Consider the following 72,089-nt stretch of genomic DNA (forward strand, 5'->3'; position numbering starts at 1 on the left):
AGTAAGCAGAGCCGCAAGTTTACCTGGTCCCCGAAGCGCTGTTCTGGGGAGGGCAGGACTTTGCCTCTGCAGCCATACCAATTCTCCAGTGCATCTTCCTACATCTCTAGCCGAATCAGGGCTCTCCATTCCAGGCACATCTCCTCTGGAACTGGCCCTCCTAAAACAGTAAAGGCAACTTTGACTTGCCGCTCGAAGTCCCATATTGGAACTTCCCATTTAGAGGTATCTGATCCCAGCATCTCAGCTGTCCGAATATTCCGATACCTGGTGATCTGCTTCACCATCTCGGCGTTCGTTAACCGGACTGCTGCTTTGGATGGGTTGGCTCCGTAGATTGACAACCTTTTCCGCACTCTGCTGTGGAATTTTTCCTCTGCATCATCTATAATCGTCTGGCTGCGATCCTTCACTGGCTGCCATTGGTGCATCTTTGTATTGCTGCTTAGGGACTGATATCTAGGCAGCACATACCTCCAGCCCAGCTTGTCCTGTGCAGAAACAGGTTCGTTAAGGTGGGTCAGCACTTGCTGTATTCGCCATAGTTGCTCCGCTTCCATAGCTGCGGGTGACAGTGCCACTCCTCCTCTGTCAGCAGGACAAGAAATCAATCCCAGCGCTTGCCACCAAATGTAACGGACCGCCTGGTACCCCGAATGAGTACCTCCGTCAGAACACTTCCCTTGTCCTGGACAACCCTTTATACAGAGCAATAGCTCCTGGTATCTCCCTTTGACCACAGTCTAAAGTTATATAGGTGAACAGAACTGAGGCAACACTCAGTTGTCTGAACACAAAAATGAACACTTTATTTAAAAGCAGCACACATATTTATACACACTGGCATTCCAGAGTCACAGAGCTTCAGGTTACAGAAGGCATTGGTTAAACAGTAAAGCAAACATATGAACAATACATCAAACCTCTAACAATTGTCTATTCACAGGTAAAACAGATTTACATATCAAGCTAATTAACTGGGGAGGAAAGTTTACTCAGACAATCTAATTTTAGGCAGTCTAGTTAACATAATCACACAGGAACACAATCAGTTTACCCAGACAGACTCCTGAGACACAATCAGATAAGAAACGTAAATAAAATACATCTTGAAATATAAAAACAGCTCTTATTATCTATTAAGTCCTTTATGCCCACTTGGTTTATAGAGTCACAATTGCTCCCACAAGGGGCACACCACACCCTGTACCCATCCTGTATTTATGGATACAGGGTGACATGGACATAAAACAGAGTTATGAAAGTACATGGGGTGTCCACCATATAAAATTCCACATTTCCATGCAGTCTCTGGGTATCCTTAAGCCCATGTATCTCCTGCCTGAAGAATGTTCCATAACAGGCCCTCAGATCTTGGTGGCTCACGTCACAGGTACCATGAGATAAGTCTAGCAACTAGGTACCAAAGAGCAAACAAGAGCAGAGTCCATAAATGGGCCAAAGGTAAGGTACCATTAGAATAGTCCCTCAACTAGGTACTAAGGGGAAGGAAAAGGAAATGTCAAGCAGGTATAGGTGGACAGGCTGGCACAAGATACCAAACAGGATTCAGGTAATCTGCCACTGGTACAGCAAGCACAGGATATCCAGCGGGTACTGTTGGTGAGGCTTCCACAGGATTCCAGGAAGATGCAGCAGGTACAACAGTATTCAGGTAAGCTGCAACTAGTACAGCAAGATATAGGAGAATCAGCAGGCTGTAATGAGATACCAGGTTAGTGCAGCAGGTTCAGTGGGATACAAACAAGCTGCCACTGGTACAGTAGGATACAGGAAACTCAGCGGGCACAGGATACCCAGCAAGTACTCTTGGTAAGGCTTTAATGGGATACCAGGTAGGTACAAAGGGTACAGCAGGATTCAGGTAAGCTGCCACTGGTACTGCAGTATACAGGAGACCCAGCAGGCACAGGATACTCAGCAGGTACTGTTGGTGAGGCTGTCATTGAATACCAGGTGATAGCAGCAGGTACAGCTGGATACAAGTAAGATACCACTGGTACAGCAGGATACAAAAGACTAAGCAGGCACAGGATACCCCACAGATATTGTTATTGAGGCTGCCATGAGATACCAGGTATGTGCAGGTAAGCTGTCACTGGTACAGCAGGATACAGGAGACTCAGCAGGCACAGGATACCCAGTGGGTACTGTTGTTGAGGCTGCCACAGGATACCAGGTAGGTGAAGTGGATACAGCAGGACTCAGGTAAGTTGAATGTGTCAAAGCTGAAAAACGCTTCAGGTAGGAGCCTGAGTCCGAGCGCTGAAGGTCTGAAAATCCTTCAAGTAAGTTTCCACTGGTACAGCAAGCACTGGAGACTCTGCAGGTAAGTAACATCTTGAGACTCAACAGGCACAGGAACAAGGTAAGTGACAGCTTGTTACACCACAAGATACAGGAGAGCAGGTAAGGATTAGGTGCACCTCCCAATAACTCAGCCCAGAGTGTTGGGATGAGTGAATTTATATATGCAATTTAGGTGGGCGTTCCAGTAATTGTGTGTGATCCCTTTAAATCAGTGCAGCCTGCAGCCCGCTTGCCTAGGTAGAGCAACTGCAGAGGACAGACCTTTGCAGGATCATTTGGAGGTGAGATCTTGACAGTGGCTTAAGGTAACCGTAATCGATAGGACATTTTAAAACTTCTATACTTAACACAATCAACTGGGAGTGGTACTTGCAGCTCAGGTGTGAGCGCAACAATGTTAGCAGCAGTTCCAGAAACACCGGCGCCAGTTACCACATCTTCCTGTGCTGCAGTCTGTATGACATTGAGAGAGACCTCCCGAACAAGTTGGGTAAGCTGAACCATGTGTTTAGTAAGTTTCTTTAATTGAGACCTCTGGACCCAGTAAGGTAGGTACGTGACAATGACATATTCAGTGACTTTCTTATTTGGTGCCATTCAATAGTTATCAAAAAGGGCCATTCCCTTTGTTTGCATGGGCATCTTTTTTTTTTTTGGTCAGAGCATGTGCAGTTAAGTGGACATTGTGGGTGTTGAGCATTTATCAAGCGCCTTTGGCTGTTGAATTCAATCAGTGGTGGTTTAGGTGGTGAGCAAGGGTGGGCAAAGCACCATCAATCTTCTATTTTGTACCAACATTGGGCTGAGGAGGTGGGTAAAAAGGTAAAAATTACTATTCCTTGCCCTGTCCTTTTAAGTGGACCATGTCCCACAACTGACTATACACACCTGCAGACCATCTGGCTCTGCTCTCAGAAAACCTGCAACTCCACCTCCTCCTGCACTGCTCCTGCCCATGGACCACCCATAACTGTGCATCCACCCACCCTGGAACACCGCCAACTCCATCCTGGATTGTTTCCCTACCCCCATAGTAAGGTTTCTGGAACCGCCACTAAATTTAATTTGTCTATATCTTGTGATCAGAATTGTGAGTAACAAACTTGAAATTTAATCTTTTTCTCATTAAATAAAAATGCTGTTAAAAATGTTGATAATATTGGAATGAATCCTGCAATGACTATTATCTATGTTTTTTTTACAACTCTTTATAAATTATCCTATATCAATATTCAGAGAACCATAATTGCCTACGCAACCCATTGAATTTCTACAGACAAAGCAATTTAATTGTACAATTCCATTCTTCTTCTCAGCTCCTGCCTGGGAGACACATTATGGAGAATATAATAATATCACAAGTGACCCTTCAGATTGTTGACTTCAATAATCTAAACTGTCACTCTATTAATCAGCAACTACAGAGGAGCACAAAAAAGTTAATGTTGTGTATGTAACTATGGAGACAAAAAATAATGAAAAGTTTTCATGGCTCTTACTTGGCATAGGTGAAGTGTTTCCTGGAACATTAGTTTAAAGCCACTTCATAAGTGAAGTTGAATTTAGTGCTAATCTGCAACTGACTATAACAGTTCAACACAAATTGGCTATATGCCTTTAATAATGAATACACACTGGTGACTTGCTCCTTGCCTTCTGTAAATAAAGGTTTGCTCATCAGCATCTGCACTGACATACTGTATATACACACATAATATGACGGATGAAAGAACCAGATGGTGTGATATTTATATATATATATATATATATATATATATATACATACATACACATATATATATACATATATACATACATACACATATATATACATATATACATACATACACATATATATTCATATATACATACACACATACACATTATTAGGTAGTTCTCTAGAGCAGGGTTCTTTAATCTTCACACCACATGTCAGGACCTATTACTAGGTCGCGACTTGTGTGTGTGAGTGTTGTATGAGATTGTGTGCGGTGTGTGTTTTATGAGAGTGTGTGTGTGTTTTATGAGAGTGTGTGTGGTGTGTATTTTTTGAGAGTGTGTGCGATGTGTGTTGTATGAGAGTGTGTGTGAGTGTTGTATGAGAGTGTGTGTGGTGTGTGTTGTATGAGTATGTGTGTTGTATGAGAGTGTGTGTGTGTGGTGTGTGTTGTATGAGAGTGTGTGGTGTGTGTTGTATGAGAGTGTGTGTGTTGTATGAGAGTGTTTGTGTTTTATGAGAGTGTGTGTGGTGTGTGTTGTATGAGTGTGTGTGAGTGTTGTATAAGAGTGTGTGTGGTGTGTGTTGTATGCGTATGTGTGTTGTGTGAGAGTGTGTGTGATGTGTGTTGTATGAGAGTGTGTGTTGCATGAGTGTGTGTGTGTTGTATGAGAGTGTGTGTGTTGTATGAGAGTGTGTGTGTTGCATGAGAGTGGGTGTGTTCGTTGTATCAGAGTGTGTTTGCTGTATGAGAGTGTGTGTGAGTGTTGCATGAGAGTGTGTGTGTTGTATGAGAGTGTATGTGGTGTATGAGAGTGTGTGTGGTGTATGAGAGTGTGTGTGTGTGTGTTGTATGAAAGTGTGTGTGCTGTATGAGAGTGTGTGTGTGTGTTGTATGAGAGTGTGAGTGAGTGTTGTATGAGAGTGTGTGTGTGTTGTATGTGAGTGTGTGTGTGTTGTATGATAGTGTGTGTGTATGTTGTATGAGAGTGTGTGTTAGTGTTGTATGAGAGTGTGTGCGTGCTATTATTTTTTACAACACTTTCAAGTTTGACTACAATCAGGAATAAAGTATGCACACATTTTAGTCACTTTGCAAAAAATTGCAGCTATCTTGTTGTATAATGTTCTTTAAAAATTCAGACCAAACTGAAAAATAGGGTTACGAAGTTAAGTGGCATCATGGCACTGGGTCTTGGAAAAAAAAGTTCTAAGAACCCTGCTCTAGAGCAAACCTATGCTACCAAACCTTGTATAATTTCTAAGAAATGTAATGAAAATAATCTAATTTAAAGGAATTCAGACATCCCAACCTGCAAAAACTAGTTTCAGGGAAGTGGTTGCACCCGTTAATGCGCCGCAAAACCACCCCTCCCAGTTATATATTGGACACCTTGAAACCCTAAATAAGATAGAGACTTATCATTAAAGTAGCTTCCCGCTAAAGTCACATTAAAAAAAAGTAGCTTTATTGCACAACCACATACAACAAACCTACGCCTAGATTTAGAGTTTTGTCGGTAAAGACCCGCGTAGCTAACGCTGCTTTTTTTCCCAACGCACTCTTAAGACAACGCTGGTATTTAGAGTTGTCTGAGGGGCTGCGTTAGGCTCCAAAAAGGGTGCGTTGAGCCTAATGTACCGCCACTTCAACCCTCAATACCAGCGTTGCTTACAGTAGCGGTAAGCAGCTAAAACGTGCTCGTGCACGATTCCCCCATAGGAAACAATGGGGCAGTTTGGGCTGAAAAAAAACCTAACACCTGCAAAAAAGCAGTGTTCAGCTCCTAACGCAGCCCCATTGTTTCTAAGTCTGCACCTAACACCCTAACATGAACCCCGAGTCTAAACACCCCTAACCTTACACTTATTAACCCCTAATCTGCCGCCCCCGCTATCGCTGACACCTGCATTATATTATTAACCCCTAATCTGCCGCTCCGGAAACAGCCGCAACCTACATTATACCTATGTACCCCTAATGTGCTGCCCCTAACATCGCCAACCCCTATATTATATTTATTAACCTCTAATCTGCCCCCCCAATGTTGCCGCTACCAATCAGCCAATCAGATTGAGCTTGCATTCTATTGGCTGTTCCGATCAGCCAATAGAATGTGAGCTCAATCTGATTGGCTAATTGGATCAGCCAATCCGATTGAACTTGAATCTGATTGGCTGATTCAATCAGCCAATCAGATTTTTCCTAGCTTAATTCCGATTGGCTGATAGAATCCTATCAGCCAATCGGAATTCGAGGGACGCCATCTTGGATAACGTCACTTAAAGGAACCTTCATTCATCGGTAGTCGGAAGGAAGGAAGAGGATGTTCCGCGCCGGAGGTCTTGAAGATGGAGCCGCTCCTCGTCGGATGGATGAAGATAGAAGATGCCGCTTGGATGAAGATGTCTGCCGGTCTGGATGTCCTCTTCTGCCCGGATAGGATGAAGACTTCTGCCGCTCCGGATGTCCTCTTTTGGTCCATCGGTGCCCGGCTGGGTGAACACGACTCAAGGTAGGGAGATCTTCAGGGGGGTAGTGTTAGGTTTATTTAAGGGTTGTTTGGGTTAGAGTAGGGGTATGTGGGTGGTGGGTTGTAATGTTGTGGGGTGGTATTGTGGGGGGTTTTACAGGCAAAAGAGCTGTTTACTTTGGGGCATGCCCCGCAAAAAAAGCCCTTTTAAGGGCTGGTAAAAGAGCTGGTTACTTTTTAATTTAGAATAGGGTAGGGACCTTTATAATTTTGGGGGGCTTTGTTATTTTATTAGGGGGCTTAGAGTAGGTGTAATTAGCTTCAAATTCTTGTAATCTTTTTTTATTTTTTGTAATTTAGTTTAGTTTATTTATTTGTAGGTACTTGTAGTTAATTGATTTAATTTATTTATTGATAGTGTAGTGTTAGGTTTAATTGTAACTTAGGTTAGGATTTATTTTACAGTTAATTTTGTAATTATTTTAACTAGGTAGCTATTAAATAGTAAATAACTATTTAATAGCTATTGTACCTAGTTAAAATAAATACAATGTTGCCTGTAAAATAAATATAAATCCTAAAATAGCTACAATATAATTATTCGTTATATTGTAGCTATATTAGGGTTTATTTTACAGGTAAGTATTTAGAATTAAATAGGAATACTTTAGTTAATAATATTTAATTTATTTTGTTAGATTAAAATTATATTTAATTTAGGGGGATGTTAGGGTTAGGGTTAGACTTATCTTTAGTGGTTAATACATTTATTATAGTAGCGGCAAGGTCCGGTCGGCAGATTAGGGGTTAATACTTGAAGTTAGGTGGCGGCGATGTTAGGGAGAGCAGATTAGGGGTTAATACTATTTATTATAGGATTTGCGAGGCGGCAGTGCGGCGGTTTAGGGGTTAATAACTTTATTAGAGTAGCGGCGAGGTCCGGTCGGCAGATTTGGGGTTAATAAGTGTAGGTAAGGTAGCAACGACGTTTGGGGGGGCAGATTAGGGGTTAATAAATATAATATAGGGGTCAGCGATGTTAGGGGCAGCAGATTAGGGGTTCATAGGGATAATGTAGGTGGCGGCGGTGTGCGGTCGGCAGATTAGGGGTTAAAAATATTTACTATAGTGGCGGCGATGTGGGGGGACCTCGGTTTAGGGGTACATAGGTAGTTTATGGGTGTTAGTGTACTTTAGAGCACAGTAGCTAAGAGCTTTATAAACTGGCGTTAGCCCATAAAGCTCTTAACTACTGACTTTTTTCTGCGGCTGGAGTCTTGTCGGTAGAGGGTCTACCGCTCACTTCAGCCAAGACTATAAATACCAGCGTTAGGAAGATACCATTGAAAAGATAGGATACGCAATTGACGTAAGGGGATCTGCGGTATGGAAAAGTCGCGTCTGGAAAGTGAGCATTAGACCCTTTCCTGTCTGACTCTAAATACCAGCGGCTGGCCAAAACCAGCGTTATGACCCCTTAACGCTGCTTTTGGCGGCTAACGCAGAACTCTAAATCTAGCCGCTATTTTCCAGTGATCGTACGCTTGTTGAATTCTTAATATTTTAGAATACGAAGTTTAATTACGTCCAATAAATAAGGTAGCATTTGTGTTATATTTTATTAAAATCAGTGGGGGCTTTTTTGTTACTGATGCATGCTTTGAGGGTTCTATAACGTCCCAGCAACTAAAGGCATTCACCTCAAATTAACCTTCTTTGTTTTTTAAAGTGAAAGTAACATAAACTTTAATATAAATGAATGCACTATCTACAAGTGTAAGTTAAGCACATAACGCTAGTTAAACACCACAGTGAAGTAATGGCAAGTGTACTGTGGGTCCTAAAAAGAAAAGCAATGCTGCCCCGGCTTGCGAAGAGAGGACAATGCGTTTGGGGTCTAAATACAAAGTAAGAAAATACAATTTCAAAAAGTGTTTCCAGCAGAAATGTTTATATTGTTTTTATTAGCTGGGATTGTTCTTTAATTACACTAACAACAACAAAGTTTCATAATAGAAGAAAATGTTGAAGTTGTTTAAAATGGTATGTTCTATCTGAAACATGAAAGAAAAACATTGGCCCAGATTACGAGTTTTGGGTTAGAGGCTGTACGGTGCGAACAAGCCGTTTTCTCTCACTGAATTTGTGATAGTGCAAAACAAAACACAGAAGGGCACCTCCTAGTGTGATACAGTACAGATTGTACACAAATATACAATAGCAGATAGACAAGTGTGGCAGCACTCACTCGTGCTTAGTTACGCCTACTGGAATCTCACAGTGTCCCAGCTCACTGTTCTTAGGCTCCCACACACCTCCGTCTGGGGTGCAGTCTCCAACCGCAAAAATAAACTGGCTCTCAGTCAAGGGATAGGTAAAAATCACTTTAATAAAACAATAATAAAAACACAGTGTATAATAGTAACCACTATGTATTAAAATCATGCAACTAGTTTCTCAGCTAGCATGCTGTTTCTTCAGGCATCTCTCACCGCTCACTTACCTACAGCGCTGGTATTACGAGTTTTCAGAAACCCGTCGTTAAAAGACAAGAAGTGAGCATTGAGCAAAAATTTGCTCATTACCGCACTCCAATACCAGCCTAAGTTATCAAAAAAGCTGTCAAAAAGCCGCGCACCAAGTACGGGGCGATGAGCAGCGGACTGTGAGAGTTATCACTCATCCGATCTCGCTGCTCTTCGGCTTTTTTACAGCTTTCTTGCTAGCCTGTCACTAAGCACCCACACTAAACTACACTGTTCTACCCCCTATACCGGCGCCCCCAGAGCCTCCCGCAACTAAATAAAGTTACTAACCCCTAAACCGCCACTCCTAGACCCGGCCGCAACTCTTATAAATGTATTAACCCCTAAACCGCCGCTCCTAGACCCCGCCGCAACTCTTATAAATGTATTAACCCTTAAACCGCCGCTCCTAGACCCCGCCGCAACTCTTATAAATGTATTAACCCCTAAACCGCCGCTCCCGGACACCGCTGCCACCTACATTATACCTAGTAACCCCTATCCTGCCCCCCCTATACTGTCGCCCTCTATAATAAAGTTATTAACCCCTATCCTGCCGATCCCGCACCTCGCCGCAACTAAATAAATAGTTTAACCCCTAAACCGCCGCTCCCTGACCCCGCCGCAACCTATATTAAATTTATTAACCCCTAATCTGCCCCCCCTACACCGTCGCCACCTATAATACATTTATTAACCCCTATCCTGCCCCCCACTACACCGCCGCCACTGTAATAAAATTATTAACCCCTAAACCTAAGTCTAACACTAACCCTAACACCCCCCTAACTTAAATATTAATTCAATAAATCTAAATAATATTTCTATTATGAACTAAATTAATCCTATTTAAAACTAAATACTTACCTTTAAAATAAACCCTAATATAGCTACAATATAAATAATAATTATATTGTAGCTATCTTAGGATTTATTTTTATTTAGAATTGTTGTAGCTCACAGCGCTCTGAAAAATAGACCTATGGCTCCTGTTTCGGGTGGGTCCCCAAATACCCACAAATAGATATAGCAAAAGGAGGGTTGGAGAAAAGGAGCGCCAAAAAAGGCAAGGCCTCGAGAGTGGGGTATATATAGAATAACTGTATGTCGGCGTTTATCCTTATAAGGACACTATTAGGGTGCAGATGGCCCCAAAGATTACTAAAAATTTAATACAATGTTGTATATATGTAATACAGTTGGTACAGATAAAATATAACACAATTTATTACATATAAAAAAATATAACACAATTAATTACATATAAAACATAAGTGGGTTATACCACTGAGCATGGATCCATGTAACATAAAAGCATAAAATGTGTATATGTGTTTTATATATATCCTAAAATCCTTAAAAGTTACAATATAGTGGATTAAATATAGTCCTCACTATGGGATGACTCAAGGTCAGTGGCTAAAGACAGTGTTATGAATGAATACACATCACTATCCTCAGTTATAGATATTTAGATGTCATAATCTTATATTATAATATTGCAGGTGTACCAAAAACTGTTATAATCGGATGTATAGGTGGAGGGATTATGAAAGATATATACAAAATGAAAAATAAACGTTAAGATAATAAAAAACCAGATATTAGATATGTGATCAAAAAATTGTGATCAAAAAATAAAATCAACTAGTGTGTGCACAAACTAGTAGAAAAAATAAAATTATAAATATATTTCTACAAAAATTTTTAGAGAATTCTGGTGAGAACACACATATGGGTGAAAAAATAAAAAAAATAAAAAATAAGTATTGTGGAAGTCCGCGAATAATAGAGTATAATGTGGAAGTCCGTGAATAATAAAAAGTAATATAATGTCAAAATCTTTGAAAAATATGCAAAAACAAAAAGTATTTCCTGGAAATGTCCAAAAAATAGTGTGTAAGTCAATAATTAAGAAATTTAGATCCAAAGGTATTGTTCACAAAAGTCAAATATTGGTGATCCAAGTGAAAAAAGGTGTTCAATAAAACAGTTCAAATCCTTAAATGCCATGTGAAAAAATCATAACAAAATATAAGCTGTATAAAATAGTAAAAGGCTGGGAAATCCTCAAGACCTGTAAACAGAAAATAGTAACATAGTATAATACTGTTATTAGATTAATAAATCATGAAATATAGCTCACCATATAATTGCCAACGCGTTTCGGCCCACAGCTTGGGCCTTTTTCAAGACTAGTATATGGTTTTAGGTGAGCAAGAGCTTTTATACCTGTGTATCACCAATAGGATTGTTTTCCTATTGGCGCCAAAAGTCTTTTAGTCCCGGAAGTGCTTTACCGGAAGTGCCGCTCATTTACCGGATATAGTATCTCCGGTATTATAATAAAAGCTTTTGTTATATATATAGAGTTTTGAAAGTTAAATTCCCATAGGATATGTCTGGTAGTATTGGTTATTCCCTCTAGCAGTTCTTTCTGCCTGGTTCTTGTCCTAGATATCTACATCTAGTCTTACCAGATGTTTTAGCTTTATTCCGCTAAACCGGATGTTTACATATCCACCACTTCCGGTTTGGAGTCAGTGCGCCAAACCGGAAGTGTATTTGCGTGATAGCCGGAAATGTTTGTTTCCTCTCACCGGCTATGTCATCCCGGCAGCCTCACTTACTACATTTCTAAAAAGCGAGACAGCGTTATCTATGTGGGTGAATCAACCTTTGGATTGCTATCAACAAAGTCATCACATAAATAATAGTGGAATTGTTATCTATAAAATCAACCCATGTATTATTGAAATGTGAAGTGTAAACTTTATTCCATGAGATTTAGTTATAGAGGTCTTAATCATATGCCTAAATGTTAAAAACAAATCTGAAAATAAACATTAAAAATTGAAAATGAAAAACTAAAAATTAGAAAAAAAAATTAAAATTAAGGAGTTCCTTGGAGGTTGAAAAATCATTGTGTTTGTATCGTCTTAGTCTGTATTGATTAATTATCAGTGTTAGAGTATATGTGGAGAAGATATATATATAGAGAAATTCTGAAAGGTTCTAAAAGAATCTTACCGATTAGGGTTGGTATGTGTGTATATTGTTACCCTGCCTACTCCCTATAAACAGTAAGAGTGGCTATGGTTGTGCTAGTCTATATGCTTCTATATGTGTATATATATTCTGCCATTACATCCCATTGGGCAAACAGTTTCTTAGATTACAACTATATCTTTTTTAAGATGCAGCTATATCTTTATGTCATACGTGTTGTGGATCTCTGGTATATGGGGTTTTTAACCTATTGTGCTTGTGGTGTTGTCCACTTCTCATGGAATACCACAATCCCATCTAGTACTCAATTATACTGTAGCTATCTTAGGATTTATTTTTATTTTACAGGTAACTTTCAATTTATTTTAACTAGGTACAATAGCTATTAAATAGTTATTAACTATTTAATAGCTTACCTAGCTAAAATAAAGAGAAATTAACCTGTAAAATAAAAACTAACCTAAGTTACAATTACACCTAACACTACACTATACTTAAATAAATTATTCCTATTTAAAACTAAATACTTACCTGTAAAATAAACCCTAAGATAGCTACAATGTAATTAATAATTACTTTGTAGCTATCTTAGGATTTATATTTATTTTACAGGTAACTTTGTATTTATTTTAGCTAGTTAGAATAGTTATTAAATAGTTATTAACTATTTAATAACTACCTAGCTAAAAGAAATACAAAATTACCTGTAAAATAAATCCTAACCTAAGTTACAATTAAACCTAACACTACACTATCATTAAATTAATTAAATAAATTAACTACAAATAACTACAATTAAATACAATTACATAAACTAACTAAAGTACAAAAAATAAAAAAAATAAGTTACAAACATTTTAAAAATATTACAATTTTAAGCTACTTACACCTAATCTAAGCCCCCTAATAAAATAACAAACCCCCAAAATAAAAAAATGCCCTACCCTATTCTAAATTAAAAAAGTTCAAAGCTCTTTTACCTTACCAGCCCTTAAAAGGACCTTTTGTGGGGCATGCCCCAAAGAATTCAGCTCTTTTGCCTGTAAAAGAAAAATAAAACCCCTCCCCCAACATTAAAACCCACCACCCACATACCCCTAATCTAACCCAAACCCCCCTTAAAATAACCTAACACTAATCCTCTGAATATCATCCTACCTTGAATCGTCTTCACTCAGCCGAGCAGAAGTTATCCTCCAAGGGGCGCTAAAGAAATCTTCCATCCGATGAAGTGATCCTCCAGTCGGCGCTGAAGAAGTCTTCCATCCGGGTGATGTCATCTTCCAAGAGGCGCTGAAGAAGTCTTCTATCCGGGCGATGTCATCTTCCAAGCGGGGTCTTCAATCTTCATCCCGCCGACGCGGAACATCCTTCTTTACCGACGGGCTACCAACGAATGAAGGCTCCTTTAATGGACGTCATCCAAGATGGCGTCCCTTCAATTCCGATTGGCTGATAGGATTCTATCAGCCAATCGGAATTAAGGTAGGAAAAATCTGATTGGCTGATTGAATCAGCCAATCAGATTCAAGTTCAATCCGATTGGCTGATCCAATCAGCCAATCAGATTGAGCTCGCATTCTAGTGGCTGTTCCGATCAGCCAATAGAATGCGAGCTCAATCTGATTGGCTGATTGGATCAGCCAATCGGATTGAACTTGAATCTGATTGGCTGATTCAATCAGCCAATCAGATTTTTCCTACCTTAATTCCGATTGGCTGATAGAATCCTATCAGCCAATCGGAATTGAAGGGATGCCATCTTGGATGACATCCCTTAAAGGAGCCTTCATTCGTCGGTAGTCCGTCGGTAAAGAAGGATGTTCCGCGTTGGCGGGATGAAGATTGAAGACCCCGCTTGGAAGATGACATCGCCCGGATAGAAGACTTCTTCAGCGCCTCTTGGAAGATGACATCGCCCTGATGGAAGACTTCTTCAGCGCCGACTGGAGGATCACTTCATCGGATGGAAGATTTCTTCATCGCCCCTTGGAGGATAACTTCTGCCGCTCCGGGTCTCCTCTTCGGTTCCATCGCTGCTCTGCTGAGTGAAGACGACTCAAGGTAGGATGATCTTCAGGGGATTAGTGTTAGGTTATTTTAAGGGAGGTTTGGGTTAGATTAGGGGTATGTGGGTGGTGGGTTTTAATGTTGGGGGGGTTGTATTTTTCTTTTACAGGCAAAAGAGCTGAATTCTTTGGGGCATGCCCCACAAAAGGCCCTTTTAAGGGCTGGTAAGGTAAAAGAGCTTTGAACTTTTTTAATTTAGAATATGTTAGGGCATTTTTTTATTTTGGGGGGGTTTGTGTTTTTATTAGGGGGCTTAGATTAGGTGTAAGTAGCTTAAAATTGTTGTAATATTTTTAAAATGTTTGTAACCTATTTTTTTATTTTTTGTAAATTAGTTTTTTTTTGTACTTTAGTTAGTTTATGTAATTGTATTTAATTGTAGTTATTTGTAGTTAATTTATTTAATTTATTTAATGATAGTGTAGTGTTAGGTTTAATTGTAACTTAGGTTAGGATTTATTTTACAGGTAATTTTGTATTTCTTTTAGCTAGGTAGTTATTAAATAGTTAATAACTATTTAATAACTATTCTAACTAGCTAAAATAAATACATAGTTACCTGTAAAATAAATATAAATCCTAAGATAGCTACAATATAATTATTATTTATATTGTAGCTATATTAGGGTTTATTTTAAAGGTAAGTATTTAGTTTTAAATAGGATTAATTTAGTTCATAATAGAAATATTATTTAGATGTATTTAATTAATATTTAAGTTAGGGGGGTGTTAGGGTTAGTGTAAGATTTAGGTTTAGGGGTTAATAAATTTATTACAGTGGCGGCGGTGTAGTGGGGGGCAGGATAGGGGTTAATAAATGTATTATAGGTGGCGACGGTGTAGGGGGGGCAGATTAGGGGTTAATAAATTTAATATAGGTTGCGGCAGGGTCCGGGAGCGGCGGTTTAGGGGTTAAACTATTTATTTAGTTGCGGCGAGGTGCGGGATCGGCAGGATAGGGGTTAATAACTTTATTATAGAGGGCGGCGGTATAGGGGGGGCAGGATAGGTTTTAATATGTATAATGTAGGTGGCGTGGGCTCCGGGAGCAGTGATTTAGGGGTTAATACATTTATTATAGTTGCGGCGGGGTCAGGGAGCGGCGGTTTAGGGGTTAATATGTATAGAGTAGCTTGCGGTGGGCTCCGGGAGCGGCGGTTTAGGGGTTAATACATATATTATAGTTGCGGTGGGCTCCGGGAGCGGCGGTTTAGGGGTTAATATGTATATAGTAGCTTGCGGTGGGCTCCCGGGAGCGGCGGTTTAGGGGGTAATACATTTATTTAGTTGCGGCGGTGTAGGGGGGACAGATTAGTGGTGTTTAGACTCGGGGTACATGTTAGGGTGTTAGGTGCAGACATCTCCCATAGGAATCAATGGGATGTCGGGCAGCAGCGAACTTGTACTTTCGCTATGGTCAGACTCCCATTGATTCCTATGGTATCCGCCGCCTCCAGGGTGGTGGTTTGAAAACCAGGTACGCTGGGCCGGAAAAGTGCCGAGCGTACCTGCTAGTTTTTTGATAACTAGCAAAAGTAGTCAGATTGTGCCGTACTTGTGTGCGGAACATCTGGAGTGACGTAAGAATCGATCTGTGTCGGACTGAGTCACAAAATTCTACTTTTACCGGTCTCTAGCCTTTGATAACTAAGGCGAATCAGCCTCGCCACAAATACGCTGCGGAATTCCAGTGTATTTGAGGTTGACGGCTTGATAACTAGCACCCGCCCCCCCGGTCCCCCCCCCCCGCTGCAACCGCCACACCGGGAGCAAACTGAAAATAAACAAGATTGGTTAGTATTTTTAAAAATGATGGAAATCAAGTTGAAAGCAGCACCCACCAAGGCAGTAATTGTACAACATACATAGCCGATGCAGATGGGGCCACAGAGTGGCCCTTTCTGCATCGGTATGTAAAATGGGGGATTGTAGTGATGCCTCAATATTGAGGCATCACTACAATACCTTGTAAGCAGCTGGAAGCGATCAAGATCGCTTCCAGCACTTCAGACAACAGAGGACGTACCAGGTACGTCAGCTGTCATTAAGGGAAGTTTTTTCTATGACGTACCTGGTACGTCCTCTGTCATTAAGGGGTTAATTAAAATGTTAACTATTTGGGGGGTGGAGTGTGAACAGTCAAAACAGGAAAAAATAATTTTTAAAAATGCAAACTGTGTAATATGAAATGTCCAAAAATCATGAAAATAATGAGGCCTATCTATCAAGCTCCGAAAGGAGCTTGACGGCCCGTGTTTCTGGCGAGTCTTCAGACTCGCCAGAAACAGCAGTTATGAAGCAGCGGTCACAAAGACCGCTGCTCCATAACCTGTCCGCCTGCTCTGAGCAGACGGGCAGACATCGCCGGAAATCAACCCGATCGAGTATGATCGGGTTGATTGACACCCCCCTGCTGGCGGCCAATTGGCCGCGATTCTGCAGGGGGCGGCGTTGCACCAGCAGCTCTTGTGAGCTGCGGGTGCAATGCTGAATACGGAGAGCGTATTGCTCTCTGTATTCAGCGAGGTCTGGCAGACCTGATCCGCACTGTCGGATCAGGTCCGCCAGACTTTGATAAATAGAGGCCAAAGTGTTTTCTATTGAATGCCACTGTTAAATTGCCTCAATACAAGATGTAAAGATTGTTATCAAGCCACTTGAAAACTTGCGTTTTTGGGGTTTTCAAGTGGATTGGAAGGGCTTTTAATTTGAAACCATTCATACAGATAGAATACAAGTATAGCGGAATCAATAGTGCAGAATTCATATTTTTTTGCATGACCTTGGCTGGTTAAAATTTTTAATCAAAGCATATTAACTAGAATGAAACATTTTTAGTAAGCACATTCATTTTAATGAATAATGCTAAGAGAACAAAACTAGTTATCTAAACGCTTGTATTACAAGTAGTGAGTTAAGGGTTGCACTCAAAGGTAAAACAAAATACTACTGTAAAAATAGTGATAGTATAGCACGGAACTACATGAAGAATTCCACTACTAGCGCACCATCGCTTTAGCGCACCCTTACTTTAACGCACCACCGACTTAGAGCTTGAGTAATTTCCAAAATTAATTTTACTACTTGCCCCCATAGAAGTCTATTATGTGAGGTATTTTTTTTTAATCTCTTTTTTTATTAATTTTTTCACAAAGTTTACAAAAAAAGAAAAGAAAATATGATTAAATACATATGCTGTTGTAAACATTTTACAAGAAATTACAATCATTCCTCATGTTTGTCAAGCAAAACCGATTATGTTATTTTAGGAGGATTCTCCACCCATTACCCTCTTTCCCCCCCTCTTTCCCTTAGTGTTGCAATAGCACAATAATCATAAACAATAATTATCATTTAGTCCCAAAAAAAAAAAAAAAAAAGGAAAAGGAAAAAAAGGGGGGGGGGAACAAACAAACAAGCCTTTTTTCCCATAAACCCCTTCTCCTTCTCCCCCCCATCCCCCATGCCCCTCCACTCTCTACCAGATATTGAGCAAAACCATTTCCGTATTTCTAAATGGAAAGATTAAATAATCAATTTCTCTAGTTGGAAAAATTCTAATAAATTTAGACCATTTTTGAAAAAATTTGCATATTTCCTTTTCTGAGTTCAGGTCTGTGGTCATTTGCTCCATTATAAGTTGTTTTTTTAAATAATTCTTAACTTCTGTTATTGTTGGGGAGAATTTATTCTTCCAATTCTTAAATATTTGATATCTAACGGCCAAAATAATTAGATTTATTATTTTATTTTCGTTTAAAGGAATTTTTTGACCTATTAAGAATATTATATCTTTTGGAGTAAATCTGTGCACGGATATTTTAAGAGCATTAAGTATCCAGAATTCTATTCTATTCCAGAATTGTTTTATTTTGGGGCATGTCCAAATCATGTGTATCAGGTTTGCAGCCGGAAGACTACATTTTGGGCATTTATTAAAATTTTTATTCTTCCATTTGGCTCCTTTCTCAGGTGTATAGTAAGTTTGATAAATTAATTTTATATGAGACTCTCTCCAGGTCTCTGAGGTTGTGGCTTGAAAAAGCAATTGTATTGATCTTGTTACATGCTGCTTTGAGTCAATATGATCAAGTATAAGATCTGACCATTTAAGGGCTATAGTTTCAAGATTAGCTCTTTCAAACTGCGATGTTAAATATAGATAGCAAGTGGAAATAGAGCGATGCCCTGCTTTGGCCAAAGTCGGCCAATTTTCAATTTTTCCCCATGACCATTTCCCGGGAAATGTATTTAGAAGCTGTTGTACATAGTGTCTAGCTTGTAAGAATGCGAAAAAATCCCTATTGGAGAGATCAAATTCATGTTCCAGATCCTCAAAGGATCGAATAACTCCTGTTGTTGGGTCGATAAACTGGGCTACATAATAGAGACCCTTCCTTTGCCAAATTTTTAATATCGTTGATTGTGACCCCTCTTGATATTCTGGGTTTCCTATAAACGTCTGGAGCTTTGGGATCTTTGTATTTACACCTATTTGTGCTCCAATCTTATTCCAGGCCTGTAATACTACATATATTGACTTGAGAGCTTTTAATTGAGTTGGAATTGCTTTGAGATCTATATGTATTAAGCTTATAGGAGAGAAGGGGTATATTATATTAGCCTCTAGTGTGTTATCCGTGAAGTAGTCTGATTCTGTTATCCAGTCAATTACAATTCGTCCAAGAAAAGCTAAGTTATATGTACGCAGGTCTGGGAGGGCTAATCCAAGAGCTTGTTTTGAGAATGATAATTTACGAAGTGCTATTCTTGGTTTCTTTGTTTGCCAGATAAATTGACGAATTGCTGTATTTAGTTTCCTTATATCATAAGATCTCAATAAAATAGGAAGATTTTGCAAGACATATGAAATTTTGGGCAGAAGCACCATTTTAAACAATGCTATTCTTCCAGATAGTGATAAAGGAAGATTTTGCCAATTTTTCATGTGGTTTACGATTTGTGCTAAGATAGGGGGGACATTCAGGGGATACCATTTTTGAGGATCCGCCGAGATCATAATCCCCAGATATTTAAAAGCCTCTGTGACTACCTTGAAAGGGACTTTTACCAGAGAGCTCTTTGTTTTTTTCAGCCAGATTTTGAAAAATTAACTTTATAGCCAGAAAATTGACCAAATAGATTAATTATATTCATTAACTTAGGTATATTTAGATGAGTGTTAGCCATATATATTAATATATCATCGGCATATAGTGCCAGTTTCATCTCTTTTTTGTGAATCTTTATACCTTCAATGTGTTTTCTGACTTTAATAGCAAAGGGCTCAATTGCTAAGTCAAAAAGTAACGGCGAAAGAGGACAGCCTTGCCGCGTCCCTCTCTCTATTTTAATTGTTTTCAACGCTGTTCCATTAATTATTAAACTGGTATAGGATTGAGCACATAGTTTTTTAATGAAATTTGGAAAATTATTATTGAATCCAAATCGATAGAGCGTATTCAGAATATGATCATGGTTCACTCTATCAAACGCTTTTTCTGCGTCTATGGCTATAACTACTGCATCAAGTTGGTCATCCTTCTCTTGTATGTCACAGTTTTTAAAATAATCAATAGTAAGTAGTAATTGTCTTATTTTGGCTGAAGAGTTGCGATTATAAAGGAATCCTGCTTGATCTTTATGGATACTTTCTGATAGTCCTTCCTGTAATCTTTTAGCCAAGATAGACATCAGTATTTTATAATCTGAGTTTAGAAGGGCTATAGGTCTATACGATTCTTTTTTATTTGGGTCTTTCCCAGGTTTGAGTATGAGAGTAGTTTGGGATGCCGCAAAATTACAAGAAATTGCCCTATTATATATATAATATGAGTTAAAAAGTTTTGTCAAATGAGGAACAAGAGTAGGGGCAAGTTTTTTATAAAGTTCATTAGGTAATGCATCAGGGCCTGGAGATTTTGTGGGTTTAAGAGATTGAATTGCTTGATTAACTTCACTTTCTAATATTTCTGAGTTTAATTTAAGATTAAATTCACTACTATTATGTGGTAGCATAATATCCTCCCAGAATGTCTCATGTAAGTTACCTTCTGAGGATGGCAGTGAATAAATTGTTTTAAAATAATGGTAAAAAGAGTTGGATATTTCTTCATGGGAGGTGATCGGCTTACCATCTTCTTGTATAGCATCGATTGTTGACGTCTGTCTGCAATTTTTCACTAGTTTAGAGAGTAACCTACCTGATTTATTGCCGTATTTAAATAGATTTGCCTGGTATTTTAAATCGGCTTGAGATGTGGTGGAAATTAAATGTGTATCACGTTCGTTTTTTGCCTTCAAATATCTTCTCCAATTGTCATTTGAGGAGACATTCAAGTATCTATTATAAGCGTTGGTAACAGCTGCCGTCACTTCACTTTCTCTCTGTCTCATGACCTTTTTAAGTTTGGCTACGTATGCGATAATATCGCCCCTTATCACTGCCTTTGCAGTTTCCCAGATCGTCTCAAAATTTGATACTGAGCCTATATTAAATTGAAAATATTCCTCAACTTTAGTTTTTAACCAGTTATTGAATTTGGGATTTGAGTTTAAGTAATTTGGATAAAAGAAGCGAGCTGGTTTGTTGTAAATATTTTTATTTGGGATATCTAGCAATGTGGGCGCATGGTCAGAGATACATATTTCAGAGATTAAGGCTTTTGCTCCAATTTTAAATAGACTTTCACTAGTTAGTATGAGATCAATCCGGGAGAGTGATTTGAATGCTTTAGAGTAACATGTGTAGTTCTTATCATCTGGATTTTGCCTTCTCCATATGTCTCTGACTGCTAAGTTATGGAAGATAGAATTAAATAATTTTGCTTCAAGATTATCTTTTTTTGTTTTTTTATGAGGATGACTTTGTCTCAATCTATCTATAGGGAATCGTGGAGCCATGTTAAAGTCTCCTGCTAGGATTATATGCCCTTCAGCCACCTGCAGAATTTGAGCCTGGAGAGAGTTCCAAAATTCTTGATCAATTTTATTAGGCGCGTATAGATTACATATAGTGTAGATAGAGTCGGTTATTTTTATCTTTAAAATTATAAATCTGCTCTCAGGGTCAAGTATTGTTAATAATTTCGTATAATTTAGTTTCTTCCCTATTAAAATCGCCACACCTTTTTTTCTATTGAGAGTTGGAGCAAAAATAGCTTCTGCTTCCGAGGAGGATTTCAATTTAATCGATTCTTCTGTGTTTAAATGTGTTTCTTGTAGTAATGCTATAGTTGTATTTAATTTACGTAGATGATTTAAGATAGTTTTCCGCTTTATTGGTGAGGAGATACCCCCGATGTTCCAAGAGGTAAGTCTAATGTTTGGGTTCATGATTTATTTATTTAGGAGATGAAAGGAGCCAGAGAGTGCAAGGGAGAGAGGGAGGGAAGGGAGAGAGGAGAAAAAAAAAAAAAAAAAAGAGGGGGGGGGGGGGAGCTGCGTCATTAATTATCTTATTTACATTTGGGGAGCAAAAATAGCAAAAAAAATTTAAATACATTTTTACTTGAACCATTTTGACTGAAAAAAGGAATAAAAAGGAAAGGAAAAGGAATTCCTTAGTGATTTCTAGATCTATATTCAGCAAATTTTTCCTCAGCTTCTTTTGCTGAGTCAAAAAAAAAGGTTTGTCCTTCTAGAGTAAGTTTTAGTCTAGCTGGATATATTACTGTGGCTTGCCACCCAGCATCTATCATCTTGCCACAGATTGGCGACAGCTCTCTCCTTTTTGTGGAGGTTTCAAATGAGAAATCTTGAAACAATAGGATTTTAGAGTTGTTATAGTATAATGGTTGTTTTTTACGATAGTATTGTAAGAAGGATACTTTATCCTGATAATTCAGGAACCTCGCTATTATCGGTCTTGGTTTAGCAAGATCTCTCGAGGCATCTCGTGGTTTCCCCAATCTGTGAACTCTCTCAATGATATAGGGTTGCTGCGGTGAGGGTATATTTAACAGTTGCGATAATGTCTGAGTTATAATTTTTAATAAATCCTCATTATGTCTGGTTTCTGGGAAGCCAATAACCCTAAGGTTATTTCGTCTAGACCTGTTTTCCAGGTCTTCTAATTTAGTCTGAATTTTCATTATTTCAAATTGATTAGCTTCTGTTTTAGGAATATATAGATTTGTGACATCTTCAATATCTGAGATTCGTTGTTCAATTTCTTGTATTCTACTAGAAAATTGTTTTATTTCTGTTTTTAAGGTTAGAATGTCTTGTTTAATCTCGGTTTTCAGTAACTCGAATTTGGGGTTCATGGCTTCCATTATGCTAGAAACTAAAGCTTGTGTGTCTAGTGTAGATGTAATATTTTGGATTTTTGCAGGTTTTCTATCTGAGCTTCTGCTGGGCTATCTGTAAGAGTTTTGTTTTTTCGTTCCCTTTGTTTAGCTGCCATACCTGGATTGTAATTAGGTGTGAAGGAGGGTGATGTAATAAATTTATCCATAAACAGTGATAATCAGTGATAGTGCACAACAATCTTTAAGAAAGGAGAGTAAGCAAGGAAGTGTGTGGAGGTGGGGGGTGTTTACGTGGGGGGGAGAAGGAGGGAAGAAGAAAAAAAAAAAAAAAAAAAGGGGGGGTGAAGGAGGGAGAGTGAGTTTATAAGATATTTGGTGAAGGGGTTACTTCTGTGCTAAAGTGAAAGTGTGAGACCAGCGTATGGCAAGTTCTAAGCAAAGTTATGCTAGTATGCTCCACAGCAAGATGCTTTGATATATTTCAAAAAATCAATTTATGTTCTGAAGTTACTAATTTTATAGGCTAAACCGCCAGTTATGCGTTTACCTATTTAGGTTATAATTGTCTTATTTAAAAAATTAGAAAGTAGGGACAACTTAGACAAACCACTTATGATTCTGTATCTCTCTATATTGGCTTCTTGTCTTAGTTATTATTAGGGTGGTTCAATTCTAATCTTCCTCTCACTTATATTAAGTATACGAGTGGTGTTCCCTAAAATTCCGGATTGCAAATGTGTAGTCAGAGATTCTGTACGAGCAGTAATTTTAGTGTGTTATTTATCAAAAAAATGCTCCTTTAAGGAGTTTGTTGCTTCCTGTTTTCCCTTAATTCCTTTTAGGGGTGAATCACTTGGATATGAGGCTGCTCTTTATTAGGTAAAATTTTACTATTTTAGTTTCTGCAGCATACACATTTCCCACAGTGTTTCAAGAGTTAAGTACACATATACCTTTATGCAGTCTTTAAATAGGAAACCTCCTAGTAAGATTTAATTGGCCATCTAAAAAAAGAACATCAGAAGAAAACAAATATAGCAAAAAAAAAATAAAAAAAAAATAAACCCAATAGTTTTACAGAGATTCCTCTTAAAGAGCACTTTCCCTTCTAATATACAAGGCTACACAGGATAGACAATTGCACTTTCTAGATCTCAGCAGGGTTTTCTAGACATTTTTGATGAGAGAGTAAATAACAATTTGTTATAAGATTTAATTTAGGACTTTCTTAGTAATTCCTATTATCGTAAGATGAATTAAATTATGTACTCTGTGTATAGAAGGATTGTAAATTATTTAATAAGGTAACTTTATAGTCCCTTAATATGATGTGGCTTGATTCAGTGTTTTCTCTTTCCTCTCCTTTTCTGGCCCTCTCTTCTGCGTTTCATTTTACTTTACTTGTAGATTTTGGCTCTGCATCAATGGCATAGATTTCTGTGTGTCAAGCCAAGAGAGAAGTTTCTTTGGATTGTATTTAATTTCTTTCCTTTACCCTTCCTCTTCTCTATGCCACTTTAAATGTAGTTTTTGTCCTTTTGTAGTATGTCTTGCCCCAACTTGGTGTATTTTTCACAGCCTACTTATTTATAGTGTCTTTTAGCTTTACCCTTAGTTCAAGTAATAATGGCAAAAAAGTTACAGAGCTTACCTCTTCTAGTGCCGCCGACCTGTGATGAATGGGAATCTGCTGAAAAGATACTTATTATGATATAGGCTTACCCAAGAAGAAAGCAAGTCAAGTCTCCCGGTGCCTGCTCCTGTGTCTTATCTTGAACACGCTTTTCTCTTCTCTTGTGTAAATAAGGGAATTTGAAGGTGAAGAAGCTTAAACATTTATCTTCAGGGAGAGCAGGTACAATTCCAGGGTCGTCCCTCCAATTCTCTCCCGGGTCCGGATCAAGGACTCGCCTCCTCCCACTCAGCACCGGTGGGGGGGGGAGGTAAAGCGTTCACCAAGAGGCAGCCAGGTCCGAAGCAGACTAGGAGTGCGGCTGTAAACTCGCATGAGCGCACTACAGCGATCGCACAGGAGTCAGGTCCATGTCCGTCTCAGTAGCCAAAAGAGTCCAGCAGCGGCACCGGGAGACAAGTTGTGCCTAACTGGTGTAAGTTCACCTCCTCCCACGCAGCACCGGTGGGGGAGGAGGGATCAATGATACTGAAAGGCCGGCCGATCCTGAATAAGCCAGCGGAGCCAGGAGCAGCCCGGGTAAACAGACAACCCAGCATTCGCGTAGAGGCCGGCACAGTAGACGCAGCAAAGACCAGGAAGAAAGGCAGGCAGGTAAACTGAGTAGCCAATTGTATGCGGTCCTGTTGCAATAGGTTTACCTCCTCCCTCGCAGCATCGGTGGGGGAGGAGGAGAGGTAAGCGTTGAAAGACGAGCACAGGCGTCTCAGGTGTTTGCAGCTGAGATATCAACAGGTGCGGCGGCAACTAGGAGAGAAAAAAGAGACAAAAAAAGAAAAAGAGAAAAAGGAAAAGCAGGCAGGTAGATTATATATATCCTCGTTAGGTTGTGGTTGAGGGAGGTGAGTTTGAAGAGATATTTTACATCGTTTTTGTTCTTTTTCTTACATCCTAAAAGAGAAGTAGGGATAACCAATAGGTATAAGAGTCCTTTAAATTTCTTGGACCAGCTGTTATAATAGTTGGGTTAAGTTTCAGGTCCCTCCAGATGGTTTGTATGCCAAAACAGTGAGATGTATTTTCTCTGTTAGTGGTTCCCGAGATGGTATTACAATCTGTCCACAAAAGTACCCTCAAAAGTGGGGTGAGGCGCGAGCATTCACCGCCAAAAAGCTATGGGACTGGAGCCTCGAGCTAAGCAGCAGCAGCACATACTTTGCTCCTCCTCCACCGGAACCTAGATCTCAGCTCATGTGAGGTATTTAGTACACTAGCAATAGCCAACATGCCAGTGTTTGCGCACCCTAGATCAGGGATGGGCCAACTCACATTTCCAACTTCTCTAGTTTTTAAGGCCCTAGGGGCTAAATTAGAACCGAGAAAATGTGCCATGGTATTTAAAGGGACAGTAAAGTCATAATTAGAGATTCATGTTTTAGACAGAGCATACAATTTTAAACAGCTTTCCAATTTAATATATATCATTTCATTTGCTTCCTTCTCTTGTTATCCTTTGCTGAAAGGTTTAGCTAGGTAAGCTCAGGAACAGCAAAGAACCTAGGTTCTAGCTGCTGACTGGTGGCTGCATATATATATACCGCTCACCCATGTGTTAAGTTAGAAACCAGTAGTGCATTGCTGCTCCTTCAACAAATGATACCAAGAGAATGAAACAAATTTGATAATAGAAGTAAACTGGAAAGTTGTTTAAAATTGTATGTTCTACCTAAATCCTGAAAGAAAATCTTTGGGTTTCATGTCCCTTTAAGATCCTGGGAAAAGTAGAACTAAAAATGTGTGCTTTGGGAACTTCTGGTTGGTGGGAAAACTCAAATTAACCCTTTGAAGGGGGATATAAGCGTACCCTGCAACATTACCGTAATCTGGCCCTGTGACACTAGACATTTTAGGAAATACATTACTTGTGTGTTTAATATCCATGAATCAATATGCATTCATTGAGACTTTTAAAATATTGATCTGTGGCCACCATGTATTAGGAAGTTGGCTCTCACTGCCTTACACTATGGTTTAAGTGCTAAAAATAACATTGGACGTGTAATATGAATTTGTTCAAACAATGTTAATGCACAATAGCACTATTGTATTTTTGCATTCAGCTTGTAATCTATGTTTATTATGAGAGAAATGCTCAACTAGAGAACAAACAAAAGCCTATTAGCTTGTTCTACGGCTGTGAAGTACAGAAGCAGACCCAGGTATTGAGGGGAAGATAGTGTAGATCGAGCAGAGATGATTGATAAGCCTCAGGGCATGATCTTCCAGCAGTGTGCAGTTAGAGTGTAGAGATCTTGATGCATAGGCAGCACAAGGCATAGTTAAAGACAGAACCAGAGCCAGTTAAAGCAGAGGGTAAGCAATGGTGAATCAGTCCAGAACAATAAGCAGAGACAGTTCAGAGAACCAGAGGTTCAGCAACAGTCAGGCAAGATCAGGCAAAATCAGCAGACACTGCAAGTCAAGGCAAAGTTCAGTAATAGAATTCTACAACAGTCTAGAAAACCCAGAATCCAAAAGAGACAAATTCACAGGTACTAGAAGGTCCGCAATGTTGAAATAGTAGAAAAAATAGCTTGAATACCTATCTGAACAAGAGGCATGGTAGACTGAGCAACAAGGCCAGAGGCCCAATTGTCTGAATGGCTCTGTGCTGAAGAAATTATTATGGTCACCAGTACTTTTATTCCCCTGGTGGAATGATCTAAGGTGTCTCGCTAAGGGAGGTATTAGGGGAGGAGATGCATAAATTACAAGTGCACAATGAAATTTGTAATTTAAATCATATACAATGAATAATTGAACCATTCACATATAAATAAGTAGCAAAAAAATAGAAACAAAATTGTTCACAAAAAAATCGTAAAAACTTCAAATTTGTATGTAAATCACCCAGGAATAAATTGTATTATATATGCACAGCACAAATCATAATTTCAAGCAACATAAAACCTTAAAAATTATATTAAAGTATTCAAATAGATTAAAGCATTATTTTTCATAATTATATGTTATTTTTTAATTATAATGTTTAAAGTTTATATTCAATATTTCTTTAATTGCACTCTGTTTGCCCATTATGCAAAGCCGTTCGCAGATGGTTCCACATACAGCCCTCAGAAGCGCGTGCCGCCATTTTTAATCCCATGATTCTCTTCAGGCTCTGCTTGTACTGGGAGGAATACTTCAGCGCTCTGTCAGAACACTCGTCACATAGTAATGATGTGTTGCAAATGTACGTGGTAAGGTTTTGAGTTTAATTAGGGAGCTGGGCAAGTGCTACGTGGATTTCCCATAATGCCAGAATTTCTGCCCCCTATTGCACATGCGAACGAGAACATTCTTTTATTAACTGAATATTTATATGTACCTTATTTAATTATGAACAATGATTGGACAATTGCTTATCTGGATTTCAGTGACTGAGTGCAGGGGTTGTCTTCAACTATAAGAAAACAGAATGGTGCGGTTTGAGTCAAAAAGTAAAAAGAAGGTAAGTATTAAAGTTTAGAAAGTTTTAATACTCTGAAAATTGTCTTTATAACTTTTTAAAACAATTTTATGACCTTTTAAGTACACTGGATGTGCAGGAAAATGCATAGAAATTTGTACTTATAAATACAAAATACAGATCCAGTTAGAGGAGGACTTCCGGTGGTGGAGCGTGAGGCAAGTGCACGTGCTCTGTAAGCTCTAGCGAGTAGAGCTTGTTTTCTCCATATGCCCCACACGCCAATCTCCTATTGTCCGGGAGCAAGTATCAGGTCTGGGGAGGAAAAAGACGGCAGCAGCCGGTGACGGAAGTCTGGTTCGCCAGCAGAGGCCAGATGGCTCTGGCCACAAGCACAGGTGGGGTCGGAGCGAAGCCCGTGGTATCGGGTACTACACAAGCAAGCAGGGATACACAGAGGAACCTGCACAACACTGCTGCAATTTTTTGCCCAGGAGACAGACGAGAGGTGTCCTGTCCGGGAAAAGGGCAAGAAAGACGCTCGTAAAATACTCTGGAAGGAGCACCCAAGACAACAAGGAAAAGCTGAGGAATCCTCGAGGAAATTGTCAGAAAAACCGCAAGTATTAAACGAGAGTAATTGCTGAGTGTGTCACCACTCACGCCACCTGTGCCTGGTAAGGAAAGTTTTATGTTTTAAAAACTGGCTACGCAGTAAAGGGAGACAGAGTGTATCTGTATATAAAGGGTACATAGAAGTAAATAACTTTCTCAGGAGAAGTCCCAATAACTTTTATTAACATAAGATAATACTGGTGAAGAAGTTGGTGCCGGGTGGTATAAAGTTGTGGAAAAGGACTCTGGCGAATACATTTTTTGCCTAGATGAAGAAGCCTGTTTTGTTCGTGTTTTTGAAACTGCTTTGAAGGGCGCTCCTAAAAATTCAAATTTATCCTGTTATTGATGCAAGAGTGTGGCAGTAACTTAAACAGCATTTTACATCAGAACCAGTATATTACAGCCTCTAAATAGAGAACCCCAAAATTACATTAAAGGACTGTCTTGGTTTCTTTCTTGTGAGAGACTCAGTGGATTGATCGGCCTAGGGGGACTGGAGTGAATATAGAAGCTGGTTTGGTTGAACTTCTGGTGGTAACTTAAGTGATTAACCCGGACTCAGGGAAGACTTAAGGAAACATTGACAGTGTTTGGTAGTCACCATATGAGGAGCTTGATCACCTGTTGAAATTGTCTTTTTTCCCTGACTATAAAATACAGGAGGCCATAACAATAAGAGTCTTCTGGCTTATAAATTAAGCCACATTTATAGTATATGTTTACAGATATTTAATGTGGTATATAAGTATTGGTGTATGATATGTGAAAAAATAAGGTAGAGCTTAACAGTGTGAATAATTTGTAAAAAGGGTGTAATATCTGTCTTTAGCTCAAAGCCAGGGCAGGACAAAAAAAAACATGCGGCTAGATTACGAGTTTTGCGGTAAGCTGAAAAAGCAGTGTTAACAGGTCCTAACGCTGCTTTTTCCCTAACGCTGCTATTACGAGTCTTCCAGGTTTAGGGGCAACGCACACTTTTTTGGCCTTACCGCAAACCGACTTACGTAAAGTTCATAAACCCTTTTCTCTATGTGACTTCCATAGCACTGGTATTACGAGTTTGTCCTGGGAGGCCAAAAAGTGAGCGGTACACCCTCTACCTCCAAGATTCCTAACGCATTCTAAAGTCAGTAGTTATGAGTTTTACACTACAACACCGTAGCATAAAACTCATAACTAAAGTGCTAAAAAGTAGACTAACACCCATAAACTACCTATTAACCCCTAAACCGAGGCCCTCCCGCATCGCAAACACTAATTTTTTAACCCTTAATCTGCCGCTCCGGACATCGCCGCCACTAGAATAAACATATTAACCCCTAAACCACCGCCTCTCAAACACTAGTTAAATATTATTAACCCCTAATCTGCCGCCCCTAACATCGCCGACACCTACATTATACTTATCAACCCCTAATCTGCCGCCCCTAACATCGCCGCAACCTACATTATATTTATTAACCCCTAATCTGCTGCCCCCAACTTTGCCGACACCTACATTATATTTATTAGCCCCCAACGTCGCAGCCACTATTGTAAATTTATTAACCCCTAAACCTAAGTCTAACCCTAACACCCCCTAACAAATATAATTTAAATAAATCTAAATAAAAATTACTATTATTACCTAAATAATTCCTATTTAAAACTAAATACTTACCTATAAAATAAACCCTAAGCTAGCTACAATATAACTAATAGTTACATTGTATCTAGCTTAGGGTTTATTTTTATTTTACATGCAATTTTGTATTTATTTTAACTAGGTAGAATAGTTATTAAATAGTTATTAACTATTTAATAACTACCTAGCTAAAATAAATACAAATTTACCTGTAAAATAAAACCTAACCTAAGTTACACTAACACCTAACACTACACTATAATTAAATAAATTACCTAAATTAAATACAATTAAATAAATTAAATTAAATTAGCTAAATCACAAAAAAACACTAAATTACAGAAAATAAAAAACAAATTACAAGATATTTAAACTAATTACACCTAATCTAATAGCCCTATCAAAATAAAAAAGCCCCCAAAATAAAAAAAAAACCCTAGCCTAAACTAAACTATCAATAGCCCTTAAAGGGCCTTTTGCGGGGCATTGCCCCAAAGAAATCAGCTCTTTTACCTTAAAAAAATTCAAACAACCCCCACAACAGTAAAACCCATCACCCATACAACCAACCCCCCAAATAAAAGCCTAACTAAAAAAACCTAAGCTCCCCATTTGGATTGGCATTGCCCTTAAAAGGGCATTTAGCTTTATTGCAGGCCCAAAGCCCTAACCTAAAAAATAAACCCACCCAATACACCCTTAAAAAACACTAACCCCCGAAGATTCACTTACCGGGAGAAGTCTTCATCCAAGCTGTAAGATGCCCTTAACGAACTCGGCAGAAGTGGTCCTCCAGACGGGCGGAAGTGGTCCTCCCCTAAATCTGCTAGGCAGCAAAATGAGGCAAAATGTTTGAGGGAATTTAGCAAGGTCCTGAGATTGAAAGATATATGGCGGTTACAGCACCCCAATACACACAATTACTCATGCAAATCAAGGGCATACAAAAAAAATTTGAGGATAGACATGTTCTCATGTTCTTAATAGAGGATACACTTTAAAGCTTGGAGATGGAGTCTCAAATAGAGGATATTATAGTATCCGATCATGCAATAATCAGTTTAAAAGTTAAGATCAACAGCAAAGGGGGGAATAATATTAATACCTTTAGCTTTTCAAAGTACATGTATAACAACATACGGTTCTGTAATTAGCTCTCGGAGAGATAGCAAGATTATTGTAAGTTAAATGAGGATTATATGTACAAACCTGAGATTTTCTGGGAAGTGGGAAAAGCGGTTATGAAAGGGGAAATAAAAGCGTATATGATTAAAATTAAAAAAAAGTCCAGAAGTCGGGAGATACACTTAGCAAATCAACTCGAAAATATGTTTAGAAAGTATCTGAATAACCCAGATTCAACAACCCGGAAAGATACTCCCAAGCCAAAGCAGAAAGTGAATTATTTTTATAAACAAATTTAAGAATTGAAAGCAGGAGCATATTTTCAGGGGCATCAAGGAATCTCAGCTAAATATTTAGCAAAACTCATAACATTTAGGGAAAAAAAGAATATGATACCTCTAATTAAGGAAGGCAAGTTGGTATATACGCAGGCGTCAGAGATCAGGGAAGCCTTCCTTAAATATTATCAGCAGTTATATACAAGAATTCCTGTTGATGAGCTGGAGAAAGCTAAATTTTGGCGAAATATAAAACTGCCTGGAATATCTAAGGAAGATCTAGATCAAGTAAATAGAGAAATTTCCACAGAGGAAATAGTGGTGGCTATAGATAAAAGGAAATTAGGGAAGGCACCTGGGCCAGATGGACTGCCAGCAGAATTTTATAAAATACTGAAAAACAATTTTCTAGAGATATTAGGTAAATTGTTTAAGCAGTATTTTATGCAGAATGATTTGAAATGACCTTACTTTCTGGACTCAATAGTTTCCTTAATTTATAAAAAAAAAGGTAAAGACCCAGAGAATATGGGATCATATACACTGATTTCGCTCCTAAATTTAGACTATAAAATTTTGATGGCCATCCTTGCGGAGAGACTTAAAAAAGTATTGTGGGGTCTGATAAACAAAGATCAAACTGGCTTCATGGCTGGAAGAAACTTGGTTCGTAATATGCGCAGGGTTTTAATAACATTAGATTATTATTATAATAAATGGGAGACGCTTGGCAAGAGTACCAAGGATGATTTGGCCCTGGTAACTATTGATACAGAAAAAGCATTTGATTCCATTACATGGGACCATCTGTTTACGTCTTTAGTGAAATTTGGGTTTGAAGGAAACATATTGAATATAATAAAGTTGATATTTAATAATCCAAGATCACAATTGCTAGTAAATAATGAACTATAGCAGTACATCATGCTACAGAGGGGCACCCGTCAGGGTTGTCCCCTCTCATCATTATTGTTCAACATCTCGCTAGAACCACTGGCAATTTATTTAAGGAAGGAAATAAGGGGCATTGAGCTAGGAAATAGGAACTTGGTGGTTTAACTGTATGCAGATGATATTTTGCTATTTCTCAAAGATACGAATCTGAATATCCCCAAATGTTTAGAAATTTTAGTCAGTTTTCCGGATATAAAATAAACCCCAGTATGTCTGAGATATTGTGGATACATAAGACCCCAAAAAGTTATAACAGACACCCATTCCAGGAATCTATGCATATTAATTATCTAGGGATTAAATTAGAAAATAACCCAAATGAGTGGTATCATCTGAATTTTAAAGAGGTTTTCAAAAAGTTAGCCAGCCAGCGTAGTAAATGGAATATGTTTTTTTTTTATTTCTCTCCGCTAAGGTCATGGTTGTCAAAAAAAACATGACTTGCAATAGGCAGACTCATGGAACTGAAAGAATATGGGGGATTCTCCTTACCTAATATAAAATATTATAACTGGGTAATAATGGTAAAATACGCTGTAGACTGGCTTACAGAAGCAGAATATACTACGTATTATGATTTAGAATGAAACCTAGTAGCTCCATTTAACCTGAAAGCAGTACTTCATCATGCATTTAGTAAATTACCTAGCAATGTACATCAGCTGTCAACCTTTGCAAATATAATCTGTGCGTGGCAGAAACTGCTTTAATGCATTAGCCATTGATTATCGCACATCATGCTATTTACCAATAGTAGGTGTGCCAGACTTTTCACCGGGTTATTATAACGCAGTTTTTAAAGAATGGTATGAGAAAGGTTTAGTGAACTTTACACACATTTTAAATGAGAATAAAACCTGTATCGATACATGCGCAGAGATATCTAAAAAATATCACCTTCCTTCTAAAAACATTTTTGCATATTTGCAGGTGAGGAGCTATATGAATCAGTTAGGCAGGTTAAGAAATGGGGCCTGGGAGTGGAAGGAGATAGATGCGGGGATCAATATTTATAAAGTAGGAGTACGTTCAATTAAGTACTGGTATCACAGATTACTTATTAAGGGGGGTCAAGAATATCTTGGTAGGTTAAAGAATGGCTATATGAAATATTTTCCAGAAATAACGGTTCAGGAAATAAGGAAAAGTATAAGCTTGTCTGAAGCCGCCACAACAGGTTGTAGTTGGAGGTAGTCACAATTGAAAATAGTGAATAAATATTACCTAACTCCGGAAAGGATTAATAAATGGGCACAGAATGATTTGAAGCGTAAATGTCCTAAGTGTAGGGCGGAAGGGGCGGACATATTTCACTGTTTTGGGCATGTCCGAAGATCAGGCAGTACTGGGACAAGATTAATTTCTGGTTAAACAGAATACTTAAAAAATATTTTGCAATTGTGCCCTATTTTGTTTTCTTCTTGATGAAGTACCCGACACAGAAGGGAGACCAAGTGTTAATAAACACGTCCATATTAGTTGCACGTAACTTAATCCTTAGGAAGTGGGTTTTCCAGGTGGCTCCAGGTATAGCGGAGTGTGTCAACGCCATAAAATTACAAATTAATGTAGAATTACATGATAATAAGTTGCTGATGGAAAACCATTTCAGAACTTACTTTAAAAAAATGGTTAAAAGTAATTTTGGTTTGGCCAATGGCAGATCAAATTCAATTTATTTCTACACTGAAGAATTCAGTACATTTTCAGTTATTGATTATTGAAGGAGTTCTCCTTATACAATGGCTGGAGTCATAAGAGACACTGATAGGGGTCTGATGGGGACCTTGGGGAGCCGGGGGAGCGGTACGTTAAGGCCTTCAGATTTTTTTTTCTCCTGTTTTGCTGTAGTTTAGAAAAATATGAAACAGAAAATGGTATAGGATATTTATGAATATTCATAATTAGGGCAGGAGGTGGAGAAGAGGAGAGAGAGGTAGGTCATTGGGGATAGTATTTTAGATTATTATGAATGGTAATCAACCATATTTTGCAATTGATATGATTGTAATCAATTTTTTTTTTTTTTTTTTTTTTTTAAACAGTATGGTGAGCTGTGTCCCCTTACAAGATGTCACAATTTTTGTTTTTTGTTTCTTGAGGTTATATTATGTGGTTTTATTTTTAGTTCATTGTATGTTTATGTATGGATATAATGTGAAGAACAAATAAATTGACCCTTTGAGGGGTAAAAAAAATAAATAAATACAAAATACAAATTGTAATTGTTTTTTTTGTAAAATAGGTATAATATGGGCATTCCATGGGTGTGTAGAAAATTGTTTCTCAAATCCCAGCATAATTATCTTAACATTTTCCCCTACGGATCTCACAGTTTTTTTCGGCAATGAAAAGGTGTCAAGTTTTAATCAAAATACTCAAAACACTAATTGCTCTGAAAGAAAAACACGTGCATACAAACATATCGGGGAATTTAAGGTACAGTGCACTAAAAACAGCATATTATTTACGTTTTTGGTGGTGATCATCGGGCCCTAGGTATTCTCATCAGACTTCCGTTTTGGGTGGGATCAGATTGATATACTGCTGGAAAATTCTATTTTGTGAATGGGTGTGTACCATCACATAGAGCAGTGGCCCTCAAGTACCTCCCGCAGGCCAGGTTTTCTTTATAGCTGAACTAGTGCACAGATGAAATAATCAGCTGATCAGTAACCATAGTTACTAACCTCCGCTCACTAATCAGCTGATTATTTCACTGGTGCTATAGTTTAGCTATAAAGAAAACCTGGCCTTTTGGGGGTACTTGAGGACTGTGGTTGGGAAACAATGACATAGAGAAAGCTATTGAGATCTGTTCACAGCTGTGTTCTTCAATTTCATTCTTTTTTTAATTTGAAATAATTGCAAAACTATGCAAGGCAATTTGCACAGGAATTCGGTTGGACTGGCTTTGAGGCCAATGATCTAGTCTAGAGATATTTCCCATTTTTCTATTCTGACATGAATAGAACCAAGTATGCATTGAAAATGATCAAAGTTAAATTAAAGGGACAGTCTAGTCAAAATTAAAGTTTCATGATTCAGATAGGGCATGCAATTTTAAACAACTTTGCAATTTACTTTTATCATCAAATCAAATCTCTTGGTATTCTTTGTTGAAAGCTAAACCTAGGTAGGCTTAAATGCTAGTTTATAGACCCCTTAAGGCCACCACTTATCTCCCGTGGAGTTATTTATGAGTCAGCACTGATTGGCTAAAAGGCAAGTCTGTCAAAAGCACTGAAATAAGGGGGCAGTCGGCAGAAGCTTAGATAAAAGGTAAAAAGTATATTAATATAACCGTGTTGGTTATGCAGACCTGGGGTATGGGTAATAAATTGATTATCTATCTTTTTAAACAATAAAAAATCTGGAGTAGACTGTCCCTTTAATTTACAAAATTAACGCCTAGATTTAGAGTTTTGCGTTAGCCGTCAAAAGCAGCGTTAAGGGGTCCTAACGCTGCTTTTGGCCGCCCGCTGGTATTTAGAGTCAGGCAGGAAAGGGTCTAATGCTCATTTTCAAGCCGCGACTTTTCCATACTGCAGATCCCCTTACGCCAGGGGTGTCCAAACTTTGCTCTCCAGAGGTTTTGGAACTACATTTCCCATGATGCTCAGCTAGATAAAATGCTGGCTGAGCATCATCGGAAATGTAGTTCCAAAACCTCTGGAGAGCAAAGTTTGGACACCCCTGCCTTACGCCAATTGTGTATCCTATATTTTCAATGGGATCTTCCTAACGCTGGTATTTAGAGTCTTGGCTGAAGTGAGCGGTAGACCCTCTACCGACAAGACTCCTACCGCCCATGGAAAGGCTGTAGTTAAGAGCTTTATGGGTTAACGCCGGTATATAAAGCTCTTAACTACAGTGCTCTAAAGTACACTAACACCCATAAACTACCTATGTACCCCTAAACGAGGCCCCCCACATCGACGCCACTATAATAAATATTTTTAACCCCTAATCTGCGACCGCACATCGCCGCCACCTACATTATCCCTATGAACCCCTAATCTACTGCCCCTAACATCGCCGACCCCTACATAATATTTATTAACCCCTAATCTCCCCCCCCCCAATGTCGCCGCCACCTAACTTCAAGTATTAACCCCTAATCTGCCGACCGGACCTTGCCGCTACTATAATAAATGTATTAACCCCTAAACCGCCGCAGCTCTCCCACCTCGCAAACACTATAATAAATAGTATTAACCCCTAATCTGCCCCCCCCCCCAACGTCGCCGCCACCTAACTTCAAGTATTAACCCCTAATCTGACGACCGGACCTCGCCGCTACTATAATAAATGTATTAACCCCTAAAGCTAAGTCTAACCCTAACACCCCCCTAAATTAAATAGAATTTTAATCTAACTAAATAAATTAACTCTTATTAACTAAAGTCTTCCTATTCAAAACTAAATACTTACCTGTAAAATAAACCCTAACATAGCTACAATATAACGAATAATTATATTGTAGCTATTTTAGGATTAATATTTATTTTACAGGCAACTTTGTATTTATTTTAACTAGGTACAATAGCTATTAAATAGTTATTAACTATTTAATAACTACCTAGTTAAAAGAATTACCAAATTACCTGTAAAATAAATCCTAACCTAAGTTACAATTAAACCTAACACTACACTATCATTAAATTAATTAAATAAATTAACTACCAATAACAACAATTAAATACAATTAAATAAACTAAACTAAATTACAAAAAAAAAAACTAAATTACAGAAAATAAAAAAAGATTACAAGAATTTTAAACTAATTACACCTAATCTAAGACCCCTAATAAAATAAAAAAAAAACAAAATATTAAAAGTCCCTACCCTATTCTAAATTACAAAGTAATCAGCTCTTTTACCAGCCCTTAAAAGGGCTTTCTGCAGGGCATGCCCCAAAGTAATCAGCTCTTTTGCCTGTAAAAAGAAATACAACCCCCCCAACATTAAAACCCACCACCCACATACCCCTACTCTAACCCACCCAAACCCTCCTTAAATAAACCTAACACTACCCCCCTGAAGATCTCCCTACCTTGAGTTGTCTTCACCCAGCCGGGCCGAAGTCTTCATCCGATGGGGCAGAAGAGGACATCCAGACCGGCAGAAGTCTTCATCCTATCCGGGCAGAAGAGGACATCCGGACCGGACGACATCTTCATCCAAGCGACATCTTCTATCTTCATCCATCCGACGAGGAGCGGCTCCATCTTCAAGACCTCCAGCGCGGAACATCCTTCTTCACCGATGACTACTCGACGAATGAAGGTTCCTTTAAGGGACGTCATCCAAGATGGTGTCCCTTCAATTCCGATTGGCTGATAGAATTCTATCAGCCAATCGGAATTAAGGTAGAAAAAATCTGATTGGCTGATGCAATCAGCCAATCAGATTGAAGTTCAATCCGATTGGCTGATCCAATCAGCTAATCGTATTGAACTCGCATTCTATTGGCTGTTCCGATCAGCCAATAGAATGCGAGTTCAATACGATTGGCTGATTGGATCAGCCAATCGGATTGAACTTCAATCTGATTGGCTGATTGCACCAGCCAATCAAATTTTTCCTACCTTAATTCCGATTGGCTGATAGAATCCTATCAGTCAATCGGAATTCGAGGGACGCCATCTTGGATGACGTCCCTTAAAGGAACCCTCATTCATCGGGTAGTTGTGGGTGAAGAAGGATGTTCCGCGCCGGAGGTCTTGAAGATGGAGCCGCTCCTCGTCGGATGGATGAAGATAGAAGATGTCACTTAGATGAAGATGTCTGCCGGTCCGGATGTCCTCTTCTGCCCGGATAGGATGAAGACTTCTGCCGGTCTGGATGTCCTCTTCTGCCCCATCGGATGAAGACTTCGGCCCGGCTGGGTGAAGACGACTCAAGGTAGGAAGATCTTCAGGGGGGTAGTGTTAGGTTTATTTAAGGAGGGTTTGGGTGGGTTAGAGTAGGGGTATGTGGGTGGTGGGTTTTAATGTTGAGGGGGGTGTATTTTTTTTAAGGGCTGGTAAAAGAGCTGATTACTTTGTAATGTAGAATAGGGTAGGGACTTTTATTATTTTTTTTTATTATTATTTTATTAGGGGGCTTAGATTAGGTGTAATTAGTTTAAAATTCTTGTAATCTTTTTTTTATTTTCTGTAATTTAGTTTTTTTTTTGTAATTTAGTTTATTTTATTTAATTGTATTTAATTGTTGTTATTGGTAGTTAATTTATTTAATTAATGTAATGATAGTGTAGTGTTTAATTGTAACTTAGGTTAGGATTTATTTTACAGGTAATTTGGTAATTCTTTTAACTAGGTAGTTATTAAATACAAAACGGGGGGTGATAGGTTAGCTGCAATTAGCTAAAGGTATATATGCAATTAAAATATATATATATATATATATATATATATATATATATATATATATAGATGTGTATCAGTTAAATATATAGAGTGGCAGATATATTGCTGTGCGTGTAAATTACTATTGAATGTGCCCAAAGGGTGTGTTTTTCTATATATTTTTTATATATATGTGTTATATAACACAGTGTAAAGATCTCTAAGACAGAGGGAAAATAGCCGCAGTGGGTTTGATTAATATTTACTTTATAAAAAATATATACAGTACAAATAAAAAACGATCTCAATGATCTAAGTTTTAAAACATCATATTATAGGGACGTCTCCCAGATGAATAGCAGAGAATATGAATCACATAAAACCATATATCCACAGTTTAAAACAAGGTTAAACCATATATAGCGTATGCATCTGATTGCAATCTAAAATATGGTTAAACAAGCTGCCCCAAACATAAATTTTATGCACAAATGTCCGTATTGTAGAGTAAACGTTAAGGTAAAGGCCAATATGGTACCTTTGTACCCAGCTTATTTACAGCTAGACAGTTCAAAAGCTCGTGAGCGTTCAGAAAAAATATACAGAAGTAGGACTTTTTCAGTCTTTTGGTCGATGTTATTTTCAGATAAGACAGGTTACCTTATTTTTGGTAAGTGTTATTTTCAGATTGGACCGGTTACCTTATTTTTCGTAGAGCCGTTCACAGCATCCGTCTTCCCTCTTACTTAGTGACTTAGCAGCGCCGCATGTGTCTTGGCGTCTGACGTCATGACCTGGTTTCTCGGGTGGGATTGGCTGGAGTGATAGGTAACTTTTTGGATGACAAAGAATTCTTTGTTTAAAGTATAGAGGATTTGGCAAATCCTGCACTTAGTGCTATGCGCACGCAGGAAAGGAAAAAGTCCCAAATAGCTTGTAGTAGACAACCCGGGTTGTTGCAGTTTGAAAACTGTTCCACTTAGTAATAAAAAAATAATAGAACTTTCTTCAAGATCCTGATGACTGTTGTAATGTCTTATTTAAAGGTGTTAATAGCTTCTGATTGGTTCCACGTTGATCAAAGTCATTTAAGGTGGATTTTTGTATTACTCCTCTTTATCCAAGGTGTGTTAAGGATTTAAGGTGGAAGTTTACATAGGACAGCTCTAGAATGTCTATTTTCATAATTTGTCATTTTTTCATACTGTAAATAAACCTTTATTGTAAGTTTAGCAAATTAGACATTTAAAGTGCATTGAGATTTAATACACAACTAGAAAAATTACCCATATTTTGAACTTATCATATTAGAAATTCTAAATACAGATGAGATTTAATAAAGTACTGATAATAATATAGATATATTTGAAAGTGATAAAGCAAAGGGCTAACATAACTTATTGATGTAGCTTTATTCGAAAAGAAAAGGTGATAGGTCCATTTCCGAATTAAGCCCATTTGGGTATAATGTGTTATATCTATAAATTAGTTCTGCCTCTTTAATTAACAATCTTTTCTCTATATCTCCACCCCTCCAATTATTTTTAAATTTTTGAATTCCCCAATATTAGAGGTCTTTGGTGTTTCCTTTATGAACAGATTTAAAGTGTTTGTATAAATGTGTATCCTCAGAGCCTCGTTCAATCTGACATAGGTGTTCTCTTATTCTGTCTCTGACCATTCTTTTGGTCTCTCCAAAGTAGAAAAGATCACAGGAACATTTGAGAATATAGATTATGTTTTTGTGAGTGCACCTTATTATGTCCCTAATATTGAAATGTTTGTCTGAGTTATTTATTTGTATACTTTTCATCTGCGGCGCTGCTAAGTCACTAGGTCACTAAGTCACTAGGTAAGAGGGAAGACGGATGCTGTGAACGGCTCTACGAAAAATAAGGTAACCGGTCCAATCTGAAAATAACACTTACCAAAAATAAGGTAACCTGTCTTATCTGAAAATAACATCGACCAAAAGACTGAAAAAGTCCTACTTCTGTATATTTTTTCTGAACGCTCACGAGCTTTTGAACTGTCTAGCTGTAAATAAGCTGGGTACAAAGGTACCATATTGGCCTTTACCTTAACGTTTACTCTACAATACGGACATTTGTGCATACAATTTATGTTTGGGGCAGCTTGTTTAACCATATTTTAGATTGCAATCAGATGCATACGCTGGATTTCATATATATGGTTTAACCTTGTTTTAAACTGTGGATATATGGTTTTATGTGATTCATATTCTCTGCTATTCATCTGGGAGACGGCCCTATAATATGATGTTTTAAAACTTAGATCATTGAGATCGTTTTTTATTTGTACTGTATATATTTTTTATAAAGTAAATATTGTTCAAACCAACTGCGGCTATTTTCCCTCTGTCTTAGAGATCTTTACACTGTGTTATATAACACATATATATAAAAATATTAAAAAAACACACTCTTTGGGCACATTCAATAGTAATTTAGACGCACAGCAATATATCTGCCACTTTATATTTAACTGATACACATCTATATATATATTTATTGCATATATACCTTTAGCTAATTGCAGCGCACCTATCACACCCCGTTTTGTATTACAATTGTTTCTGAGAGACTGAAAGATCTTTCTTTTTGGTAGGTGTTTGGTATTCTTCATTGCCAGCGCACTACTACACACCCCTTCTTGATTAGTTATTAAATAGTTAATAACTATTTAATAGCTATTGTACCTAGTTAAAATAAATACAAAGTTGCCTGTAAAATAAATATTAATCCTAAAATAGCTACAATATAATTATTCTTTATATTGTAGCTATGTTAGGGTTTATTTTACAGGTAAGTATTTAGTTTTAAATAGGAAGACTTTAGTTAATAAGAGTTAATTTATTTCGTTAGATTAAAATTATATTTAATTTAGGGGGGTGTTAGGGTTAGGGTTAGACTTAGCTTTAGGGGTTAATACATTTATTATAGTAGCGGCGAGGTCCGGTCGGCAGATTAGGGGTTAATACTTGAAGTTAGGTGGCGGCGACGTGGGGGGGGCAGATTAGGGGTTAATACTATTTATTCTAGTGTTTGCGAGGCGGGAGTGCGGCTGTTTAGGGGTTAATACATTTATTATAGTGGCGGCGAGGTCCGGTCGGCAGATTAGGGGTTAATAAGTGTAGGTAAGGTAGCTGCAACTTTGGGGGGGGCAGATTAGGGGTTAATAAATATAATATAGGGGTTGGCGGTGTTAGGGGCAGCAGATTAGGGGTTCATAGGGATAATGTAGGTTGCTGCGGTGTCCGGAGAGGAAGATTAGGGGTTAATAATAATATGCAGGGGTCAGCGATAGCGGGGACGGCAGATTAGGGTTTAATAAGTGTAAGGTTCATGTTAGGGATGTTAGGTGCAGACATAGAAAGTGTTTCCCTATAGGAAACAATGGGGCTGCGTTAGGAGCTGAACGCTGCTTTTTTGCAGGTGTTAGGTTTTTTTTCAGCCAGCTACGCCCCATTGTTTCCTATTAGGATATCGTGCACGAGCACATTTTCCCAGCTTACCGCTACCGTAAGCAACGCTGGTATTGAGAGTTGAAGTGGAGCTAAGTTAGGCTCAACGCACCCTTTTTAGAGCCTAACGCAGCCCCTCAGACAACTCTAAATACCAGCGTTGTTTAAAGGGTGCATTGGGAAAAAAAGCAGCGTTAGCTACGCGGGTCTTTACCGACAAAACTCTAAATCTAGCCGTAAGTGAGGTGGAACTAAGGATTGCCTTGGGTGTTATTACACATTTTTTTTCCTGCAAAAGAATATAATTGCAATGTTTAACATCTTGCTTTGAATATGATTAAAAACTTGGCATATATGTCAAATGTTTGTAAAATTGTATATGCAAGTGTCAGATGTGGGCATTGTAAATATCACAATGCAATTAAGAAATAGAAGCAAAATATATTGTGCACGGATCAATTAAATTGTGACTCATTAAGCAAAATATAGACTTGGCTTTGTCTAATATGGGGGAAGAGAGAAAGCAATGATTAGTTTGCTTTTTTGTTTTTAAATTTATTATAATAATATAAATGCAGCTTATACAAAGTAAAGTACGATTAATACAGCAATGACAGAAATGCTGACACGAACCATATAATGTATCATCTACCAAAGCTGCAATGTTAGTATAAATCTCATATAGTATACATCTCATTTAATGGAAGATGAAAGTCTATTATTATTTATATTGTTATTGAGCCCTAGAGCTGCATAATTAAAAAGAAAAATATATATACAGTACTGTGCAAAATCCACCATTAGATGTGTTGTTTTAGCAAAGTTTTAATGACCATCCATATTTATTTATTGGTCTCTTTATTAAGATACAAACAGAAAATACAGGAAATATGGACACAAAATTAAAAAAAAAACACAATTTTCAGAGCAAAATGGCTTCTTCAGGTAAAAGTCAGTATTTAGTGTGACCTCCCTTGGCATTAAGCAAATCTTGAACTCTTTTGGAGAGACTGTCCTGAGGTTTTCTGAAGTAATCTTCTGGTATATTAACCCAGGCTTCTTTCAGCATTTCCCAGAGTTCTTCTTTAGATTTAGGTTGTCTTTTATTTCTCTCTCCGTCCAGATGATACCCATACTGCCTCTATAATATTCAGGTCTGGTCTCTGTAGGGGCCAACCCATGACTGTTAGTGTTTTATCTGCTGTTTTTCTCTCCAAATATGATTTCACTGCATTAGCAGTGTGCTTGGGATCGTTATCATGCTGAAAAATAAAGCCATTCCCAATCAGGCACTTTCCAGAAGGAATGGCATGATGAATTAAAACCACTGGCAGAAATGCAGCCCCAAACTAGGACAGACCCTCCACCTCCATGTTTCTTACTCAGACTGTAGAAGGGTCAACTTGGCACCGCGATGAAGCTGCCAGATGCTGAACCAAGCCCATGATTGACTTCTTCCGGTCTCTTAAAGAAGAAACTCTGAGAAAGTTTACCATCACTAGAAATAAACTAGACTTTCAGTGCTAAACTCACCCTTTCTGTGCCGCAGTTCCTAGCTAAAATCAGCGCATCCTCAATGAGGTGATTTTTTTTAACGCTGAGATTTACCATCAATTAAAATTGCAATGTTACATGCACATTGCAAATGAAATGGTAGTTTATTTTTCTTTTAAATTTTACTTTTAATGTTACAGTTTAAAGGGGCATCAATCTCAAAAATGTATTATTAAGCACATAAAAACATAAGATATAACATAAATTGCATGAAAATGTTTAAACTGATATGGAAACAAATAGTAAATTGTGCACAAATAAATAGGAATGTACTGCTCACTGCTTGATAAAAACAACTCCCACAGCTGACTTGATGGAGAGACTCATATATCAACAAGCACAAACTAAAGGGGTACCCTCTTATTTAAAAATAAAAATAAATTTGATTATACCCTATTTTAAATCAAGCAAAACAAAAATACTTTAATAACATTTTTATGAAACAGTTTCTCTGGACACAATATATATTCAACTTCCCTACGTCACCTCTAACAGCAGAGAACAGGCTGGTGACAGTTACAGGAATCAATACCAAATGGTGAATTATCAGAAACATCCATGTCAGCTGCAATATAACTACTTAGATCATTTGTTCATTATTTGTAGAAATGGAAAGTTACAATCTATAGCCCTTTACAAAATAATTTGTTTCATTTTATTCATACAAACCAAAAAAAATTTCTTTTATAATTCAGACAGAGCATGCATTTTAAAACAACTTTTCAATTTATTTATATGATCATTTTTGTTTCATTCTCTTGCTATCCTTTATTGAAGGAACAGCAATGCACTACTGGGAGCTAGCTGACATATCGGTAAGCCAATGATAAGAGGCATACATGTGCAGCCACCTATTAGCAGCTAGCTCTAAGCTACTGAGCCTACCTAGGTATGCTTTTAGACAAAAGATATTAGGAGAATGAATAAAATGTGTTAATAGAAGTAAATTTGAAAATTATTTTAAATTGTATGCTCTATCTGAATCATGAAAGAAAATTTTGGGATTTCATGTCCCTTTAAACTCACAGGATATGTGTTTGCATTGTCACTATTTTTATGCAAGGTTTTACAAATCAAGAGCAGTTTGTGAATACACCCATTGAAGAATCTAGTGGAATCAATGGTACAGGATTTTCCAAGCATCACTGCACCCTTATTGATTTCTATATAGTAGTGTGAACTGAAACCAGTTAAAGGGACATAAAACACATATCTGGGAAGAATTTTACATTGAATATTTCAAATTAGCATTTTGTTTTATTTATCCTTTTTCTGATTTCCCTGTCCCCCAGAACAAAAAAACCCTTGCTAACCAATCACAAACTAATACACAGATGTAGCATGAACTCTGTTTGCACATGTGCAGTTAAGGAAAGAGACTGGGGTAGCCTGCCTGCATCACTTACCTTAACCCCTTAATGACCGAGGACGTGCAGGGTACGTCCTCAAAAAAAAGGCAGTTAACGCCTGAGAACGTACCCTGCACGTCCTCGGTGTGGAAAGCAGCTGGAAGCGATCCTGCTCGCTTACAGCTGCTTTCCGGTTATTGCAGTGATGCCTCAATATGGAGGCATCCTGCAATAACCATGTAAGGCCATCCGATGCAGAGAGAGCCACTCTGTGGCCCTCTCTGCACCAGAGATCGGTGGCTTCCTTCGTTGGTGGGTGGGAGCAGGACCGGGAGGCGGGTGGCGGCCATCGATGGCCCTGGAGATGTGCAGGGGGGGCGGGATCGTGGGCGGGGATGCCCAGGGGCGCGCACGGGCGCGCGCACGTGCACGATATGGAGGGGGCGGGCGCGTGCACGGGGAGGGAGCGGGTGGGAACGCTGCACTACGGAAAATAGTATTAGTAATAGGATAGGTAATCAGGTATTAATGTTAATAAAATTAAAAAAAAAAGCTAAATCAGGGGGTGTTGGGTTGGTATGTGGGAGGGAAGCTACAGTACAGAAAAAAAAAAACTGTGAAAAAAAACCCCAGAAAACATTTTTTTCTGCAAACTGGGTACTGGCAGATAGCTGCCAGTACCCAAGATGGCCCCCAAAAAGTCAGAGTGGGACGGTTAGAGAGGTGTTTGGGGGGGGATCAGGGAGGTTGGGGGATAAGGGGAATACTACACAGCAGCATATGTAAATATGCTATACAATTTAAAAAAAAACAACAAAGATTCCCTTTATTTTTGTACTGGCAGACTTTCTGTCAGTACTTAAGATGGCGGGGACAATTGTGGGGTGGGGGAGGGAAGGGAGCTGTTTGGGAGGGATCAGGGGGTGTGATGTGTCAGATGGGAGGCTGATCTCTACACTAAAGCTAAAATTAACCCTGCAAGCTCCCTACAAGCTACCTAATTAACCCCTTCACTGCTAGACATAATACACGTGTGATGCGCAGCGGCATTTAGCGGCCTTCTAATTACCAAAAAGCAATGCCAAAGACATATATGTCTGCTATTTCTGAACAAAGGGGATCCCAGAGAAGCATTTACAGCCATTTGTGCCATAATTGCACAAGCTGCTTGTAAATGATTTCAGTGAGAAACCTAAAATTGTGAAAAATATTACGTTTTTTTTAATTTGATCGCATCTGGCGGTGAAATGGTGGCATGAAATATACCAAAATGGGCCTAGATCAATACTTTGGGTTGTCTACTACACTACATTAAAGCTAAAATTAACCCTAGAAGCTCCCTACATGCTCCCTAATTAACCCCTTTACTGCTGGGCATAATACACGTGTTGATGCGCAGTGGCATTTAGCGCCCTTCTAATTACCAAAAAGCAACAACACAAGCCATACATGTCTGCTATTTCTGAACAAAGGGGATCCCAGAGAAGAATTTACAACCATTTATGCCATAATTGCACAAGCTGCTTGTAAATAATTTCAGTGAGAAACCTAAAGTTTGTGAACAAAATTGTGAAAAAGTGAACAATTTATTTTATTTGATTGTATTTGGCGGTGAAATGGTGGCATGAAATATACCAAAATGGGCCTAGATCAATACTTTGGGGTGTCTTCTAAAAAAATATATATACATGTCAAGGGATATTCAGGGATTCCTGAAAGATATCAGTGTTCCAATGTAACTAACGCTAATTTTGAAAAAAAGGGGTTTGGAAATAGCAAACTGCTACTTGTATTTATGGCCCTATAACTTGCAAAAAAGCAAAGAACATGTAAACATTGGGTATTTCTTAACTCAGGACAAAATTTAGAAAGTATTTAGCATGTTTGTCGTTTGGTGGTTGTAGATGTGTAACAGATTTTGGGGGTCAAAGTTAGAAAAAGTGTGTTTTTTTCCATTTTTTTCTCATATTATATAATTTTTTTTATAGTTAATTATAAGATATGATGAAAATAATGGTATCTTTAGAAAGTCCACTTAATGGCGAGAAAAATGGTATATAATATGTGTGGGTACAGTAAATGAGTAAGAGGAGAATTACAGCTAAACACAAACACAGCAGAAATGTAAAAATAGCCTTGGTCCCAAACGGACAGAAAATGGAAAAGTGCTGCGGTCATTAAGGGGTTAAAGGGATACTGAACCCATTTTTTTTCTTTCATGATTAGGATAGAGCATGCAATTTTAGGTAACTTTTTAATTTACCCCTATTATCAATTTTTCTTCATTCTCTTGGTATCCTTATCTGAAACAGCAGGAATGTAAAGCTTATGAGGTGGCCCATTTTTGGTTCACCACCCTGGGTAGCGCTTTCTGATTGGTGGCTACAATTATCAAACTGTATGCTGGAAGTTAGGAAGCAGCAGCCATTAGACCACAGCTTCCTAACCAGTACGCTAGCTATTAGCTGGCTAATTAAATCATCCCGGATACATTCACCCCAGGGTAATTGACAACCCCCCACTTGCGCACCATTGGGCTAGCACGAGCAGGGGGCTCAATCAAACGCTTGTGCAATGTTAAATATGGGCAGTGTATTGGTGCAATATGCTGCCCACATTCTGCGATCCCGGGCGGACAGGTTTGCATGAGCAAAAACTGTCCGCCCAGAAGTTGATAAATGCTGGCCTAAATGTTAAATTGAATGTCACTTTAAATAGGGTTTCTCCAGTTAGTTTGAAACTTTAGTACACAAAGCAAATTATACTCTTTGCCATACAGAAAATAACCAGCAGATACAATTATCTCTAGAGCTACATTTTCATCCCACTCACGCAAAACAAGCCATTATCTATAGCTAAGATACCAAGTATTATTGTGAATATTCTGACACTGAGGACTGTAATAAACAACTCTCTACACAGTGAAACATTCAGAACAAAGAACTGAAACATAACGTCTGCAATGAAAGTATCATGTGAACTGATGCTACAACAAAGAACCAGAAAGCAAAACAGCCCTGTTGCTACTGTTACTATAGATAACCAGGTCCTCATCCATAATATCACTAATGCTTAAATGCCTAAACATTACTGTATTCTGTTATTATCATCCCTATAGCAATAGCAGCCAGAGTTGGCAAGTTGTGTTCACTCTTATGATGAAAGCCAAACTGGCATACCGGGATTTAGCCTAAACAACAACCCTAACCCCAATAACCATAGCATTAACTCTAACAGTAACCATAACCAGGAACAGAATTATAAATACGTGGTACAGTTCCTGCAAGCACACAGGGGCCAATGACATCAGAAATGGAAATGTATTCATTATTTTTAAAAAGTCTAAGGGGCCGATTTATCACAGCCCAAATGCAGCCGTATACCCCGGTTTGGCTCGCCAGAAACAGGAGTTAAGAAGCAGTGTTCTAAAGACCGCTGCTCCTTAACTCGTCCGCTGCCTCTGAGGCTGCAGACATCAATCCGCCCGATCTCATACGATCGGGTTGATTGACACCCCCTGATAGCGGCCAATTGATAGCGGCCGCGAATCTGCAGGGGGCAGCATTGCACAAGCAGTTCACCAGAACTGCTTGTGCAATGTTAAATGCCGACAGCATTCAGAGATGTCGGGCGGACATGATACACTACAGCGGATCATGTCAGTCCGACAAATGATAAATCGTCCCCTAGAGCTTAATTAGCCACATAAATTAGTTGATAAGCTCTATGCATCGGTCTGAGATCTCACCAGGCATATATCTGCCATACAGTGGTCTATAGGAGCCAAACATCTGATCTGTAGTTTCACATTGATCTATCGCTGGCAAAATGTTGTCTCTGTATGTGATGAAGAAATAATTATTCCTGTCTCTATTTTTATATAAAAAGCACTTTCTATTGGACTTTCTTTCTTTGTTTTTCTGCACCAATATCTATCTGTTCCAAAAATAACCCCCAGACCTGACAATATCTACTTGCAGATTCAACATTATCAAGGAAATTTACTTGCTGTCTTGATAATATGTTGCAGATGTAACACTGCATTCTGAGAAATTCAGATTTATGACTGACTCTAAATTTGGGGCATTTTATCAAAAGTTTGCATAAATCGTTCAAATGGCAGCAAAATGTATAGTATTAAAATTGTTGCCGCAACATTATGCTGTCACCAAGTATTCATTTCATGACATGATTCTAATAGTAAATCACAGCTCAAATTTATACTATTGACTTTATGGGTCCCAATAATTTAGACTTATAACTTCAAAGAAGAACATTCACTTTAGGGATATTCTAATGCAAAAATGACATGTTCTAATTCATTATATTATTCTTGCATTACTTATCCCAGCTTAGTATGTCTTTAACCACCGCAAACAGGTTAAATACCTAAGTAAAGTCTTATTTGGAAGCCACAAGCATTAAAACTCGGGAGCAGAAAACCATTGGTAAGCCAGTCGCTGGTAATCCAAGAAATAGCTTGCTGCAATGCTTGAGGACCTCGAATAGGACTTTACCGTTAGTTGTATTAGAATCTCCCTTTAAATTTTCCCAATTACAAATACTTGAGAAGTGAGAAATACAACTCCAGTACATTTACTGCAAATTGTTAAGCACCATTTTAAACTGACTATTACAAATGCTATATCATGTTGCTATCATGAAGCAAAAAGCAGTACATAGACAGTTGAATCCCAAGGTTCAATATATTGACTTTTCTATAACAGGGATTAGCAAACTGGTGCTGCTCGTTTCCTGACATCAGACACAGGTTTGAATATATCTTTTATTGGAAACATATTATCAGTGTTATGCCACTTCTATGCTTAAATAAGAACATCCTGTAATTCTGGCAATATGTGAAGGATTTGCTCATTCCTGTACTATAACAGCTATAGTTTAACACCACAAAACATAGCATGCCCCTTGCATGCAGTGTAGTGATAAAGTCAATTTTAACATGATTGTTTGTGTCTAAATAATGCATAGAAGCATAAGAAAGGTTGTACTTCTAAAGCTAATTAAATTAAATTAATATCACATAGAAATACTGAGCTTTGCCTTTTAGCGATGTGATATGTGTTTCAGGAGCTAAAACTCTTGAGCATCTCGGGAAAAATATGTTATTGTAAAACAGTGACACCAAGGGATGACATGATAAATACGTACAAATAAAGGCCTAGATCAAAGTCAAGCTGCAAAAATATAGCCACTTTGATCATTATAACCTTTGTGACTAAATAATATTAATAATATTGATTTTATTAAAGACAGGAGGCAAATATTTTGCATCAAATCTTTACTGATTTCAAACAGGAGCAAAGAAAATCTATACAGAAAAAATAAATAACTTTGTATTAATTATGCACCAATCAGCACATAGCAGTATAGTAAAGTGTCACAAACATATCCAGAACTTCCTCTTTTCTTTGAAGACTAGACACAGGAACCAAACAGGAATAATACTTACTCCAACGAACAACCATCAACAAGCAATGCGGGTCCCATGACAGGAGAGGAAAAATCCAACCAGACTGTTACACTGGAAAGAGAAAAAACAGAAAAATAACAACTGACCTAGGAAGTTGAAAATAACAATAGAGATAACAATGACATATCAAACATTATGTGAATGATATATATATATATATATATATATATATATAAAACCAGAAGGTAGGGAAAATATTTACCTCCTGCCTAATCAAGATTATTAAATTACCAAGGTTATAATAATCTGAATTTTATTGCAAGACAGGAGGGTTTTATATTTTGCATTTTTAACACACAGAAAGAAGAACATCTGTAGCATGCTGGATAGGCTTAAAATAAAAGCGAGAAAAGGTAACAGTAGAAGACCAGTTAGCAGCCTTCAAAATATCCTGAATCTTACCACTAGCCAAAAAAGTGCTGGAAGCTGCTGCCTCTCTCTAAGAGTGGGTTCCAAAAGTCAAATCAATTCCAGCAATGAACATAAGCCAATGAATCCACCTAGCCAATGTAGGTGAAGAAACTGGCCTAAAAGGGGAACACAGGAAATTACATTGATTTAGTCAGACGAGAAATGACAAGAGAGACACCTTCAGGCGAAAAAGAGAGGCCTCCCACGTCCAATGCGCGAATATCAGAGATTTACAAAAGGAGACTAAACAAAGAAGCACAGCCAACTTAGCGGACAACTGTTTAAGGGAAAAACTGTCGTTGAAAGCACAGCCATGTAAATTAAGGATGATGGAAATATCCCAAAGATGAGAATAATGTGGCAGCGGAGGGACCTTCAAAATACGGCACACCAAAGGGTGTCTACCCACAGGGATACCCTCAATCGGGAAATGTCCCGCCAAGATAGCCAAAAGAACCAAATTAATGGAATGATCGGCTGTCCCCTTCATAAAAAGCTCCTTAAAAAAAATTAAGAATCAAAGAGGGAGGAGCAGAAAAGGGATCAACCTCCCTGATATAACGCCAATTAACCAAAATGACCAGGCTGAAGAGTAACAGTTGCTGGTGCCAGGGGCCCAAGACTCTTTAAGGAGTAACTGAGTGTCTCTTGAAAGACCTTTGGCTGACCAGGATCCCCAGAAATTTGCCAAGCCAGGAGGGCCGGCCCATCGAGTCTCAGAGGAGATCTTGCCTCAGAGGAAGCAGGAGAGGAGGAGAGACAGTCATCTCCAACAGAATTTGAAACTAGGATTGCATCGGCCAAAAGGTGGTAAGTATCGTCAGAGAACACCTGGTTCTCTGGACCACTCAAAGGTCCTCAAAATTAGAGCGAAGGGAGGAAAAGCATAGGCCCCGCTCTGAGGACAAGACTGAAGAAAGGCATCTGTGGCCTGGCTCCCTGGGTACGGAAGTCAACTGAAATAGTGAGGGAGTTGATGGTTGGTACTGAAAGCAAACAGGTAAACTGAAAAAGGACTGAAAAATTTCTGAATCAACAGAAAGGCTGGGCCGGAAATGCACCAGTTGCTGGAGTCTCTCCAAAAACAGGAGAACCAGTCTGCCATAGTGTTTGAGATTTCAGGAGTATACTGAGCCTTGAGGATGATATTACCGGAAACACAAAACCTGAAAAGATTAGAGGTAAGGTCTAACAGGACCTTGGACTTGCTACCACCCAGGCGGTTGATGTATTTGACAGCAGATATGTTTGGAAAAACAGAAGATTGCAAAGGAGCCTGTCAAAATCTCTAAACAGTTGATGAGGAAGGAGATTTCCTGAGATGTCCTAAGCCCCCTGTTTCTGCAGACCTGCAGGCAGCACCCCAGCCCAAAATACTGGCATCTAAAGACATCACAAAGTCTGGAGGAGCTAAAAACAGCCTCGCCACTCCAAGACTCCATATGAAGGAGCCACCAGAGCATCTCTGCTCGGACCTCATTGGTCAAAAAATCATTTGTTGGTAAGACCCGGATTCCCCGAGTGACCCAGATCTTCAAGCGTTGCATAGCTTGGTAATAAAGGGGAGCTGGGGAAATCGCCTGCTTGAAAGAGGAAAAGAGGCATATCACTCTGGAAAAATGAGGCATGAAGATCATAGAAGCTGAAGGAGCTTTCTGAATCTCCGCCTGATCTTGTCTATTTTGTCCTGTGGGAGCAGGAGAAGACGTGCAGCAGAGTCTAGGAGAAAACCCACCTGTTCTAAGGGGGTTAGGGATGACTTTTTGTTGTTGATCACAAAACCTAAGCCTTGCAGTAGAGAAATAGTAACGTCTAAATGACGAAGGAGAGTAGGATGATCCTCTGCCATCAGAAGGATGTTGTTGAGGTAAATTATAAGGCAGATGCCTTTGCCTCCGAGGGAGGCTTCAACGAATTTCATGAGCTTGGTAAAACACCACAGGGCTGAACTGAGGCCAAAGGAAAGCAGGTGAACTGCCAGACCTGGTCTGACCAGGAAAATCTGAGAAACCTGCAGTGTTCCAAGAGCACCAGAATCGTGAGGTAGGCATCGGTCAAATCAAATCAGATGAATCAATCCCCTGAGTGCAAGAGGTCTCTGAGCATGTGAAGAACCTCCATCTTAAAATGATGATTTACCACAACCAAAACCTACCGCCTTTTTCTTTACTAGGAAACAATTGCTGAGAAAACCCTGGTACAGATCTAAAACCGGTTTGATAACACCCTTGAGTTTTAGGGCTTGAACCTCTAAATCAATAAGGACAGTAGCCTCTTTGGAAAAGGTTTGGAGGGTTCAGAGAAGAGGATTTAAAGGGTGGACACATGAACTTGAGGTTGAAGCCTTGTACTGTCTGGGATATCCATGGATCTTGGGAGATTAGGTCCCACATATGGGAAAATGGGTGAGTCTCCCCACAAAGTGAAAGGGCAAAGAGGGAAGGGAATCAGGAGTACTCACTCTGGGCGGTAGCTGGTCCTGCAGGCAAGACGGCTCTGGGAGGAGCAGGTCTTGTACTGACAGCTTGGGAACATGGAGGGAATAGGGCCCTATGTGGTTGGGAGAGGTACAGCTGGAAGACAAATGCTTGGCATTGTTGTTGTGCCAGGATTTACTGTCGGCCAGGCAGATGACCGCTGAATCTGCCGGCCCTGCCAAAAACACGTGTGGGGTTGAAAACTGTACAGAGGTAAGCCTGAATTCTTTCAATTGAAGTAAAGGTAGAGACATAATGCCTCATAATTTGCAAAAATAGTACAACAAAACGAAGACCCTAAGCTGATGAGCCCGCCTCCCTCCTCAGCCAAAACAGCCAGTCTAGGATTGATGCACAAGAGGGCTGACCTCCTGCATTTGCTAGAGATGGCAACGTTGGTATTACCCAGGAAACAAAAAGGAAAGTAAAAGGATCCAAGGAAGAGTCAGAAAGGAGGGCTTCATCAGCAAGGTGGAGAATCTGGGTCAAAGGGCCTGAGATGTCTAGCAATTTATCTTGCACCCCTCTGAGAGCCTAATCCATGCCCTTCCTGGGGTCCTTGCCCTTCCTTTTGAAGAAAGTAGCTAATTTAGCATCCAATTCTGGTGTCCCAGATTTGCTTCCAGGAAGGGAGGGTCTGCTAGACTCTGCCAGAAGCTTGTTAAGATCCACGTGATGAAGGGGCCCGCAAAGGCATCTTTGCAAGAAAAGTGAGAGATGAGGAACCAGGGACCAGTAAGAGGACTAGGATCTTTAATATGCTAAGGACTAAATATAGGTTTCCCAGCAGGGTCCACCAACCCATTGTCTGGTTCCAGATGGCTCACCAGCGTGCGAAAAGTGCTAGATTGGGGGACAGATGGGTCAACATCTTCGTCTGCCTCCCAATCCATATCAGGATAATAATTCAGATGATAATTGTCTACATCCCAAGGGGAGGGGAGTGAGCCAATGGTGTTTGTGTGGTCTATGGGTCTCAGACTCTGAGCTAGAGTCTGAGATACGATTGACAGCTCTAGAGCATGCTGTTCTGGATCAGCTTCAGTAAGCGGAGAGGGTTGATTCTGTTTTAACTTGAGCAATAACGGAATATAAGCATATAAAACCTCTTCGGAATTAGACTGAGGGTTTTCAGCAGTCTGAGTCCCATTAGGATTAGTTTGGGCATCATCACATATCATTATATCTAAGTAAAGGCCCTCTTTAGTGAAAATAGGAATCTCCAATGAAAAAATTAATAACTTTAAAGACCAAGGGCCCTTAAAAGAGAAAAAATAAGAACATCCTCGTAAAAAAAATAGTGCGCCACTTGTAATCTAATATAGCTTTTAATCATGCCTGTATTTAAAGTATTTGCCTATTCCATGTCTGATATTAAAGGGACATGGAATAAAAAAATAAATTAATTATTCAGATAGAGCATACAGTTTTAAAATAGTTTCTGGATTCCTTATATTATCAAATTTGCTTAGTTTTCATGTTATTCTTTGTTGAAGAAATATCTAGATAGGTATCATGCACTTGTCTAGAGCACTACATGGCAGGACATAGTGCTGCAATCTAGTGCTCTTGCTGATGTATAACATTCTTGCAAAACTGCTGCCATATATAGTACTGCAGACACGTGCACGTTCTCAAGCTTACCTTTCATCACAGAATATAAAACAATGTGATAATAGAAGTAAATTTGTTTGTTATGCTCTATTTGAATCATGTAAGAACAATTGGGGGTTTTTATGTCAGATATACATAATTTCTCAAATTCACATTCACAACTTTCTCAATTAAGCGCCTCACAATATCTGAACAGGCTGAATGAACGATCATATGAGTCTCAAAGAGGAATACAATACAGGAACTGCAAAACCATCTGTCTTTTCAAGTCTTTATTTTAGAATGAGCACGAGGGAACACAGCATCTTAAATATTTAAGGCACTTTGTGTTTTGCTTGGATGTAACACAACGCAGATACTGGAAGCTATAAATAAATCTTCCCAACATAAACATTAAATATGAAATAAATGTGACTGGAACTGGGAGGGATTGGACTGAACTATTACAGAGGGAATGGACTGAACTATTACAGAGGGAATGGACTGAACTATTACAGAGGGAATGGACTGAACTATTACAGAGGGAATGGACTGAACTATTACAGAGGGAATGGACTGAACTATTACAGAGGGATTGGACTGAACTATTACAGAGGGAATGGACTGAACTATTACAGAGGGAATGAACTGAACTATTACAGAGGGAATGGACTGAACTATTACAGAGGGATTGGACTGAACTATTACAGAGGGAATGGACTGAACTATTACAGAGGGAATGGACTGAACTATTACAGAGGGAATGGACTGAACTATTACAGAGGGAATGGACTGAACTATTACAGAGGGAATGAACTGAACTATTACAGAGGGAATGGACTGAACTATTACAGAGGGATTGGACTGAACTATTACAGAGGGAATGGACTGAACTATTACAGAGGGAATGGACTGAACTATTACAGAGGGAATGGACTGAACTATTACAGAGGGAATGGACTGAACTATTACAGAGGGAATGGACTGAACTATTACAGAGGGAATGGACTCAACTATTACAGATGGAATGAACTGAACTATTAAAGGACTGTTTTTTTTCCCTAAAATAAAATACATGCTCCCCTAATGTATAGGAGAGGTTCAAGATTGAAAAATCCAAAATTAGACACAATGGGATGCCCAGACAAAAAGGTCTAGAATAGATTAAAGACAGTACAGATCGGTAATTCACGGAGGAGAAGTGTTTCATATATATCAAATCTGTATGCTCCCTTTAATTAGATGGTCTTTATTAAACTGGGGGGGGGGAGAAGCAGGGGACACAACACTGTTGTCTTCCTTGCTCTTTTCTCTGTACAGAGGATGATATCCTTTATTTTGTTCCCCTTTCTTGCATTATAATAAATGAGTAACTACTGGTCCGTTTTTATTAAAGGGACTGTAAACCCCACAATTTTCTTTCATGATTTGCATAGAACATACAATTTTTAACAACTTTCCCATTTGCATCAATTATCACATTTGCTTCATTCTCTTGTTATCCTTTGCTGAAGGAACAGCATTGCACTACTGGCCGCTAGATGAACACATCTAGTTAGCCAATCACAAGAGATACATGTGTGCAGACACCAATCACCAGCTAGCTCCCTCTAGTGTGGGATATGTGCACTGCATATTCATTTTCAACCACGAATACCAAGACAACAAAGCACATTTGAAAATAGAAGTAAAATTAAAAGAGTCTTAAAATGACATGCTCTATCTGAAACATGCAACTTTAATTTTGACTTTTCTATCCCTTTAAGTGTGTCACCAATAACATAATTAGATCTGCAGGTGTAAAATGCTTAGATAACTAGGCAATGTGTTTAATATATACAGAAACAATCAAAGCACAATTTGGATTTGTACAAATTACAACCCTATATAAATTGCTATATCTTAATGCATTAAAACACAAAATAGAAAGTACAAGGTATAACTTAAAAGAAGGAATTCTAAAGTAAATTAAAAAAACGAAGTGTAAATGCAATAAATATTGTTGTCCTATCGTGTATACTGCCTCTCCTCTTATCAATAGTGCCCCTTACATTGATGATAGACAATCTCACCTGAGCAAAAAGCTTTAGAGAATCTGATCCTAAGGTACTAAGCTTGGTTATGCCAGCCTAAATAGTCCAAAGAACTGGTACCAAGTAATAAAACCTCTTATATTGATACACATGCACAAACAGTTACCAACATGGGAAAAAGTTTCCCAACCCCAGGAATTTTGCTCTTTATATATGAAAGTATAAGTATCCACTTAAGTAACTCTTTTGGACCAATGAGCCACCATCTTTTAAATTATGTACAAGCAACTCTCTCCTGCTGTCATATTCAAAGTAACATATTAGTGTTCGAGTGAAGCCTAGAAAGCACTAGCATCTGGTGGCCACCTCAGCCATGTGTTACTGGACACTTATGAGTTACACATGCTACAGGGATGAACATGTATTGTGTTTCTGGACAGCACTATTTATATTCTTTATTCATGTTCCTCCCTGCAAACCCTGCAGCATGTGTAACTTATAAGTGTCCTGGAAAACATGGCTGAGGTGGCAACCCTAGCAGATCTTGCTGGTGCGCTAAATCCCTAACATAATAAACTTCTATGGGGGCACACTGAAAAACGTATTTAGGCTATAATTCAAGCGCTAAGCCCAAGGTCAAATAGTGGAGTTCACTAACATTTAACGTATGCTTTTCTTTTGATCTATCTATATAGATAGATAGATAGATAGATAGATAGATAGATAGATAGATAGATAGATAGATAGATAGATATAGATACATAGAGAGAGAGTTTTTTTTATTGAGAAAAATGTTTAAACAGTGATTTAAAGGAATATGATACATGACAAGGTGATTGGACTGCGAAAGGCTTGAGGTTGTATATTTATGTGTGTGTATTTGTATGAGTGAAGATATATGAGATATATATGTACACCCTGCACTATTGATTGCACTCCACTTGTAATTTAAACCAATATGTTCAGATCATTTTTTTGTTTGCCCCTTTGGACACATTTCTGCTAACACTTATTACTGTCACTGTCCCTAAAATGTATAAAGATCCGAGCCTGAGGAAACTCGGCTTTGTCTCAGCTTACAAGAGTACAAAATAACATTAAAATGATGATAAACTTTATTAAATCAGCTTTTATAATATAAAATGTTATTACACTAAGATTCTCATTGCAAGGTCATATAACAGATGTGACATTGTTACATGCAGCTACTAGCAGTGCAAGAGCGTGCTGCTATAGAAAGACATAGGGCAGTGGTGCGCTTGCTATTGGCATCAACACCCATCTGTTAATTAGAATGAAGGCATCATTATTATTATTATGTACTAGGCGATAAGCCTGGCCAGAGGGCAGTCTATGTTTAAAAAATACAAACCCCCAAGCTAAAGTTACAAAAAATAAAAAAAAGTAAAATTACAGAAAAAAATAAACAAAGCTATCCAAAATAAAAAAATTAAACCTAAACTAATACGCCTAAAAAATAAAAAATCCCCCACAAAATAAAAACACCCCCTAAGCTAATACTTAACTACCAATAGCCCTTAAAATGGCCTTTTGTAGGGCATTGCCCTATGTTTAACAGCTCTTTTACCTCTAAAAAATACTAAGTCCCCCCTAACAGTAAAAAAAAAAACACCCACCAAACCCCACAATCTAAAAAAACTTAACACTAAAAAAATCTAAACTACCCATTGCCCTTAAAGGAGCATTTGTATGTGCATTGCCCTTAAAGGGGCATTCAGCTCTTTTACTGCCCTTAAAAGGTCAATCAGCTCTTTTTTAAGCCCAAAAACCCCTAATCTAAAAAAAAAACACCCCAGAAATTTAATTAAAAAAGTCTAAACCTAAGCCCCAAATAGGTACTCACTATTACTGAGAAGGTCATCTTTCAGACGGATCCATAATCTTCTATCTTCATCCGGAGTGAAGGCAGTGCGGAGTGGAGGTGTAGCGGAGCTGTGTTTCTGATGCCTGGATCCTCAGCGGCGGTCCTCAGCAGCATGGAGGCTCCTCTTCCTCCCATGTCCGTCCTAGACTGAAGATTGAATTCAAGGTACCGCAATCAATTTGGCGTACCTTTCATTCCTATTGGCTGAAATTTTGAAATCAGCCATTAGGATTAGAGCTACTGAAATCCTATTGGCTGTACAAATCAGCCAATAAGATTTCAGTAGCTCTCATCCTATTGGCTGATTTCAAAATTTCAGACAATAAGAATGCAAGGTACCCCAATAAATATAAGGTACCTTGCATTCAATCTTCAGTGAGCAACAGACGATCGCATTGAGGAGGAGCCTCCATGCTAGCCGAGGACTGCCGCCATTGAGGACCGCTGCTGAGGATCCAGGCATGCAGTTTAGGGGTAAATAAACGGCCAGATTACGAGATTTGCATTATGAGTGGCTCGGTACTAACTTGTAAGTTATTTCCACCGCTCACCACCCTATAGCGCTGCTATTACAGGTTTGCAAAAACCCGGCGTTAGCAGGCAATATGGCAGCGTTGAGGTCCATACCGCACACAAATACCAGCGCTGCTTTGAGCTGGTTTTACATGCTTGTGCACGATTTCCCCAAAGACATCAATGGGGAGAGCCGGCTAAAAAAAGCCTAACACCTGCAATAACGTAGCGTAAAGCTCCGTAACGCAGCCCCATTGACTCCTGTGGGGGAAACAAAAGTTATGTTTAAACCTAACACCCTAACATAAACCCTGAGTCTAAACACCTCTAATCTGCCACCCCCGACATTGCTGACGCCTGCCTACAGTTATTAACCCCTAATCTGCCGCCCCCGACATCGCTGCCACCTACATTACACTTATTAACCCCTAATCTGCTGCCCCAACATCACCGACGCCTGCCTACACTTATTAACCCCTAATCTGCCACCCTAATGTCGTCGCCACCTACCTACACTTATTAACCCCTAATCTGCCACCCCAACATCGCTGCCACTATACTAAAGTTATTAACCCCTAAACCTAACCCTAAGTCTAACCCTAACCCTAACACCACTAACTTTAACATAATTAAAATAAATCTAAATAAAAATTACAATACATACCTAAATAATTCCTATTTAAAACTAAATACTTACCTGTAAAATAAAACCTAACCTAGCTACAATATAACTAATAATTATATTGTAGCTATCTTAGGTTTAATTTTTATTTCACAGCTAAGTTTGTATTTATTTTAACTAGGTAGACTAGTTAGTAAATAGTTATTAACTATTTACTAACTACCTAGCTAAAATAAATACAAATTTACCTGTAAAATAAAACCTAACCTGTCTTACACTAATCCCTAACATTACACTACAATTAAATCAATTACATTAATTAAATACAATTCTCTAAATTGCAAAAAAAAAACCCACTAAATTACACAAAATAAAAAGGAAATTATCAAACTAATTACACCTAATCTAATAGCCCTATCATAATAAAAAAGCCCCCCCAAAATAAAACAAAACCTAGCCTAAACTAAACTGCCAATAGCCCTTAAAACGGCCTTTTGTGGGGCATTGCCCCAAAGTAATCAGCTCTTTTACCTGTAAATAAAAATACAAACAACCCCTCAACAATAAAACCCACCACCCAAACCAAAACCCCAAATAAAATCCTATCTAAAAAACCTAAGCTCCCCATTGCCTTGAAAAGGGCATTTGGATGGGCATTGCCCTTAAAAGGGCATTTAGCTATTTTCCATTGCCCAAAGTCCATAATCTAAAAATAAAACCCACCCAAAATAATATTTAACTAGTGTTTGCGATGCGGGAGTGCATCGGTTTAGGGGTTAATATGTTTATTATAGTGGCGGTGGTGTCCGGAGTGGCAGATTAGGGGTTAATAATTTTATTTTAGTGATTGCTATGTGGGAGGGCCTCGGTTTAGGGGTTAATAGGTAGTTTAGGGGTGTTAGTGTACTTTGTAACAATTTAGTTATGAGTTTTATGTTACAGATTTGTAACGTAAAACTCATAACTACTGACTTTAGATGGCGGTACGAATGACGGCATAGGCTGTACCACTCACTTTTTGGCCTCCCAGGCAAAACTCGTAATAACGGCGCTATGGAAGGCCCATTGAAAAAGGACTTTTTGAAAGGTGCAGTAGTTACGTTGCGTTACGGCCAAAAAAGTGTGCGGTACAGCTGTACCTGCAAAACCCGTAATACCAGCGATAGTGAAAAAGCAGCGTTATGAGACTTTTTCACTCATAACGCAAAACTCGTAATCTAGCCGTAAATTATTTTGCAAAGTGGGGGTTGACGGTTTAGGTGTTTGTTAATACTTTGTGCGGGAGGTTAGTTTTTTTGTTATACTTCGTGCGGGTGAGTACGTGTTTTTATTTTTATTTCTTGCTGGCGGTTACGTGTTTTTTAGTTATTTTGTACGGGCGGTTGCATGTTTGTTTTTTTTAAGGCTTCGGGTTTGCTTACGATGCATCCAGGTGGATTCTTTTGGCTGCACGCACAGCCAACATTCTTTTGGCTGCCTCGCGCAGCCAAAATTCCTTTGAGGATGCGCGTGCAACTGGCGACGGACGCGTTACAAACGTGATTATATTATAGATGCAAAATAATGGGGTTTTTTTAAAGGGGACATGGCAATGAGTTGCCTAGTTTATTATTTTATAATATAAAAGCTGATTTAATAAAGTGTAACATCACTTTAAACCACATGGATACACGTGATGGAAAAAGTATGCCAGAAATCAAGCGCAGAAAGAAGTGCTATCCCATGATGTTTTAAAGGTAGCCTGATCCTCATATGTGTGAATCAGAATATACCAAGAACAACCTGCACTGGCCTGTTGCCTGGCTCCCAGAGTGCCAACATTTAAACTTACCTAAACACATATCTAGTAACTTCAATTATTCACAACGGTAAGAGCAAAAGGAAGGGGGAAATTGAGATTGCATGAAGCATAGGGCTGGCAGGGCTGATCATAAATAAATCTTTAAATTTGGCATGACTAAGGAAAATTAAGTATATTTTTGGTCTAGCAGCATATCCCTGTACCTTGCTTGGTATTTTGCATATTTTGCAAGGTTTTCAAATTTGAAGATTCTACTATATTAGAAACCTCACAATAAACAATTGTCACACATTTTTAAACTTGTGTGTACCACAGATAAATATTTTAGAAGCCTTAAAAGCCACATATAAATGTATAGCTATTAAAGAAACAAATAATATATTTCCTAAAAATGTCCAGTGGTACAGGGCCAGATTTAAGGTAGGTGACCATCTATCAGCTGTTTGTCCCTCCAGAGAGCACATACTTTCTTGCTTTTCCTTTTTCTTGGGGCCACAACAACTATGGTAAATGTTAAAGTGACAGTAAACACCAAAAATGTTATTGTTTAAAAAGATAGATAATGCCTTTATTCAACCAGTTTTGCATAACCAAAGCTTTAATATACTTTTTACCTCTGTGATTATCTTGTATCTAAGCCTCCGCAGACTTCCCCCTTACTGTCCCTTTAATTCTGCCTTTTTCTGGGGGCTGCTAAAACTAGTGCCTCCAGTTGCCCATCCCTGATATATGTTTGTTTAAGGTAGAAACTAGGGTTGCCAGCTGTCCCCACAAAAATACTGTACAATCTCTAGGTGACTAAGCATGATGATAGCTGGGGTCACACAAAAGCCCTTACTCTTGATCCAACAATGTATATTTTTCACAACTGAGCAGTCATTTTTCCTCACGGTTAGTTTATGTGTGCCAAACAGATAACATTGTGCTCATGCCCATGGAGTTACAAGTGAGAGGGCACTGATTGGCTAATATGCAAGTCTGTCAAAAGAACTGAAATGAGTGGACAGTTTGCAGAGGCTTAGATACAAGGTAATCACAGAGGTAAAAAGTGTATTAATATAACAGTGTTGGTTATGCAAAATTGGGGAATGGGTAATAAAGGGATTATCTTATTTTTTAAGCAATAACAATTCTGGGGTAGACTGTACCTTTAAGTAGACATATATGGCCAGATTACGAGTTTTGCGTTATGAGCTGTACGGTGCTAACGTGCAGTTTTTTCTCACCGCTCACTTACCTACAGCGCTAGTATTGCGGGTTTTTACAAACCCGGTGGTAAAAGACAAGAAGTGAGCATTGAGCAAAATTGTGCTCCACACTGCACTCCAATACCAGCGCTGCTTAAGTCAGCGGTGAACTGGTCATACGTGCTCGTGCACGATTTCCCCATAAACATCAATGGGGAGAGCCGGCTGAGAAAAAGTCTAACACCTGCAAAAAAGCAGCGTAAAACTCAGTAACGCAGCCCCATTGATTCCTATGGGGAAACTAAAGTTATGTTTACACATAACACCCTAACATGAACCCCAAGTATAAACACCCCTAATCTTACACTTATTAACCCCTAATCTGCCGCCCCCAACATCGCCGACACCTGCATTATACTTATTAACCCCTAGTCTGCCAATCCGGACACCGTCGCCACCTACATTATACTTATTAACCCCTAATCTGCCGCCCCGACATCGCCGACACCTACATTATACTTATTAACCCCTAATCTGCCACTCCGGACATCGCAGACACCTACATTATACTTATTAACCCCTAATCTGCCACTCCCGACATCGCCGACACCTACATTATACTTATTAACCCCTAATCTGCCACTCCGGACATCGCAGACACCTACATTATACTTATTAACCCCTAATCTGCCGCTCCGGACATCGCCGCCATCTACATTATATTTATTAACCCCTAATCTCCATCCCCTAATGTCGCCGCAACCTACCTACATTATATTTATTAACCCCTAATCTGCCGCTCCGGACATCGCCGCCACCTACATTATACTTATTAACCCCTAATCTCCCTCCCCCAATGTCGCCGCAACCTACCTACATTTATTAACCCCTAATCTGCCGTCCCCAACGTTGCCGCCACTATTCTAAATTTATTAACCCATAAACCTTTTTTTATTATTCATGATTCAGAAAGAGCATACACTTTTAAACAACTTTCCAATTTACTTCTATTATCAAATGTTGTTTGTTTTCTTGCTATCCTTTGTTAAAAAGCAGGAAGATAATTTGAGGAGTGTGCACGTGTCTGCAGTACTATATGGCAGCAGTTTTGCAACAACGTTACACATGAGCAAGAGCACTAGACGGCAGCACTACTCCCTGTCATGTAATGCTCCAGACATGTGCTTGAAACCTATCTAGATATCTCTTCAACAAACAATAACATGAGAATGATGCAAATGTGATAGATAGAAGTAAATTGGAAACTTTTTTAAATTTGTATTTTCTATCTGAATCATAAAAGAAATGTTTTGGGTTTCCTGTCCCTTTAAAGACAAAACATTGGTCTAATTAGTGCTTTCTATGCTTTGATATCTGCCTGGAGTTGTTGATTTGTTTTTAAAATACCCTTGTTTCAAAATATCAGAAAATGCATCAGTGTAAAGATAATCCCACAGGTGAACTCTTAATTACTAAACTGTGTTAAGAAGATTAATATGCAAGAAAATAATAAATTATATTTTTTTATCAAAAAGCAGCTTTAGTCAAATCTCAGGCGGCTTTAGTTGATGTACAACAGGAATATAAAACTCAATGCAGAGGATAAAAAAATAAAAAAGATATTTTGCATTGAAATAACCCCCCTTGAAAGGTTTATCCGACCCCCTCACATCTGTTAAGCCTAACTGCTATCTCTCCTAGTATAACTAAATGTAACTGCACTGTCACTGACCCTGAATGTCATAATGACCTTCCCTGCACACACAGTATATTTCCCTCATCGCTGAAACATGCGCTGGTCACACCTATCCTTAAAAACCTTCCCTTGATCCTACCTCCCCATCCAACTACTGCCCTATTTCCCTACTCCCTCTTGCCTCAAAGCTTCTCGAAAAACTAGTATATGCACGCCTATCCCATTTCCTTACGTTAAACTCCCTTCTTGACCGACTGCAATCTGGATTTCGTCCCCATTACTCCACAGAGACAGCAATTGTTAAGGTTACCAATGACCTACTTACAGCAAAATCAAAAGGCCACTTCTCTTTGTTTATCCTCCTTGATCTGTCCGTAGCCTTTGACACTGTTGACCACCCTCTTTTGCTCTAAACCCTCCAATCCTTCGGCATCTGTGACACAGCCCTTTCGTGGTTCTCTTCCTACCTGTCAAACCTTTAGTGTAGCCTTCTCTGGGGCCTCCTCTGCCCCATCACCACTTTCTGTCAGAGTACCGCAAGGCTCTGTCCTCTGTCCCCTTCTCTTCTCAATCTACACGTCATCACTAGGTTCCCTAATAAAGTCCCAAGGTTTCCAATATCATTTGTATGCCGACGACACCCAAATCTACTTCTCTGCACCAGACCTATCTCCTTCCTTGCTAACCCGTGTTACTAACTGTCTTTCTCACATCTCTTCCTGGATGTCCTCTCACTACCTCAAACTAAATCTCTCCAAAACTGAGCTCCTCATTTTCCACCCTTCTTCCAAAATCTCCACCCCCAATCTCTCTATAACTGTCGACAACTCTATTATTACCCCTACCCCGCATGCCCGATGTCTCGGGGTCACATTTGACTCAGATCTTTCTTTCACTCCTCACATTCAGTCCTTGGCTAAAGCCTGTCACTTCCACCTTAAAAACATCTCTAAAATTAGACACTTTCTTACACAAGACACAACTAAGATTTGAATCCACTCTCTCATTCTTTCCTGCCTCGATTACAGCAACTCTGTCCTCTCTGGTCTCCCCACCTTACATCTAGCTCCTTTACAATCCATAATGAATGCCTCTGCCAGGCTCATCTTCCTTACACGTCGCTCTTCATCTGCTGCACCTCTCTGCCAATCCCTTCACTGGCTTCCCCTTGCCTCTAGGATCAAACACAAAATTCTCACTCTGACATACAAAGCCCTTAACTGTACTGCTCCCCCCTATATCTCAGACCTTGTCTCCAGATACTCTCCCTCCTGTCCCCATCGCTCTGCTCATGACCTCCTACTCTCCTCCTCTCTGGTTACCTCATCGCACTCCCATTTACAGGACTTCTACAGACTGGCTCCCATCTTGTGGAACTCTCTGCCTCGCTCCACCAGACTCTCCCCTAGTTTTGAAAGCTTCAAGCGCTCCCTAAAGACTCTACTGTTCAGGGATGCATACAACCTATGCTAACCTTACTTTATACCAGTTCCACTCCTCCATTGCTATCCCCTGAACCCCCTTAGCATGTAAGCCTAAGAGTCCAGCTGTTTGTAGATCACCTTCTTAAGAGCTGACTACAACAATGCAACTCTTGGCAGGGCCCTCTACTCATTTGATCCCTATAATTGTTTTGTTGTGCTCTTCTTTTGTTTATAGCACTGCGGAATCTGTTGGCGCTCTACAAATAACTGATAATAATAATTAGTAATAACCATTCTGTATTGAGATCTCAAACACAACCCTACCTATCAGCTGATCACCATGACAATAGTCATAGTACCCATAGCTGTATGGATGGTCAGCTGGTCACCATGACAATAGTCATAGGACCCATAGCTGTATGGAAGGTCAGCTGATCACCATGACAATAGTTATAGGACCCATAGGTGTATTGATGGTACATAAGGAAGTTGAGGTATCCTCTATGTTTCTCCGTCCCTCCACAGTTCAACATACAACACAAGTACACACAATACTCCTTAAATGGAATAGAGTATTGTCTATTTTTGAATGAGGAGTCTCATCCCTCTTTTGATAGCAGATAATTTCCATAGAAATTGCAATCACCTGTATACTAAGTGCTTTTTATGGAGATTTAGGGGGGTAGTTATCAAGCCGTCAACCTCAAATACACTGGAATTCCGCAGCGTATTTGTCGCGAGGCTGATTCGCCTTAGTTATCAAAGCCTAGAGACCGGCAAAAGTAGAATTTTGTGACGTAAGCTTCGATCCGCCGGATTTAGTCCGACACAGATCGATTCTTACGTCACTACAGATGTTCCGCACACAAGTGCGGCACAATCGGACTACTTTTGCTAGTTATCAAAAAACTAGCAGGTACGCTTGGCACTTTTCTGGCCCAGCGTACCTGGTTTTCAATCCGCCGCCCTGGAGGCGGCGGATCCCATAGGAATCAATGGGAGTCTGACGATAGCGAAAGTTCATGTTCGCTGCTGCCAGACATCCCATTGATTCCTATGGGAGATGTCTGCACCTAACACCCTAACATGTACCCCGAGTCTAAACACCCCTAATCTGTCCCCCCTACACCGCCGCAACTAAATAAATGTATTACCCCCTAAACCGCCACTCCCGGAGCCCACCGCCACTATAATAAACATGTTAACCCCTAAACCGCCGCTCCCTGACCCCGCCGCAACTATAATATATGTATTAACCCCTAAACCGCCGCTCCCAGACCCCGCCGCCACCTACATGATACCTATTAACCCCTATCCTGCCCCCCTATACCGCCGCCCTCTATAATAAAGTTATTAACCCCTATCCTGCTGATCCCGCACCTCGCCGCAACTAAATAAATAGTTTAACCCCTAAACCGCCGCTCCCAGACCCCGCCGCAACCTATATTAAACTTATTAACCCCTAATCTGCCCCCCCACACCTATAATACATTTATTAACCCCTAAACCTAAGTCTAACACTAACCCTAACACCCCCCTAACTTAAATATTAATTGAATAAAACTAAATAATATTTCTATTATTAACTAAATTAATCATATTTAAAACTAAATACTTACCTTTAAAATAAACCCTAATATAGCTACAATATAAATAATAATCATATTGTAGCTATCTTAGGATTTATTTTTATTTTACAGGCATCTTTCAATTTATTTTAACTAGGTACAATAGCTATTAAATATTTATTAACTATTTAATAGCTTACCTAGCTAAAATAAACAGAAATTTACCTGTAAAATAAATCCTAACCTAAGTTACAATTACACCTAACACTACACTATCATTAAATAAATTAATCCTATTTAAAACTAAATACTTACCTGTAAAATAAACCCTAAGATAGCTACAATGTAATTAATAATTACATTGTAGCTATTTTAGGATTTATATTTATTTTACAGGTAACTTTGTATTTATTTTAGCTAGTTAGAATAGTTATTAAATAGTTATTAACTATTTAATAACTACCTAGCTAAAAGAAATACAAAATTACCTGTAAAATAAATCCTAACCTAAGTTACAATTAAACCTAACACTACACTATCATTACATAAATTAAATAAATTAACTACAAATAACTACAATTAAATACAATTACATAAACTAACTAAAGTACAAAAAATAAAAAAAGCTAAGTTACAAAAAATAAAAAAATAAGTTACAAACATTTAAAAAATATTACAACAATTTTAAGCTAATTACACCTAATCTAAGCCCCCTAATAAAATAACAAAGCCCCCCAAAATAAAAAAAAATCCCTACCCTATTCTAAATTAAAAAAGTTCAAAGCTCTTTTACCTTACCAGCCCTTAAAAGGGCCTTTTGCGGGGCATGCCCCAAAGAAAACTGCTCTTTTGCCTGTAAAAGAAAAATACAACCCCCCTAACATTAAAACCCACCACCCACATACCCCTAATCTAACCCAAACCCCCCTAAAATAAACCTAACACTACCCCCCTGAAGATCATCCTATCTTGAGTTGTCTTCAGCCAGCCGACCCACCGATGGAACCGAAGAGGAGATCCGGAGCGGCAGAAGTGATCCTCCAAGGGGCGCTGAAGAAGTCTTCCATCCGATAGAAGTCTTCATCCAGGCGGCGCTGAAGAAGTCTTCCATCCGGACGATGTCATCTTCCAAGCGGTGCTGAAGAAGTCTTCCATCCAGGTGATGTCATCTTCCAAGCGGGGTCTTCAATCTTCTTTCTTCAGGATCCATCTTTATACTACCGACGAATGAAGGCTCCTTTAAGGGACGTCATCCAAGATGGCGTCCCTTCAATTCCGATTGGCTGATAGGATTCTATCAGCCAATCGGAATTAAGGTAGGAAAAATCTGATTGACTCAAAGATAGGATACACAAATGGCGTAGGGGGATCTGCGGTATGGAAAAGTCGCGGCTGCAAAGTGAGCGTTAGAGCCTCTAACGCTGGTTTTGACGGCTACCGCCCAACTCATACACAAATGTACACAACTACACACATACACAAACACACATATATACACACACACACATATATATATATACACACAAACACACACATATACACACACACACACACACAATACATAGACAAACAAAAGGAGGAATGTAAAAAATTAAAACGGTTTCCACATTTGTTGCTTTTTTCAAAAACGATAAAGGAGCTGCTCTTTAACAACAAATTAACAAACCAAATGCATGCAAGATAAAATGTAGTTCAGTGGTTTTTGAAATTAATACTGTTAATACTGTACTTAAGGCTTTACTGCAGGTGGGAAGGTTTAATTGCAGGTGGAAAAAGTTTACTGCAATTAGGCGGGAAACACTTCAAAAATTTAAATTTACACTATTGTGAGTTAATTGATTCTGGTGTCAGCCAATTGTTCTTGGCCAATATATATATATATATATATATATATATATATATATATATATATATATATCTGTCTGTCTCAAAGGCATTGTCTATCTCAAATAGCGACATTTGGGAGTTCTGTAACCGTTAGCCTCATTTTGTTGAGTTCTGGATGTTAAAGTTCGTAGATCCATGTTTTTCTGAACTAATAAAAAAAACACTTAGGGGTAAATTTATTATTGTGCAGATGGACATGATACAATGTAGCGTATCATGTCCGCCGCACATCAATTAATGCATACGCTGTCTGCATTTATCATTGCACCAGCAGTTCTTGTGAACTGCTGGTGCAATACTGCCCCCTGCAGATTCGCCGCCAGATGGCCGCTAGCAGTCGGTGTCAATCAACCCGATCGTATTCGAGGTGGCGGACGAGTTAAGGAGCAGCGATCTTAGGGCTGAAGGCGGAACTGAAGCGGAGTGGGTCGGAAGCAGCATCTGCTGCTTCATAAATCAACCCCTTTGAATTTAAAAAGGAGAACTCAAGTTTGGAAAGTGAGAGTGCTCCCTATCTACATATATATATATATATATATATATATAGTCAATGCATCAAATGTGACAGCACCACAATACAGCAGCTTTGTTGAAAGGTGAAAAATTCTTTCTTTTATTAGGATATAACAACCTTTAAAAACAGCAATGTTTCGGGCCTACATGGTCCTTAATCATGCATAGTTAAAAACAACTGAACATACACTTTAAAAGGGTATCTGGACCAATCAAATTACAGCCTGTGTTGTTAATTGGATTAACTCATACCTATCCAGGTTTTAAGGGAATCATATCAAATAGTGACCTCTAGTGGTACCAGAAAACACAACCCACAAAATCTACAAAAACAAATACAAATCATAATCTCTATTCAGACCATAAGGGTGTAATGTATTTAAATGTTTGATCCACCAAACTTCCTTTTGTTTCAATTTTAATTCCCTGTTGCCCCCTCTCCTTTGTATGGGAATGTGATCAATTACTTGAAATCGGAGCTGACTAACTGTATGACCCATCTGTGTGAAGTGTGCAGAAACTGGTAAAGACATATCCTTTGATTTAATAGATGTTTTATGTTGGCTAAATCTATCCCTGGCAGCTTGAGTGGTCTTGCCAATATAACACAACCCACATGGGTATTTAAGGAGGTAAATCACATAATCGGTTTGGCATGTATAAAAGCCATTAATAGTAAGTTGTTTTCTTCTATCATTTTGAGCTAGCAATTTTCCTTTAATGATGGAGTTGCATTGAGCACAATGTAGGCATGGATAACAACCCTTATTAGTTAGATAATTAATGTTTGGTGGTTTAGTGGTACCCACATCTGTTTTCACCAAATTATCCCTAAGGTTTTTTACTCATCGATACAATGGCATAGGGGGCAATTTAAAGGATTCCACTTCTGGATTGTATTTTGATAAGAGGTGCCAGTGTTTTCTCACTATTCGGAAGATATCTTTACTTCTATCACTATACTCTGTAGCAAACACCAATATTGGTGTCATTCTTACTCTTAACCTTCTTCCTATCAAGATCCTCAATGCTGTTTACAATGATCTATTTGGGGTAGCCTCTTTTTTCAAATTTATTGCCCATAGATCTTAGTCTGGTAATTTTTCTTGATCCCTGACAATCCTCCTAGTACGTTCAACTGACTCCTAGGTATAGATTTAAAAACTGTATCTGGATGAAAACTCTCATATCTGAGCAAGGTGTTCTTATCAGTAGGCTTAGTATAGAGATCAGTGTTTAATTTAGTACCTTGCTTACATACCATGGTATCCAAAAAGCTAACCTCATGTTTGTAATATGTGAGTGTAAATCTAATGCCCGCCATGGATACATTAATATCTTCTACAAATTGTAATAAGGACTCCAATGTGCCCCCCATGTGCCAAAAATATCATCTATATACCTTAGCCAAAGCTTACAACGGCTGATAAATGACTGATTGTTGTAAACAAACTTGTTTTCAAAGTCACTCATAAACAAATTGGCATATGAGGGGCTATGGTCTGAATAGAGATTATGATTTGTATTTGGTTTTATAGATTTTGTGGGTTGTGTTTTCTGGCACCACTAGAGGTCACTATTTGATATGATTCTCTTAAAACCTGGATAGGTATGAGTTAATCCAATTAACAATACAGGCTCTAATTTGATTGGTCCAGATACCCTGAAAGACTCGCTCGACACAGGGTTGCCACAAACTGTCAATTTTTAAAAAGATCTGCGAAGCGCAATAAAGTGAAATTAAATAAAAAGGGGTATGCCTATATATATATATATATATATATACAGTGTATATATATATATATATATATATATATACACACAGTCAAAATATTGGCAGTGGCACCCGTGCATTTCTGTCAGATAATATATATATATATATATATATATATATATATATATATATATATATATATATATACACACAGTCAAAATATTGGCACCCGTGCATTTCTGTCAGATAATGCACCACTTCACCCAGAAAATTGTTGCAATTAAAAATGTTTATGCATTCTCATGTTTATTTCTTTTGTGTGTATTTGTATGACACAAAAAAGTGGAGAAAAAAGCCAAATCTGACACATTCCACACAAAACTCCAACAATGGACTGGACAAAATTATTGGCACCCTCAAATATTTGGTAGTGCACCCCTTGGAAAAAATAACTG

Source organism: Bombina bombina, chromosome 6 (genome assembly GCF_027579735.1).
Source record: "Bombina bombina isolate aBomBom1 chromosome 6, aBomBom1.pri, whole genome shotgun sequence".
In the NCBI taxonomy this organism is placed as follows: Eukaryota; Metazoa; Chordata; class Amphibia; order Anura; family Bombinatoridae; genus Bombina; species Bombina bombina.